Raw genomic sequence first — 70,378 nt, 5'->3', positions numbered from 1 at the left:
AAGACATTATATACACAGAGACCATGAAACAATACCTCCTCCCACCCCACTCTCCTGCTGGTAATAGCCCATCCAAAGTGACCACTCTCTTTACAATGTGTATGATAATCAAGGTGGTTAGTCTCTAAGGTGCCACAAGTACTCCTTTTCTTTTCACTCTCCATTTGTCTGCTGTTGCTGCTGTTGGTATCCAGTAGATGGCAACCGTGTATAACAAATGTCTTCACTCTTTTGCTTATGGGAGGGTTTTTGTTTGGTTCATTTTAGGAGTCGTATTTCAACATTAGCCCACACTGTGAATTGGAATTTCCTCCCTTTAAAGCAATTGCTTTTCATAATTCAAAGTTTTCCCCTGGTTTATATCATTCAGCATTCCTTCTTCCTTGTTCCAGACAATTCCTGTTACTTCAAGAGTGCTGCAGTTATTTACAGGGAAGACTAACACAATCACTTCATCAGATTGAACATCTGATGAAGTGAGCTGTAGCTCACGAAAGCTCATGCTCAAATAAATTGGTTAGTCTCTAAGGTGCCACAAGTACTCCTTTTCTTTTTACAATCCCTTATAATCTTCCAAATCTAATGGACATACTTCAGACATTTTTGATTGTACATAAGTATTTAATGTGTTTAGGGCTTGCAACAGAACAAGAGATACTCTCCACATATAGCCAGATGTAGATCTGACTCACAAGGCAAACAAATGCAGAGTTTATCATTTGGGGGGAAAACACATGGTTTGGATTTCTTGGGAGACTGAAGGGCAAATAGGGCAAACTGCCTGTCACCCCCAAGTTATTTCTAGTTGGTTTAACTCACAGCTTCCCCCCATCTCTGGATCCACTCGCAGTGTGCAATGGGCCGGTTTGCTTAGGAAAGCAGGGTGTTCCCCTGCTTGGTAACTTTTTGTCGTTCTTTTTAACTATGCTGGAGGGAGAAAGAGGTTTTATCCATATGCAGATTATGAGAGATTCTGGCCTAAGCGATTAACAATAGGCTAACGGCTTGTCTCCACTACAGACTTGACCGTGGCACAGTTCTGACGCTGTAATGTATCCACTCGCTACAGTGATGGAAGGCATTTTTCTGTTGCTGTAATTAACCCACACTCTCAAGAGACTGACCGAAGACTTGTCCATCTACCTGGTGCTGTCTGCACCAGGGATCAGATCAGCTTAACTATGTCTCTCCAGGGTGTGAATTTTCCCCACCCCTGAGCAATGTAGCTAGATCAACCTAAATTTTAGATGGAGACCAGGCCTCATTTAGCCATTTTAGTTTCTATTCTTGGTGGTGGAACTCCCAACCTTAGCTGATCTGTGGTTCCTTAGACAAAGTGTCTCACGTGATGTGAATCATTGTCTTTTCTCCCAGCTGGGTCCTATTTGGGGCTAAACAGAGGCAGATCACTTTTCTCATTTCTGAGGGCCAGCAGGAGGAATGAATAGTTACCAGTCATTCAAGGTATATCTGGTCTCTGTACCCCGTACTCTAGCCTCATGCTGGACCTGATGCAAAACCCACTGAAGTCAGTGGAAGGACTCAAGCCTAGATCTTCAGAGGTATATAGGCACCTGGCTCTCACTGAAATCAGTGGGAGTTAGGTGCCTGGATCTCAGAGACTACAGCAGGCTTTGGATCAGGCTGCATAAGCATAGTCCTTATTGCCTCAGCAAGGGTTCGCATCCTAGAAGGCCACCCCAACAGATGGTACCAGCAGAACATGGAGCAATGCCCTCTGAGATATTGTCACCCGCTGAACACTGGGAGCAACACGGCCCTACCAGACCAATCACACAGATGTGGGGAAAGGGTTCTGGCTTCACAGCAAAAGAGCATGCTGACGCGGCTCCAGGAACCCACCATCCATTAGCTGGGCCTCTGGCAGGAGGCCTCTTGGGGCTCTGTCATGGCTGCTAATCATGCATTAGCAATGGCCCGGGCAGACACAAACCATGTCAGTGACAGCCACCTCACTAACTAGGTACAAACTACATAAAATATTCTGGGGCACTGAGAGGGCTGGCAGAAGCCATCCTGTGCCAACGCCTTGGCAGCCAAAATGGGCTAAAGGAACAATAAGAAAAGGAGGAAATCCCTGCATGAAAACTGCTATCTGGCTCCCCCCCCCCCCCCTTGCAGCTTCGCCTCCCTTTGTGGCTTTTAAACAACTAGTGTCAGACATGTTCGCAAATATGATCATCACAGGGTGGTTCCCGCATCCTGACAAGGCAGCGGGTCATTGTTAGTGCCAGCGTGTTGCTAGGAGACGGGGGGAGAGTGGCCCCGATTCAACAAAGCACTTCGGCACGTGCTTGACTTGGAGAATGCACCTCAATCCCATTGGTGGCTCTTGTTACCCATCTGGGGCTTTATGGTCCCAGGAGCTGTATTCCATGACAGGCAGTAAAGTACGGCCACCCCATGGGAAAGCACTGGCTTCAGCTGAGTGGAGGGACCGGGCCAGATTTGTCTCCGTTGTACCACTCAGCTGGCAGCAAGGAGCTGCATTCCAGATGTAACTGGCCATCTGAGAATTCCCTGGGCGAGAGGGGCAGCTCCCCATTGGGTATGGCTCTGGATGCAACAAAATAATCTGTAGAAAGCCCACAGGCCCAGTAGTGTCCAATGAACTGTGTTTGCCCAGCACACAATATCATGTGAGAACTAGCTACTTACATTCTGCTGGTTTCTAACCCATAGACCACAGTGAGATCCACTAGATGGCTCACAACCTATTGAAAGGACTACTTCCCAATTCCTACACACAACACCGTCCTGCCTCCCCTTTACTATAACAGCCCAGTTGTATTAGTACCAAACCAGCTGTCACAGAATGCACAAGCTGTTACCAGTTCAGTCCGAGAGGAGGTGGACGCCTTCGCTCTGGTCTCTGGAGAACGCCCTGGGCGGCAAACGGCTTCCTGACCCCAGCCCACAAATCCTTCTGATTTTCCTGTTCCCCATCCAGATGATACTGAGACGGTTCAAGGCTTTGTGTGAAAAAACAGAGAGCTCCACACCCTGAACCAGCCAACAGCCCAGGCACCCAGTGGGGCTGGGGGGGGGGTGACATGTGACACCCATGTTCTAGCCACTGCTCTGCCCAGTCCAGAACAGGGACGTGCAGCTCAGATACCAGCATCTTATGTGAGGGTCCCAACCACTGGGCTATTGGCTATTCTGGGCTGTGGGCTCTTTTGTGGTCTCCGTCCCCTCCCACTCTTCGCTGGGTGATCCTGCACAGTGCCTACCCTCAGACACACTCTCCATATTGGTTGCAGCCCCAGCACCACCCTGTGTCCCTTGCTGTAGGTCTGGGGCATGGGGCAGAGGTGACGCCTGGCCAACTCTGGGGACTAATAATGCTTTCCCGCCCCCCGCCGCCGGCACAGAGTTATGTGGGTGAGGGTCTGGGGCCTAGTAGTGGATAGAACACTTGGGAGACCTGAGTTTTATTCCTGGTTCTCCTGCTGGGTGACCTGGGGCAAGTCACTTCCCTGGGCTGTGCCTCGGTTTTCCCAGGTGAAGAACAGGGCTAATGCTACTGCCCTCCTTTGTAAAGCACGTGGAGGTCCGCGGCTGGTGAGTGCTCAGGGACTGCTAGGGATTACTGTTATTCAGGCAATTTACAAACACAGCGGTTGCAAAATCCTGCCTGTCTGCAGGAGCTCCCCTGCCATGGGGGCTAGTGGGCTGTGCCAGAGCCGGCTGTCCCAGCACCAGGCCCAGCTTTTGTGGTCACACATTGACTGGCTGAGGCCCAAGGTTCTCCCTGAGCACGGAGGTTGCAGCAGGGAGGTGAACGCAGGGTCGTGCTCCCATACAACAGATGGCAGCTCTGGCCCACCTGATGCACAGGCACATGCCGCTGAGTCTGGCAAGCCAGGTGGTCAGCAAGCAGCCAGTACTGGGGGCTGGAGCCATGTGCCCAGTGCCAAGCCCATCTGCCACCTCCCTAGCAAGAACCTAGGGATTTGCCAGTGCCTTCCCCGCAGCTCCCGGAGGGGCAAGGCAGCCTCTGTCCCACTCACAGAAGGCGGCCTGCAACCTAGGGCCAATGCGAGGGGACCCGGCTCCCTCTCCCAGCTGCCCCAAACCAACACAAAGTCTCCTTGTCCCATTGCATCCTGCCCAGCCCAGGCTGCTACTGTCCCTTTGCCCTCCTGGAGGTGCCAGGCGGGTATGTGGGGCCCTGAAGTCCATTCCGGGCAAGCAGGGGTTGGAGGGTGTCAAGTGAGCTGGGTCGCATCTGTCCCCCTAGTGCTCACTGCAGGGTGTTGACCAGCACTAGGGTTGGGGGGGTGCTCAGCCGTTGGGCAGCCACAGGGCTGGGACAGAGAAAACAGACATGGGGCTGGGGTGGGGCAGGCTGGGGCTTGTTTTGAGGGAGGTGTTCACAGCACTAGCCGTGCCTGATGCTGATCCACCCTCAAATCGCTGCCCCTCACCCTGGCACCCGGCCCTGGGCACCTCACAGGCAAAGCCGCCACCACACCCACCCTACTCAGCAGCTTGGCACATGGCACAGGGAGGTGCCCAGCATGAGAGCAGCAGCAAAATGGGTGCTGCCAGTCATGGGGTCCCGCCTGGAGTGTACACCCAGCAAAGGAGCAGGCAGCCAGGCTGCTACTGCATCTCCATGAGCCCTTGGCACAGCCGACTCCTTCGTTCAGCACACATGCCAGGCCATTTGGATAACTCAGCTGCCTGCAGTGCCAGTGTGGCTCTGGGTGGGGCTGGCAGGTAGCACTGCACCGACCATGGTTCTGCCCCCATCCTGCCCCCAGCAGGAGGCAGCAGGATCCACAAGACCTCTGCTCTCACACACACACCCCATCTCTAACACACTGGGCGAAGGCAGGACGCAAGGCAAGAAACAGACACCAACCCCCAGGGCTGACAGCGTTCCCCAGTTTAGTGTGACTCTCGCGATATTTGAGGCGTTTCCTAAATCCCCAGCTCCTGGAGGCACCTGATGACCTGAGAATCTCAGCTTTCCCGTTAAAAAACGGAAATCGTTGCCCTGGTGGCTGCAGAGAAAGGTTTGAAAAATGTGACCTGAAGGCTCAGAAACCAGCTGGCAACGGATGAGAGCCTCACATTCACTGTAGTTACGAAAGCTTGTGAGTTTAGCCAGTTGTGTGATTTTTGGGGCCCTGGCTCATGAGTTTTAGGCACGTGGAGGTTTTCTTGCCAAGCCCCCTTTGGCAGCAGATTCTTCACAGCCTGAGACAGTAGTCTTGGCTTTCCCCTTGGCACTGCTGCTGACCTTCCCAGAGCTGTGCCCATCAGAGCTCCCCTGCCAGCTGTGTGCTGCAGCCCCACTGCCAGCTGAGCCCAGGGAGGGGCAGAGGAGGCTGTTAGGGACGTGCCACCGAGCTCCATGGTCCAGATTTCACGGACTATCCCCAGCACCCAGCTGGAGAGCAGCCCCTGCAGCCCCTCAGCAGCTTCTCGCAGCTGGTGTCCAGACTGGACCCTCTGGGAATCACAGCCTCCTGTGGGGGCAGACTGAGCCAGAGCCCTTCAGAGCAGGAGTCAGCACCACCAACAGGGCAGGGGAAGGGGAGATGGGAGGAGCCAGCGTTGCTGAGACATGCTAGGATAGCTCCTGCCCAGGGGAAACCCCAGGGAGGGACTGCACAGCCACAGCTGTATCCAGCCCCAGGGACAGGGTCAGTGCCCAGCCACACAGAGACAAGGACAGGCAGGGGCAGCCTGTGATCCACACACACATGCGTACACACACAGGGAGGGGCTGGGTCAGCACACACACACCCACACAGACACACTCTCTCTCTCTCTCAGTTTCTGGCCGAGGAGTGCTTGGAGCAGCCATGACCTACTTTGGCGGCAGCAGAGGCTGGACTGGGTCCCTGTGTAAAAGCTGACTAGCGCTGGGTGTCAATTATTCATGGCCCAGGCCATGTTAATGCATGTGCTAAAGGTTTTTTAAAATCTCCTCTATAATTTAAAGCCCCACAGCCCGGCTGCGCTGGCCCCCAGCTCTCCCCCGGGAGGCTTTCCACTTAGGTGAGCAAAGCTGAGATGTGGCTGGATCTGGCAGCCAGCGGGAGGGAAGAGGAGGTGAAGAGAAAGGCTCACCACAAACCCAGCCAGAGACTTGAGGGGGGGAGAGCTCTGAGTGTGGGGGGGAGGCTCTGGGGCAGGCACTGAGATGCAGGCTTGGGGGCTGATTTGAGAGGCTGTAGAACCCAGCCCAGTGACAAAACGGACCCATTCCAGGGGCAGGGCTAGGGGCCCCAGAGCCAACCCTGGGAGAGGTTCTGGGGGCACAGCCTCCCAGCGCAACGGAAGGAGGTTGAATCAGTGACATGGGGCCCCCAATGCAGCAAGGGAGGTCATAGTGCATGGGGTGCTGGCATCAACCCCCAGCACCTACACACGAGGACAGCTCAGCCCCAGGCTCCAGCAGCTGGAGGCACGCTGCCAGCATCAGCCAACGCAGCACTTTGCTCCTGGAATGGAAAGGACCCATTGCAGGCTCCCCACAGCTCTCTTCCCCCAGCCCAGGCCCCCACCTACATCCCTGCTGCTGCTCGCTTTCATGAGGATACAGCAGAGGGAAGGGGCTCAGTCTCCTTGCCTAGTGCTTGGCCAAGCTACTGCATGCCTGGGGGATGCTGATCTCAGCTGCAAGGAGCTGCCCCCAGTCCCACCCTCCGGCCCAGAGCAAAAGATGAAGCAACTCTAAAGCCCCAGCAAAGCAGGGAGCCAGAGAGGGAGGTTTGCTCATGCTGCCCTGCTCAGAGCTGTTTCTGCTGCCCAGCGGACGTCAGCGTGAGCCAATTCCCAGGCACCGTAGCCAGAAGGGCTATTTTTAGAGCTGACTTTTTAAACTCCTTGGTTTTGCTTGTTGCCTTTATTAAGCTGCCTAGCTCTGCCCTTGGAGCACTGGGCCTTGCTCCGGGAGAGAGAGAAAACAAGCCCAAGAAGCCACAACCTTTGCAGGAGGAAGCAGAGACACCAGCAGGCACAGTGGGTTGTGAGATCAGAGCCCTTGCATGGCCCGCTGGGCACCAAGGTTGCATGGGCTACTGGCACAGGGGCATCTCAGCCAGTGCACTGCACAGAGCCACCTAGAGCCATTCAAGGGCAGCGTAGGGCCCACAGCAGGATCTAGCCAAACTAAAGGCCAGGAGGGTCCCCTCTCCTCCTGTGGCCGGCCATTAAATGCCCCCTCCCAACTCGGGCTAGTAGGGGCAACACTATTGCTGTGCTCTAGCAATGAAGATACCCAGAGGCACTAACTGCTTCCCCTGCTGGGGCTAACCACCTGCCACTCTGCTCATCGGTGAGCCATGCCAGAGCAAAGGGGAAGGGAGGCCAACCCCAGCCAGCTATGCCACCCCACCACCACCTAACTCACCAAATGGGAGGTCTCCTTTTGCCCCACATCACTGTTGTTGGGACATCTTGGCTGCCCCTCCTTCCCCACAGGCCCAACCTAGCACGGGATTCTAGCAGCTCCAGGAGCAAAGGAAGGAGGTTGTCCAGCTGAACACAGCCACCCCAGAGAACCATCCTACAGCTGGGAACTTGCTCACGGCTAGGCTTGTAAGTCCAATGCAGCCTGGGGCAAGCAAGGACACTGCCCATCAGCTGCGGGGCCTGTTTCTCCTCCAGCCAAAGGGATCTGGAGTGGTTGCTTCCACACACTTGGCTATTTCATCATTTATTCATAGGAACATGCCTCTCTGGTCAGAGACTGGTGTGATGTTCCACTGGCCACCAGAGCGGGCCTGAGCCTGTGCAGGCAGAGCAGGAGGGCTGCCCCTTCTGCCAGCCTAACAGCAAGAGCTGATGTTGACTGGAGGCCCACCATGCAGAGCAGGCCCCTCCCTTGCTAGCTCCTAGAGCACCCACCCAGCTGGCTTCTGCAATCACAGCAACTCTTTAAATTGGGGAGTGGATAGAAAATATTGGAACACTGAAGGGCCCTGCCCCGTGACAGCTCGGAGAGCAAGCTGAACCTTGCTGCAAAGAGCCAGCCACCCAGCCCACTCTGCTCCTTGAGTCAGAAGCACAGCAACGCAGGGGTGGAAGCCTTCCAGCAGAGCCCCTCTTGGCAGCTGATCAGAGCATCAGCCCTCAGTAGCTGGAATCCCCGAGCAACCAGGGTGGGCTGGGATCTTCTGCTCCAGTAGCTCTACGCTCTTGGGTTAGTCTAGCTGTAGGTCACACCCGAGTCATCGTTCAATAGCTGGGCCAGCAGCAAAGGTTGAGGTGAGCGGCTGCTAGCAGGGGGCTAGGTCCAGCACAGGGCCCAGGCTGCCAGACTAATGCTGCCTTGTACTGGCCTTGCTATGGCTGGAGCCTCATGCCCTCTTCCCTGCATTGCCTTCTGGAGCTCTGGATTACCACGGCATGGAGCAAGGGCTTACCAGCTGAGCCAGCCAGTTCACTGCAGCAGAAAGGAGTGTACATGAGTATTCGGGAGGAGCACAACCGCAGGCAGAGGAGGTTTTCCTTCTATGGAGATCTCTGCTTCCCTGTCCTACGCAGGAAAAACAGCAAAACATTCCAACAGCAGAGGGAGAGCCCTTCCTAGCCTCAGCAGAAGGCTGGAGGGCAGCCTCACCTCATGAGTAGGAACTCGGGGGGCAGCAAGATGGAAGAAAGCCACAGACTGATTAACCTAGAGGTGGTGATAAGCAGAAGTTGGCCCCAAAAAAGATTTTACCTCACCCCCCCCCATCACTAGTAGCTGGGGGACTAAGAAGGTTACAAAACTGCATCTGACAGCTACAGGCAGACAGCATTTCAGCCAGGCATTGACTGCTCCCCTCCAGCAATGGAAGCTAAAACCAGAGCCCCTGCTGACGTGGAGCAAGAGAAGGGGACCTGGGCAGCTCATGCTGAGCAGCAGGGAAACTGCTTGCATGATGCACTTTGGATGTGCATGTCTACAACCAGGGAAATATTTCAGAAGCAGCACCTGGCGAGGACAACACCCAAGCCCTTAGTTCTGGGGAGAACAGATCTAGAGCCAGTTCTTACTCTAGCCCTAGGAAATGCCACTGAGTTTCAGGAAAGAGGCACAGATTCCTAGAAGCAAAGGGAATGACTTGGGGTTGGAAAGGGGCAGGCTCCCCTTTGCTTGCATCTTAGGGCTCCATACTGCAAGCAGCTTGGGGGAAAGTCTTTGCTCTCATCCAACCCATGCCAAGAGCAGAGGGCCTCGTGTATGGCAAGGTGTCTTTCCAGAGGGACAGGGAAGCAGAGGCAGGAACTGGCTCCTTTTGCCTCTGACTGGGGTGTGAGTTAGACCTGAAAGCTTCAGGGCTACACAGACCAAGCCCCTTAGTCATCCTGAGATCGGTTGAAGGGCAAAAAGAAAGGTCTCAGCCAGTGCTTCTATGCAAGACCTGGTCAGGGGTACATGGTGACATTCAATGAGGCCTGCACTTTACACTTGCACACCAGGGCCTATTGAATGCAGGTTGCCAGTTTGTTTTACTTTGCAGAAGTCACTGCCTCAACTCTCCCCTTATAAGTTTCATGGCACTTATTCCACAGGCATAGAGGGAGTGTAAAGGCAGCACATCATGCAGACATGCCACCATCCCACCTCTTCAGAGGAAGGTATTGCAAGAGCCTCTTGCATGTTAAATGACTGGGAAAGAAGCCCCCCCCGCCAGCTAGAAGTCAGGGGCCTGAAGCATCCACACAGGGTGCTGCTCCTGCAAAACCAGAGGGGAAGAGCCTAGAGAACAAGGAAGCCCCTGTGGCCTAGGAAAAGCCACACTGTATACATAGCTGATCACAGCCCTCTTAGGGCTGTGAAGACAATGCACATGGTAAGGTGAAGTATCTCCATCCAGGCAGGCTCAGACACGGGGTGAAGCTCAAGTAGCTGTTGAGAGTGAAGGAACAAGTCACTGACTGAGCAGGGTCATGATCCTTTGTAGACATCAGCTTTGGCACCCCAGCGTGGGTAGAAAGGTGCCCACTCAGTGCCCTTGCCTTGACACACCACATGCTGAATTTCACTAGGAGGGGCAGGCTGGAGGATTTCTGCTAAAAGGGAGGTCACACCAACATGTGATCACAAGAGCCAGAAGACACTTAAGGTGACAGACACTAGAGGTTCCTAGCTTGTAGAGGGGAGAGAGTCATTTTAGGGCTGGTAAGTTTGACTTTTCAGAGGAAAAAAAAAAAGTCAAGTTGGTGCCTGTTTGAGTTTGCAAGCCAACCCAAGCACTTTCTACTATGTGAGTGAGAAAGTTTGTACATTTCTACCAGAATGCCTGTGTTCTGCCACCGACTTGCTCTGTGACTTTAGAAAGGTCACTCGACCCTGTTGCCTCCCTTTTCTTACCTATGACGGGCATATGACAGACCTGCCTCCTGGGGTGATGCAGGGCTCTTCTCAAGCTGAGGTGCTTTGAGATTTCTGGTGCTCAGAAGAAAATACACCACAGACAACAGAAAAGAGTCACAGCAGCCTCTGGGTATATTTTTTGCATTTCATATATTATCCAGTTTCACATTCTCATAGGATCAGCAATTCTATAGCAACTTATTCTCAGAAGTCTTAATACAAGCAAGACAGCCATGGTTGTATAGAATACTTAAGCACTTCAATACCAAGCAATAAGATGCTAAAATAAAAAAACAAAAATTGCACAGTTTCTCATTTACTACGCCTGACGGAATCATTGTTACAGAAAAAACTTTTCTTTCAAGCTTTTAACTAAACATTAACTTATCTTACCGGATTACAGTTTCTCTTTAATTGCACACAAAAAACACACAAAAATTCTTTATGATGCATAAATATTTCCTTATTACAGATGGTACAAAAATACTCGTACTTTTTGTTCTGAACTCCCATAAGGATAGCTGATTTGGCAACACTGGAATCTCTCCAATCAGAAGGATGGGGGGGCAGGGGAGGGAAGAAAAAAGTTAGATATTTTACAGCTGTTCTATATAAAGTCTGAGGGGGAAAAAAAAAAAGATAAACCTGACTTTAAAAACAAGAGAAGAGACTGGACAAGAAAAGAAACCCAGTGCATTGTACTCTAAACAAACATTTTTCAAATCTTCTGGTCAGACTGGAGAATGCAGGGCTGGGGAGGTGGACAAGTAGGGGTGAGACAAGGATAGTATTTTTGAAAGCCAAGTCTTCACAGAAGCAAGATGAAGAACCTTGCTATATCAAGAGTTAGGCCAAGACCTGTTGCTACAGTTACACAAATGCTAGAACAAACTTACACACTCACACATACACAAAGTTAAGTGTTTTAAATTCATGCCAGAAAACATGCAAAACTGATTGTCTTTCATTTCCTTCAGCAGAGCTGCATAAAGTTGAGGGCAAGGCAGCCTGGGTATTGCTCTGTACAGCTAGGCCTCATTTGGCACCAGTGTCTTGGTAGGGATGAACCCGTCTGTTACCACCAGGATTGAGTCCCTCCATCTAGGCTTCAGTGGCACAGGAAGGAGAAACTCAGTCTGGGAATCTGTTGGGAGGGGAAGCGGGGGAGAGGACAGGCAGAACGCAGTCCACTGAGCTGGGTGGGTATGGATATATTCACAGTCTAACAGGGAAGCCCACAACTCCATACCAGGAGAAATGTGAGGTTACTGCAGAGTGTCCACAAACCAAAATGGATTTTGATGGATCCATTACTTCATCCCTGGCACATCGTTCCATGGAGAGACAAAGAAGGGAACAAGCCAAGAATAGACACTCTGGAACATAAGAGACAGGGCACACTGAGCATTGCTCTTAATTCGTTTACCAGGCCATTGAGATTACCTGCGGGGCAGATATGTGTTCACCCTCACCATAGGACACAGCAGGTGACAGGCTGCCTCCTTCCTGCTCAGATGGTAAAGTTGGGACTCAACGTTTACTACCAGGATCTTCAGTTTTTACACACTTACTCTTCATTCCCTTTAATGATTCTCCATGCCAGCGGCAATCTGAGTGAACAGATCTGACATTCAGACCCTTAATGCAACACACCCAGGCCAACGTTTAGCATTAATTTGGCCAAAGTTTCCTATGCAGTCTTTGGGTCGGAGTCACATCAGCTGCTGGGAACAAGAGGGCCCCAGAACTCACAGTTAGTAGAGGAAGACAAAAAAGGGGAAATTCTGCTACTCCAGTCCCTGCATCACCTAAGCAGAATGCAGTAGATGACGATGTGTGGGCTATTGAGAATGCTTGCCACTCTCTGCCTGGATGAGAGAGACTTCCCTCCACACCCCCACAATGATATATACACAAGTCCCACTCAAGGCAGCACTTCAAGGCCAGGCCAGATTTTCATGCAGCCCAGAGGCCAGGAATGCAAGGACCCAGAACAGATTGCAGCACTGTCCCCACAGCACTGGCCTAGGCCCACTTCCAAGCAGACATACTTACTGAAGAACTAACAAAACTGACGAGACTTCCATCCTTGCTGGGTAGCTTCGGAGGGAGGATACCAGCGCATCTGAAAGAGAAAGCCATTCCGTTACTGTGATAACGTCGCTAACACAGAGACTAGGAATTGCACACCCCTTCATGCCACAGAGGGGCAGTTCCACCCAGTATGGGGGGAGGGGCCTCTAGACCAATACCTGGATGCTATCCCTCAGGAGGGCCTGCTGCTCCAGGCTACCATTGGACTGCATGCTGAAATCCAGACCCCAGCACCACAAAGGGCTCTTGCACAGTTGAGCTTAAGTAACTGTGAGATAAGAGTCAGGAGACTCCTATTCCCCCTTTATGCTCTTTAGCCGAAGGAAGCCTCTTCCTCCATTTAGGACCTAAGATTTGGCTTTAGGAATGGGGCCAATATGGAGTGCACCCAAGATCTGGAAGTTGTCTGGATTTGGACGAATTTAGCTGCCCCCTACCAAGAGCACACAGGCTAGCATTGCCAGTATATCAATACAACAGGAGCATAGTTTGGCATTCAGGCTTGTTAGAAGCCATCTCAGGAGAAGCCCACAATAGCCGGCCTGTCAGACCTGCAGCATCATAATCCTTGTCTTAACACACTGATGAATCATTAGCCAGAGTACTCGTGTTCACACCACTCAGATTGGAGTCTAAGACCCCAACCATAACAGTGTCTTTCTAGGCCTGTATACCATGAGACCTGGCAATTGTTTACCTGGGGGCTTGGGAAGTGTGGCACTTCTCCAACCCTATTAGAGCAAGGGGGTTCTTTCACACCACACACTTCTCCCAATGGAGCTAGGGAGAAAGACTTCCTGTGAAGGAAGAGGGAGCCACCAGCTGACTGCCATGCATGCCTCTGAAAAGATCACCCATGGAGTCACTGTTAAGGGCAAGTACATCGGATAGCAGCAAGACAGACTCATGAGGGGACCCACAGGTTGTTACAAGATACACAGGCTAGAGAGTTCAGGGGTAGAAAGCTTCTCAAGTTGGCCTGCTGAGTTCCAGCTGTACAGGAAGTGTCTAACATTGCAACTCATGAGGAAGCTGGGGGGGGAGGGGAAGGGGGTTTCCCTATGATTATCTAGATAGAGCTATGACCTCAAGTTAGTCACAAATTCTCACTGACTCAAACTTTCAATTAAGTACTTTGGGTGGAAGGAGGCAGAGTACCAATGCCCAGCAGCCCTGGTTAGCATTAGGGAAGGGATCTTGGGGTATTCAGTGGAAGGAAGTCACAGGCCATAACCATTCTGTCCCCCAAATAGGGTGTGTATGTGTTGGGGGGGAGAGAATATACCTACACCACCAGGTCTCATGCCCTGGCATAGGATCTTTAGTGTCCAGACCAACTCAGGACCATAGCCTTACATCTCATCCACAATCCAGCAGCACTGCATCCCCTACGGGGGATGCTGGCAGTGCTGTGTGCTACCTTTCAGAGAACATGGCTTCAGCCTCCCTGCCTGGGCCTGGCCAGAGGCAGCTAGCTCCTACATCCCCATCCTCCCCCACACAACTAGCCCTAGCACATGGAGGACTCCCTATCGCTTGCAAATCCCCTCAGCAAGAGGAGCAACACTGACTGGTCAGGAGACACCTGAGCCACCAGCAAGGGTGCTGGGGGACATCAAGCCATTTGACATTTAAGACTACCCCAGCAGGGTACATCACAGTAATTATACTGGTGATTGGAACCCGTAGGTCACCTGCTACTGCATCTCTGCTTCCTGTGAAGTCCCCCTTCTCTATGGCAATGCATGCCCATACATCTGCTTCACAAGGACCTGCAATCCTGCCCCCAGGAGAGAAACCTGAAGGACAAGCCTGACTCCATCAACCTGAGCAAACAGCTGGTACAAGATGGGGACATGCCCAGCTTGGCACAGCTGAGTCACAGGGCCCACTTGTTGCTTTCCCCTTCACTAAGTGGGCCAGACCCAGCACTGCAACCCCACTCCCAATCACTGGCTCGGTACAGCTGGGAGGCCAGGTGAGGAAGCTTTTGCTGGAATAAAAAGGAAATGGAAATAAGATGGGTAGAACAGGCATCTGGCCAACTATTGTCATCCAGCCTGCTAGCTGGGGTATTTGACCCAGTGAAGAGGCTGCTGGTGTATGGAGAAGCATCACTAAGACTCAGAGGTGCTTGTGATTGAATTTCACATGTCCATAGAGCAAGGAGGGGTGGTCTGGAACAGCCATGACTGCCACTGGTGGATAGCTGCTACTCAGAGGATTGGGAGCATTGGCCAATATCAAGACCTGATATCCCAGAGCTTCTGCCCAGCAGGGGGATGCTCTGTAGCACCAGCCTAGTGGTGTCAGCCCTAGAGAATGGGGGTGCTCCCAGAATCCTGGGAGCAGTCAGAAGTGGGGAGGCATTACCAGGATGCAGCAAATAGGGAAAGCAAAAACATTCCCTGTGCTTCAAGGGTGACCTGCCCCACCGCCTTGGGCTGGTCATCTCTAAGCCTGTCCTCAGAGAGGCCACATACCTAAGCCAAGTGTACACAGGCCCTAGAGCTGAAGGGCTGTGCGACTGAATGGGGAAGCTCTCAGAAGAAAGTCACTAGATAATCCCAGCTCCACTGGGGGAAATGAGGCAAGAATCCTGGCTGATGAAGAGCCAAGAGACTGCACAGGCCACTACAAAGCTAGAAAGCCTGATTTAGCTCAGGTTAGCAGAAGGTCCCTTACCTTCTGATCCCTCCATTAAAGGGCAGCACCATATCCCTCCATGTTTTAGTTAAATGCTCATTCACTTGCTGACAGCTGGCACTGCATAGCCCTGCAAGGTACCAGCCTCACCACTGACCAAGCGTCAGTGCCAAGGGCCTCTTATTGCATTAGGCTGAGAATGGCAGCAGAGGTACAGAAAGATGACTGTGTCCAGGCTGCTGGCCAATGACACCTTCCCTGTGGGAGAGGCTCTAGGCTGACACCACTAGGAGAAGTTACCTTGGAAGAGTCTGCAATAAAGTTCTACCTCCAGACAGTCTGAAGAGTGAGTGGGGGGCTCTTGCTTGAAGTTTAGAGCTGTAGCTGCAGCTTGTGAGGGGTTAACAGTTACTCCCAGATAACCCCTTACAGCCAACTGCTTGCAACAGGCGTGCTAGAAAGCAGTGGTTTGTATTAGTCACTAGGCTGGCCAGGTGGGGGGATGCCACAGGAAGTACATCAAGAAAGCTAGTCTATGTTCAATGAAAGCTCTGCAAGCAGAGGCTGTGCACCTCTGGGCACTAGGAGGGTGTTGGCATGCTGGGAGAACAAGGCTGGCTGCAGGTGGATAAAGATAACTGCGGATTTTCCAACCCACGGGCTGGAAAGCCAGCTGCCTCCATCCTGCTGATCCAACTGCACAGGCCTTCCTGGAGGTTGTTTTGAGGGCCCAGGCCTGGTAGTGGTATAGACAATAAACCTGCCCTGTGCTGTGGCCTCTCCACAAAAGCAGCAAGCTGTTCATGGGACAGACTCAGTTCTTCTTAAAGTAGATTCCAAGACAGCCCGAGTCCCATGTGTACAGCAAGTCCTACTGTGCAGATAGGACACTGGATTCCTAATGATTAGCTCCTTTCCAACCATCCAGTGGACTGCTGCAGAAAAATGCCATTCAGAGGCTGTGCTGGAAGTGTCCTTGGTGGGAGGGGTTTACAGCTGGGCCGGCTGACAGACCCCTGCTTAGATAGGAACTGAGCATATTGCATCTTCTAGCTAGATCGAAAGAAAGCTGGAGGAGTCTTCCACCCTGTGGCTTAGGTGTTCTGGGCACAGTCCTCTTACAGGTGGAGGACCTCCTCATCAGAGGAGCCAAGGGGCTCAGCTGTGTCTTTATGCCGTTTCTTTCCTTTGACACTCGTTTGCTGCCTAACTCCCAACCCTACTTGGCAGAAATTGGGTCAGTCAGGAACAGCCTTTCAAGCTTAAAGGTTGGTACAGGCTGGGGTAGGGTGAGCAGACCCAAGCTGCATTTGAGCCCAAGAAGGGCAGTTCAGAACCAAGCCTTCCCAGCATTGGGATCTGGGACTCATTTGGCCTATCAGGGAGATGGGATGTCTGGGGTTTTCTGAGATTGGGCCAAGAATTCCACAGCCTTGTAAGACAGGGCGTTCTGCATTGACTGAGCCGTAACACCTACAGCCTTCTTTTAAGAAGAGAAAAATCACTCCCAGGAGATGCAATGGAAGTGGACTTGAGCTACTGCAGGCAGCCACACGGTCCTGGACTGAGTTACATTTTATGGTAGCTAAAACAAGCTGAGATTGTCAGCTATAGAATTGCTATGATCACAATGTCTGAGAGTTCAGGGGCTGGACTGACAGCCAGAGACTGGGGTGCTGTGGGTTTACAGGACAGGAACAGCAGAGGTGGAGGGAAAGCCCTGCCCCCAATCTAGCCTAGTGGGATCACTGAGGCTAATGGCTGTTAGTCTCTAGCCCCCTTTGAAACTACTGATGAGTCCAGTTCCAAGTGGACTTATGCCAGTCACATGCATGGTGCTTCAAACATACAGCAGGACCGGCTCTGCCCCAATGAGTTTGAAATCAAAGCCTCTGTTCCCACCTGTCATTAGCACTCAGGTCACTTCATGTTGCGCCCATTTATTCATTTTAAGGCTAACTGGCATCCACAATATGGCAGCCACTCAGACCTGGCTCCTGGACTACAGGTGAAAGTTACAAAGCCTGAACCCTCCAGTCCCTCCCAGGCTGCAGGAAGCTCACCAGCCCAGGGCATGTAGAAGCCATGTCATGCACTGCTGGGTTGTATAATGGTAGGGTCTCCCCTCTTATCCCCTTCAACCTACCATAGGGTCTTGACTGGATGCGGAGCCCCTCCAGCCAGGGGATCTGGCTTAAGTGACATTGCCAAAGGACAGTGGGGAGTGAGTTTCAGCTAGAAAATAAATGGGTGTCTCTGGCACTGCCCCCATGGTACCAGCGAGAGGACAAAGGCCACAGCAAGTCAGAACTGGAATTAGAACTCCAAGCCTCAGCCCACTAGGGACAGTCTACACCGCACACCAAGCCTGGGCTTGAATCAAGTTTGAGCCCACCCCACCCCTTCAGTCCACACAAAGTGAGATTCACATCCGTAAGCACTCAGGACCCTGCTATGGAACAGGCCCGAGTCACAGCAGGACCTGGGCTCTAAGACCCATCATTCTGCACTATGGATGCAGCTCAAGCAGCAGACCTGAGTCAGAAGGCCTGAGTTGTGCAGTATGGTTGTGTTGGCACAGTAGAAACACCTAGGTCCAGCAGTTGGAAACCCAGGTGTATCCAAGCCCATGTCCCACAGACCTGGTTTACAATGCAGGATAGATGTAACTTTAGAGACCATAATGCCCATCCTCTTCAGGAGGAGCTGGTTCTGCTGTGGTAAGCCACAAGGGCCTAACTTCCTGGAGCCGTCACCTGGGGCAATTCCCCCTTGTGCTTATCCTCTCCCTTTGAGTAGCCCTCTCCTGGTCCCACTGCCCCAGGGAGAGGAAAGCCCTGTGAGCCACAGGTATTGAACCCAATTACAGATTCAGATTAGGGCCAGTCACTGCTGCTCCTTCCCAGTTACTATGATGGTCACATTTCAAAGTCCTCCTCCCCCAAATGTCCCTCCATACACAGGGACAGCTAGAGTTCATACAAATTTCCCATACTCCATGTCCTCTGTCCCTCCCCCACACCATCTGGAATTAGTTTCTTCCATCCTGCCCAGCTGACCAGGAATGGAAAATCCCCATTTACAGAGCGGTGTATTGCTCTTTAACACTGGCAGGCAGCCTCTGCTGCAGAGAGGCTCCAGCCCCAGAGCTAAGCCTCCTTTGCACAGGACCAAGGAGACGGCTCTTGTAAAACCAAGCTGCAGCGACCAAGCACAAAGTACACAAGGCTGCAATCCCTGCCAAGGGGGGGGGGGTCCAAAAAAAAAATCTAGCCCTTGTTTAGTCTCCAGCAGAGAGTAGGGTGTCCTCACTGCAGAAGTAACCTGGGCTCTTACCCAGGTTTCACCCCTAACTCTTCCCAGCATCCACACACACACACGTTGCCTGACTTAAAGCACCTCAAAACCACTTAAGTGGGCCCAGCCGGGGGCCACAATTCAAACCCAGGTTCTGTACAAAGTAGATGGGTTTCAGCCAGTTAGAAGTGTGGCTACAGGCTGTGGTGTGAACAGTCTTCTACTTCTTCCTGCTGGGCTGTCCTTTCCTGCCATTCTACTTACTCCCCTTTCCTGCCCCAGAAGCCATCTTTTCATTTACACATCCACCAGTTCAGGGTTTAAACCCCACATTGCCTGCACAGCACTGGGGACATCTGCCTCCTTGCCTGCTGCCCAGAGGCTCACACCAAGCATCCTGCTGGGCAGGGCAGTCTCTGATGTGGCATCAGCCAGGAGTCATTTGGGGAGTTGTACCCCAAAAAAATCAGCATATGTAAGAAAAGGTCTCCAAGAAGCTGGCAGAAGGCAGCCATTACCCAATGGGATTTCAATGTGGGGGAAAAACTGACTCCTTGTGCAGTACACAGTTTGACAACTAACAACCTGCCCCTACTCCAAGGGATTTGATCAGGTACTTTGTGCTGCCCTGAGCAGGGTCCCCCCCCCATAGTACTGGATGGGCTTTTGAAACCAAGTGTTACTACTGGACTGGAAGAGACACCAGCTTTAGCCCGGGGAGCAGTGTATGCTGAGCACCTACTAGCCCCCTCCTGGCCAGGCGAAAAGATGCCACCACTGCCTGCACCTGCCTCCAAGATGGAATTGATGAAGTCTAGCTCCCCTGTTTGGAGTGGGGAAGGCTGTAGGAACCTCCATGAGGAACACCTCAGGTTGTTTCTTGGGCTGTGGTTAGAACAGAGACATACAGCAAGGATGCTCATGCCATCTTCATGTGTAAAGGCCAGACAGGCTGACCACTTAGAATCTGGAGGGCCGCAGCCCAGTGGGCAGTCTGAGGCAGACTCCTTTCCTGGAGGGACACTGTCAGTTCCCAGGGAAGCTTACTGAAGCCAGGGAGGTAGAAAATGGTATTACCATTTCTGCCATTGTAGGAAATGGAAGTGCAAATGGAGGAGTTGTGACAGCAGATTCAGGGGCCTACAAGTGTATCCAAGCCACTGCTCTGGTCAGATGTACAGCTGAAAGGAGGAAAAATTCAGACCACACCTGAGCCAGTGGTGGGAGGCTAGACTGGATAAAGGAGTTTCCTGAAGGCAGCAAAGCAATGCTGCAGTCTCAGTCATCTCTAGAGTCACATCAGATCAGGTTCTAGAGAGACTTCAGATACACCAATGCAGAGTCCAAAGGGTGAGCTGCTTACTGGAACAAGGCAAAGAGCCTGCCATGGGACTTAGATGAGTCTACTTCAGGAGGTAGCCCTTCACAACTAGGCATCTGACAAATCCAGCTGGGATTCTCTTGTCTAGAATGTCTTTTGGCACTTGTTCATCCCCCAGTGCTGGCTCAGGTCCTAATGGACTGGATAGGAGAGTGAATGATGGGTTTTTGGATTTGTTTGTTCACACCATGGCCATTGGGAGAGAGGATTCCAACAACAAAAAGCCATACAGGAGCTTTGTGGAGTCTTCCTCTGCAAGCCCACCCAACTCATACTGGGAGAGCTTCAGGACAGGGACCACATATTCCTATGTCTGCACAGGACCTAGTACAATGGGATCTCATCTCAGGTGGAAGCTTTTGCTGCTTCTTTGCCCCAAAAGGGTTTCTGCATGAGATTTAGTGGAGAGCATTTCATGCACTCAGCTCTTCATCTCTTGTCTGAGCACAAAGACCAGTGTTCCCTCAAGCTTGCTTTGCACACCACAGCTACTTGCCACTTCAGAACATCAGCAGGGAGAGTTTTCAGGGTCTTCTCCAAGGGCACAGGGCTGTATCAGCAGAGGTGGTAGAGAATCTACTACCCAACAGCTCATGAGCCAGCAACCAGCACATCACTTGCAGCAGCTCCAAGTGCTTCCCCTGCGTTGCAGAGTACAAGGATTCGAGTCCCTCCCCCCTTGTCCTTCTGCTCACAGGGAGGCTTTACTCCTTGGTAGTAGACAGTGACCCAAGCTGTAGTTTGACACTTCAAGTCATCTGGGAGCTGTAATGTTAACATGTAAAAAGCCAGGAGGCTGAGCTAAGAGGACCCAGTCACACCACTGCTCTCCAACCCAGCCAGGCTGGTCCCTGGATTTCTGACCATGGAAATATTAGGAAGTTTGAAGACTTGCTCCAGCCTGCAGGAAGAAATTGGAATGTTTGTGGGAGTTCAGTCACCTGAGCTAACCCAGTCCACCTGCTCTTTGTGCAGGACTCTTGCCACTCAGCCCCAAGGGCAAACAGTCCCTCAAAAGGAAGACTGGCTTAGGGCAGCCACCTAGGGTCTCCCTACACAGCAGTTAAACACCTGCAGCCTGCCTGTGATGCAGCTCCCAGGATTGGGGTTAAGGAGCTGTTTAATTGCAGTGTAAACACTCAAGCTCTGGGACCCTCCCACCTCACAGGGTCCTAGAGCCCAAAACATCTACACTGCAGTTAAGCAGCCTGTGAGCTAGAGTCAGCTGACACAGGCCAGCCATGGGTTGAATTGCAGTGTAGACATACCCTTACACTCCTGTACCTCAGAGAGGTGCTAGTTACGGTCCTTTGCATTGCTTGCCACCTTGCATGGACTAGAGCTAGTTTAGCAATTCTCAAAGGCAGGTTCAGGTTAATCAAAGGCACCCATTGCAGCCTCTAGGGGACTAAAGTTTGCTAACCAAAAAAATCCAAGCTCTGTCAGCTTCAGGCCCCTTGTGCCCAGTAATAAGACTGACTTAGCCAGCTAGTCTGGCATTCAGGGCATGGTGCAGAGGGAGTGAGGGTGGACTAGCATGAATTCAGAGCCCCCAGCATGGCTCTGGAGGAGTCTCCTGGAGTCAGACTTGACTTAGCAGCCTCTGGCAGGAATCAGTCTTCAGATTGTGCCTCGACAGAAAAGCTGCAGCCCTGACACCGAGTCCCCGGCACAAGCAGGAATGTGCTGTCCGGCTGCCAAGAGAGCCAGCCGTTGGCTGTTAGCAGCTGCACTTCCAGCAGGCTCTAGGTCAACATGCCAGCCACCACCCTGCCCTGCAGGCAGAGGTCTTCACAAGAGGGAGAGGAGATGGCAGCTGAGCCCAGCAAGAGCCAAAGGGAGCCCTCTGCCACAGAGGAGATTGGGGGAGTGGTTTCAGCTGACACTGCCTCCCTGCCATTGGGCCAGAGCAATCTAGATTGGAAGTCACGCAGATGTGACCATGCAAGGAAATGACTGCCCCCCACTACGGTGGTCTAGCCAAGTACTGTCAGCCCTCCCACCACTAAGCAGGCACTTGACTGCACCCATCTGCTCCCAGGGTGTTCCAGAGGGCTGGGGTGTAAGCAGCAGCATTTGGCCAGAACGGTCTGGCATTAGAACTGCCACATGCAGCATGGAGACAGCTTAGCCTGCCACCTGCTATACATGCCCAAGTTTCCTAGCAGCCTTGGTTCTGGGGAGGCAGGAAGGAGCTGGGTGAGGAGAGCTTCTTCCCTACCAAGCCTGCCCTGGAAGGATCATGTAGGGGCACAGCTTGCTGTTCAGGAGAGGCATTTCAATGAGCCTTCAGGCCTCACCCACATAGTGCCTTAAAAGGCATCTATACCCAGGTGGGAGTCAGAATGAGATTCAGCTAGGCCTGAGCAAGCTGGTTGTAGCCGGAGAAGTAGCTGCTTCCCCCCTTTCAATAGATTCTGAAGGCACCCGAGAGTCCCTAGCCTGCATCAGGCAACTAACGAAGCCTGTTTTCAGACAATCCCACTTGGGCACCGAGCTATGGGAACCTGAAGTGCTCTCATCCTACTGAGCAGGTAACAACTGAATGTTATGGACTTGCAAAGGCAGGACATTATGTTGGACTAGATGTTGGCTCCCAGCCAAGTATAGAGCCACTCTGCATTCCCTCCAGAAAGTCAGAAGTCCCCACCTTCTCCAGAGGAGCAAGCTGGACCTCATGTCAAAAGGACAATTGTGCACCAGACCCTCAAAGCCAACACAAGTTCTCCAGCACCAGGCTCTCCTCTGCTGGGAAAGAATCAGATGACATTTAACATCCTAGATGCCCTCCAGACCAGGACTCCCCAACAGTCCTATGGCCCTGGAAGCTGCTCCCCTAAAATACCAATTGCTAGAGGCCACCTCAGTGCTCACACTACTTGGCCTTTCTGCCAGCCAGCCACACAGCATAGCTGAAGTCACCTGTGCAACACTACAATGGTTCTCATCACTCCTCTCCAGCAGGAGCCGGAGAGCTATTTGAGTACCTGCTCCTCTCCAGAGACATCACCTGCAGTCCCCCAGGATCTGTCCTGCCTACCCTGCCCCTCCAACCCACTGACATCTACCTTCTGGCAGGTCACCAGGAAGGAGAGTGCTGGGACAGTCAGCTGCAGCTTCTCCCTACAGATGCAGCCACCACTGTCAGTTCTGGCACGATGCCAGCCCTCAAGTGAGCAGCCTGCTCCCATTAAGCCTGGACAAGGCAGAAATACCAGCTGGGAGGGAGAAAGCATGTAGCTAGTCACTGACCTCCCCTTCCATCGATGGGCTCTGCCTCCAGTTGCTGGAAAACCTCAGGTTCTGCTGCCTCCTCACCAAATCTGGAGGGCCAAATGTTGAATGGAGGAATCCCTTTCCCACCTCCCGCTCACTCGGGGGACAGCACCCCTTTGGGGAAGGGAGCTGACCAGCAAGCCATGCATGTGTCACTGGGTAGCTCTGCAGCTGGATGCAGAGGCTGCAGTGTGTCTGCTGCAGCCGCCAGCCACCAACAGGCTACACTGCTGGAAGAATACATCCCCTTGTGCGCTGCTCTCCACCTGCATCCAATCCATGTCCATGGGGAATACTTTGGCTCATTTCTGGTCTCTGCTACATACAGAGCCTGCCAAGGCAGCTGTGTGCCAGGACAAGGCAGCTAAAAGAAGCCAGGGTAGAGCATGGGGGAGCTGGAGAAGGCTTCAGTCACTGAAGCCAGCTGCTAGAAGCAGGTTGGCTCACCCAGTGTGTCTGCTCTGAGCTCAATGAGGTGCTCCCTTGTGGGAGAGCTGTGCCACCAGGGGCCAGGCACAGGAATGTAAATGCTTACTGAACAAGTTACAGATATTACAAGAGCCCCACACTCCCCCATGCAGAGGGTCCATCCTAGGCAAGATGCTGCTGCAGCAACACTGACCCTGCAACGGTAGGGGCTATAGCAGATCCTTACCTTGCACTTCTAGTGCGAGCCAGACATGAAAGGCCATGTTGGTATGGGGCAAACTGACCTGCCATGCCCACAGAAGTTCCAAGCCACAGGAAGCAAGGGTCCTGGTCCCCACACTGACTCAGAGTTTGCTCCAGGAGCTGGAAGAGCCTCCTGGCACCTCTTCCTCCCTATTGCAGTTTGGGCCAGGAGAGCCAGAGTGTCCCTGCATGGCACCTCTAACCCCTCTGCTTGAGTGGAGCATCACTGCAGTGACAGATGTTCTTCTGTGAAGACCCCTCTTCAGACCCCATGTTTTCCCCCTGCACTGGGGAGTGCATTGCTGTGCTGCTCTGTGCAGCTCCCCACCACCACATTAGTTAGGGCTCTCTGGAGCTGCCTCCTGGCAACACCGGCAGTCTGCCAAGAGGAGCTGAGCCCCAGGCAGGAGCGGGCTTTGTTTGTGCTAACTGGGGAGGAAAGGTGAAGGTTAGACCTGATGTCGTGGGGCTGGGTCTAGCCCCTTCAGATAGTCTGGAAGGAAGTGCCTGACAAGTGCTGTTCTCGAACGTGCACAGTAGAGAATTTAGTTGTGTGCTTCCGTCATCACATTGCTCGCCTCCCCCACCATGTGACATGAGTGAGACAAGGGTGTGGCCGGGGAGAGATGAACTCCTTTGACACCAAGTAGCAGGTTTTCCCTGCCATGGTTCAATGAGGTTCCTGCCCCCTTGCCCCTGACAGAGCTAAGTAAACCCTAGCTTGTTGGGGAGAAGTTCAATGTAAGATGGTGCCATGCTGTGGTGCCATGTTGTGCTGCCAAGTTGGAGATGTGGGTTAGAAAGAATGCCTGGCATCTCATTCCCCAGGCTCTGGTGGGTGGGTAGCGTGAGGCCCATGCACTGATCGCCAAGGAGATATGGGCTACAGAGATGGGCAGAAGCTTGCAAATCCCGCTGTGCACCCTGGAGAAGAGATGGTTACCTTACCAGTCTTTCCAGACGTGGGGGCCATCATGCTTAGGAATGAAGCTGTAGGACAGCCACTCCACTAGCGGCAATTAGGCATCACTAGGGTGTCCCATCTCCAGGGACAGCTCTGAGCTTCAGGGCTAGCCTGCGCTGGCATCATGGCTGGCGTTCACTAGGGACATCAAAGGAGGGATTTGAGAGAGGGAGGGAAGGCAGACGGGATCATTTAAGTCAGTGATTGTCCACTGTGGGAGTCCCCGTGGCAGAGGCTTGCAGCATCACACAGTATGCAGTCAAGTATGCCAGCCCATTGTGCTGTGGCCCTCCCAGAGATATTGGTGGTGGGACAGGAAACAGTCAATGAGCAGGTTACTGAAAGCTTCAGTGCTACTAGACACCCTGGACCAGCCTTGTACCACCCCTTGCCATCTGAGTGGGAGACATGTGCACCAATCCCATGGAGCAAGCTTGGCCGGAGCTATTACACTAAGTCACTCCTAGAGTTCTATTCAAGGCGGCAAACAGTACGCACCTCTCCAGCTGCCGCACCACTGGGGATGGGGTCCCTCAGGGATGGGTAAATGAGCCATGTGCCCAGACAAGAGCTACATGTCACAGGTCTGGCTTTACTTGGGGTAGTTTAACAATTGGTTAGGGGTTCATAGGCCAAGGAGACCCAAAGAGTTACAGGAGTCCCTCCAACAGGCTATGAACCTGCTGATGCCCAGTGTAGGGGGACCAGGTCCCACACTGCAGGGGACCATCCAGGCAGACCAGCATTTTTGCTCACCCCGATTTCCTGGGAAGGAGAAGCTGCAGCAATGAACCTGTGGAATGGTGCATGTGCTTGTATGCTGCATCACAGCAAGGAGGACAGTGCCATCTCTAGCCACCGTAGCCAGTGTGGATGGAGGACTTGGCCAGTGGTCTGTTTTGTTGCATATTGAGAACAGGGTTTGAAGGCCACTTGCTTGGCAAAGATTTTATCCACAATTCAAGAACTAGTCCTCAATCTAATCTCACCCCACCCTGCAGCCCCACCCAGCCAGGCCTCTGCAGCAGAGGGCTCCTGCCTATGGATTAAGTGGCTCAGCGCTGGCAGCAGCTAAGTAATGTTTAACTCCATACATTTTTATTGAGCACCTGTGCGGGAATGCCTCTGAGGACATGCCAGCTAGAGATCACAGCATGGGGAGAAACCTGGTAGTGACTCAGAGCTGCAGGAGAGGATATTTGTCCCAAAGCTACTTTAATGAGAAGACCTGATCAAACCACACAGTCCTTGGCAAGACACTCCTTCTCTTCCCTTACTGCCCCTGGAGTGGGAAAGGCCAGGTGAATGCTGCTGGCATGTGGATGAGCTGTACAGAGTTCTACTGTTTTGAAGTTAACCCATTACTGTTCTGGCTGCATGGGCTGTACTGTAGTTAGTGCCATCTGCCCAGCCACCCAGCACAACATGGCAGCACTGCCTAGGGCAGAACTCCTGCTCGTGGGCTTACCTCTAATGAATACTGCTTCCTGTAGGGCATCTAAGAGGAACTCTAGACAGACCAGCCCTGTTGGAAGTGGAGCAAACCAAAAAGCTTTTAGAGTGACTCTCATGAGCTAGATGGGCAGAGCTGATCTTGTAAAGCAAGTGCATTAATATCCCTCTGCACAGGTGCTGACTGTGGGTGCTCTGGGGTTGGAGCACCCATGGGGAAAAATGGTGGGTGCTGAGCACCTACCAGCAGCTCCCTGCAATCAGCACCTCCCCCTCCCTGCACCTACAATTGGCTGTTTTGCAGCATGCAGGAGGGGGATGGGAGAGAAGCAAGGATATGGCATGCACAGGGAATGGGTGGAGTGGGGGCAGGGCCTGGGGTTGAGCACCCCTCAGCACAAAAGAAAGTCAGTGCCTGTGCCCCTCTGGCTCAAGTCCTAGGGAAGGGTAGGTGAGGCTTCTGGTCCAGGTAAGCTTCCAACTGGCCTTCCCTTTCAAGGCCATTCTTGAAGCAGCTGCAGTGATTACATTTTACCCTTCCTCTAGCCATCTCCCAGCAGCCTAGGGCTGTATAGAGAGGCATGGTTTGGTGACTAACCTGATAAAGGAGTCTCATTATGTAGAGCCCTAGTCATTCTAGAGTGCAGTATCCCAAGTCACTACCTGCCTGTTTAGGATGGGCATGTGTGCTTCAGATCTAACAGCAGTGCAGGGACTTGAGCAACCAAGCGACTGTCAGTCAATGCAAGGGTAGGCTACTGCTCATTCTGGCCCTATGCAGCTTATTGGCCTGCTGGACCTCTCATCTATGTAGCAGAGTGCCAAAAAGAGTGGCTAAAGAGAGGCCCGGCTGGGCAGAGATGGTCTTTCCCTAGTTCAGTCTTTGAGGGGTCCTGATGGATAGGATACAGGACACAAGCCTGCATGCGTCAATGCCTTAAGCAGGGATATCAGGACTACATGGCAACAACAAGAGCAACTAACCATGGCCCTTTGTTGCACATCAGCTGAACCCAGACACATTAAGATGCAGCAATACACAGTGGAGGCTCCCAGACAAGGTTAACTATCCTTGGTACCTCTATGGCCTCACAGCCCTGTGGCTCCACTCCGGGAGGCAGGGCCAGGCTGTTATCCCCACTTCCAGATGGGGAAGTGAGTGAGCCACAGTGACTTGCTCAGGTCACACAAGGCTGTTTGTGGCAGAGCAGGAATTGACCCCCTGATCTTCCATGGACCAGGCAGGGCTCTAGCCACTGAACCTTCCTTCCTCTGCCTCCCCATGGTGAGGCCATGCTAGGTTTAAGTTAGCACATTGTGGGTCCCAGATTAGAATTAAAAGCTTGTTTAAGCTACAATTGGTTCTTATGCCTCCTCCTGCACAGGGCATCACCACAGGCAGAAGTTGAAGCATCCAAAACCTTAATGTGTTTGGATTGGGTTTTCAGTGCAACTCTCAACAGGTCGGGGGGGGTCAGTCACTGGTCTGGGGACCATTACAACATTCTTGTAGTTTGTCCTTAGGGATTCAAACTCAACTTGAGCTCCATTTTAGTGTGGTGGTCTTGGAATTCCTTTGATTTTAAACAGGACATTGGCAGACACTAACCTTTAGCAAGGAGCCCAAAAATAATACCACCAGCTTTTGGTTATGGAGCTGATGCAACAGGCTTAAGTTGTATTTTAACTTTGAAAGGGCAGATTTGTGGGCATGCCAAAGCAGCCTGCAAGCTCCAGTTGTGAAGCTTTATCAAAGCAGCTGCTGCATGCTTGTAAATCTGGTCCTTGCCAGAGACTGGAGCTAGGACATGGGGCTTGAGGACCAGGCTCCCTATGGGCTCCAAGGCTTCTGCCTCAGTTCCCCTCTAGAGCTGCCCTGGTGCAGCAGAGCCATATGGAGCCTTTCAAGCACTGCTCCCCAAGCTAGCACATGGGCACAGAACATCAGAGATCAGTAACAGGTAGGCAGAGTCATCTACCAGTGAAGTGTCCTGACACACGACCAGTCTACCTCATGCCTGCATACAGTGATCCTGTTTCCAGTAAAGCTACAGAAGGGCAAGAATTGGTTGACGTTGGAGTGGTCATCGGAGCTGTTGACCTGACCTTGTCTATAGCCTATAGCATAACCAATAATTAACTCCCTAGCTATTACTGAGTTGATTCAAATGCAGCCCATGCACAAAGTTCCCATTAGTTTTAGCGATGAGAAGTTTGAAAAGCACCATTCAGAACAAAGCCAAATCTCTCAGGTACCTAATTTAATTAAACTTGTATTGAGCTGTGTACATGCAGCCATCTGGCAGTACACCTTCCCTTTCAGGAGCCATGAAGGTGGAACCCCTGTCTCATGTACACATGGACCTCAGCCTCGGCGACAGAGTTGTGACTGGCCCCTCCATAAGCAGATTGCACAGCTCACTGATCTGCCAGCCTTTCCTTCCACCGGCCCTGCTGAACAGGATTCTGCTTGGCTCGATGTACTGCCAGCCAGCCAAGTCCCAAGGGCAGGCTTCCCCTGCTGTCAGCAGCCAGGCAGACTGAACCTGCAGTGCCAGAAGTGTCTGGGCTTTCACCGCCTGTGGGGCAGGTGAACTCGGGCTTTCGTCAGGGCCCCCAGCAAGCCTGTTCACTTAGAGCACCAGCACAGGAATGCACTCTCCTGCTCAGTAGGTGGATCAAGGTGCAGAAGCCAATGGCCCAGCCAATCATACAGAGAGAAGGAACAAATAAGGCTCCAAGTTAATGGTTCTCCAGAAGGCGCAGGAGGGCTTCCCTTGGAGCAGGGCAGCTGGGCAGGACTCACCTGAGCGTGAAGGGCAGCAGCGGCAGCAGCAGCAGCTGGGTATGTGAACGCGGCATGGGGGATGGCAGGGGTTAGCTCTGTGGTGTACAGTGGGTAGGGAGCCCATGCCTCTGGAGATGCCGGAATAAGAGCTGCTCCAGCCAGGTCATCTAGAGGTTTAGAAACAGCGGTGACAGTGTTTGAGATGTGTGCTGATGGGGAACAGAGCTGACTGCAGCAGTAAGACTGAGGCTCAGCACTGCTTTGCTTCCAAGAGTCCCTGTCCCGTCCCCCCCCCAAGGGGAGATGAGAGATCTAACCAAACTGGAGTTCCTCTGGAGAGCCACTCCTCTGCCTCCATGCCCTGAATAGCTCCTTGCACCCAGAGCCCTGTGCAGCTCAGCCACCAGTGATCAAGCTTAGGGAAGTTATGGCTTGATGTGCTGATGCCACCTCTCCTGCCCTGGGGGGTAAGGGGTGGGCTAACCCTGACAGCATGGCAGCCTCCATAGCAGCATGAGTGCTCTGAACTATCTATACCTGGTGACCCCTTGTTGTATGTGAATCAGGCTGCCCCAGCAAAGCCCACAGGTGGGCCCTGCTGCAGCTGTGGGTGAAGGACCAAGTTGCTCTCCCCAGTTTCAGTGCCCTCCCAACAGCCAGCAGTGACTGCACATCTGAGGCCAGGCTCCTGCCTGATGTGGGCATTAATGGCCACCTAGACAGCAACAAGGGAAGCAGCTGCAGTGCCCACTCCTGATTCACTGTAGAGCCCCTCCTTTCCCAATGCGGCCCCAGTGGCTACTCACAGGGGTCCCGTGCGATGAAGTGTGCGCCCAGGGCAGGGTGGATGTTGGTGGGGTTCGGTGTGGCCATCAGCTTGCTTTTTGCCATCTTGGTGTTGGCTTTGGCAAACTCCAACCGCAAGGTCTGGGGGTTCTCTGGGTCGAAGCGGATGCCCTGCAGGAGGGGGAGCACAGAGTCTTGCACTGAAGCAAATTCCATTCCCCAGGTGGGTTCAGATGAGGTGACTAGTCACCTCTCCCCAGCCAGGGACCAGAGCCCAACCTGTGACTACAACCAGTTATGCAGAGTGAGGTGAGGCCAGGGAACACTAGACCAGAAATGGACTGCTTGACTCTCCAACTTTCTGTGCACTAGGGAATTTTTCCATCTTGCTAACAGCTGATCTGGTGTTGGTCCTGTCCATATGTGCACACTTCCAAGCCCCACACAGCACTATCTTTCAGAGAGTAGGTGAGCTTTGCTCAAAGCAAATCTGATGGAGCTGGAGATTGGAGAGCCCTGTCCACACTGGCATTTCCTCCTGTTGGCAGTGGGTGTGGCTAGACTCCTGGTAAACCTGGGTGGGGATGCACTAGTGTGGAAAAGGCTGCAAACTTCTTGCACTAAAGACAGGAGCGTGAGCCTGAGCAAGCCACAGGCAGCAGCTGCTCAGCTCAAGTAGGGGGAGGCAAGATGTGCTCCCCAACATGCAATAGCCTGGCTTGTCACCTTAGCAAGGTTTTTATTAGATGGCTTAGGGGCAGGATGCTAAGTAATGGGTGGGGGCACACATGGCTGGACAGGTGTGCACTTCATCACATCCCAGCAAGGATAATGCTCAGTGTATTGAGCCAGCAAGCGCATTAGTCCCTGGCAGACACCTGATGCCATGGTGATGGAAATGAAGCCATAAAAAAATCCCCACAGACCTACAGGGCCCGTTGTAAGCCAGGTGCTGGGGGAATTCAGAAGTTCTATCCATGAGACTTTCTGCTGAACTGACTTGTCACCCTCCCTGCCTGACAGCACCTAGCCATTTAGCACTATCAGTAAGGCAGCCCTCCTCCGACAGGGCCACGACATGGGTGTAGCAAACTGCTACCCAGCAATGGGGAACCTGGGGTCTGTAGTCCTCACATCTTCATTTGCAAATTAGGGCATGAAAGGCATCACCAAGCTCAGCCTACAGGCTCCTACATTTGGAATAAATATTTGGTAATGGGCTCTTCAGTCTAGCCACTAAAGATACGAGACCCAATGACTGGATGTTGAAGCAAGATGAATTCAGACCAGAAATAAGGTGTACATTTCTGATGGTTAATTACTTTCACTAGAACAACTTCAAGGATTGCAGCAGCTTCTCCAGAGAAGATTGGCCGTTTTTCTAGCTTTAAAGGGAATTGTGGGGAATCTGACCATTGCTATAGAGGTCCAATGAGAGGATCACAGGGACTTCTTCTGGCCCTGGAATCTATGAACTGAAGGCTCACCCTCTGCTTGTTTGACTGTCCCACAACCAGGGGAACCAGAACTCACCCAAGTTTTATGCCACCCCCACCCTACACTGCACAGTCTTACAAGCTGGTTTTGCAGTTAATGTCTCATTTCAGACATGGTTACGAATAAGGCAGGCTGTTGTGATCATGCAGTGAAAACCCTTCACCTCAGAGCTAGAGACCCAGACATGGGAGGCCTTTAGTCTTCAGTAGAAAAGTGTGATGGGGAAGGGAGATGACGAGCTGGCAGTGAATAGAAGGAAGCTTCCAGTATATGCTTTGCCCAGCTCACAATATAATGCCAGAGGCGTTACCTAGCTGTGGAGGAGTTCTGAACAGATGAAGTGCATTGCATTGGCTATAGCTGGTTTCTAGACCAGGCTGAAGTCCTAGTGCAGGTACGGATCCTTGCCCTCCATTGCTTTAGGGTATAGCTGACGGGTGGGGAATCCTTCACATGCTGCTGACAAGCCAAGCATCCAGGTACCTTGCTGCCTTGTTAGAAGTGGCACTAAGCATCAGCTGCTAGAGGTGGGGGTTACAGATCTCCCAAGGAACACTGGGGCTGGTTAGCCACATGAGGCCCCAGCTGGAGACATGGATGGGTACTTACATTTAAGGCATTCTTTGCTGCTTCAGCACCAGCTCGGCTATCAAAGGTAACGAAACCAACTGGCTGGAGGAGACAACAGGTTAGGTCCAAGCGCCTCCTCCCATGCTAGTCCTCCCCAAGCTGCCAGCCCCAGCCAGACCAGAATCCTGCAGCATTCAGAGAGTGGCAAGAGGCCAGTGTGGCTGCTCTAACCCATATCTTAGAGGCATCTGTGCAGAGGCAGAGAATTCAGAGAAGCCCAAGATTCATACCATGCTTCCATTCCCCACCCACCACCCTCCAATGTGCTTCTTCTGGCCTGGGCTGCTCTGTTAGCACCATGGGAATTTGCCGATGGATCATTAGGCCAGTCAGGACCAAAAGCCCTGTGGTGTCTGGCAAAGAGCCCTGAGATCCAGTCACCCCCAGCTCTGGCCTTGGAGTAGTGTCTGAATTGCAGTTCCAACTGGTGTTCAAGCTTGTCTGGGTTTGGGGGACAGTTTTGTCAGGGCAGTCACTGGGTTAAGGGTCAGATCCCAGCCCCTCTCTCACTTGGTCATTTCACATCTTCAGAGAGCTGCATGGACATGGGGCAGCAAACTGCCCTACCTCTGCAAGAGCAGCACATGCTTAAGCCTTGGGGGTGGGAGGGGATACCACATATAGCCTTTGTGAAGGGGCACCACCACTTCCATGCAGCCAGCCAGCTCAGGTCATGGATTAAGCTTTCATCCCCCTGCCTCCCCCAACTGTGGAGTCCAGGGAGCTCTGTAGGGAGGTGTGACACCTCCCAGTACCTAGGGCAGGAGGGCCCCAGTTATCCATAGGGATTTACACCAAGAGGCTTGGAGTTGGCAGCTTCACAGCTCTGCCTCCTGTTACTAGGCTTTCCTGCTAGCACTTGCCTCCCAAGCAGGTGACTGGGGTTGTTCTGTGGCTACCCCTCCCCAGCATTATTGGAGGGGGGCTGCACTGGACTGCATGCCAGCTTTGTTCACACAGAAGCACAGCTCTCAGTAAGAGGACAGCAGGGACATGTCAGTCAGCTTGGAGTGACAGCTCCCACATCTGAGGCAGAGGCAATGCAGCACCCGCTGAGCTGGTCCCATAAGCTCACAGGTCTGTGCCCTGCCTAGGCTGGGCAACCCCCATCCAAAGAATCTCTCCACAGCTTTAGACTGCCTCTAGCCCACCACTGTTCAAAGCCTGCATCATCAAAATGGCCTCTGGTCTAGTCTGCCTGTAAGATGCTTGCTGCCTCGTTGCGCTCAGCTGGATGAGAAGTGGAACAGACCAGGTGGGCTCAGTGTTTTACTCCCCAGGGTGGAGTCACTGGTGGTCCCACTCCAAGGCTTGCTGCTGCCCAGCCATGCAGCAGAGGTGGCTGGAAAGGCATTTGGGAAAGCTGTATCATGGGCTGGGGGACAGGGTCTGGATGCAGGTGTGAGTAGGAACTGAGGAGAGCACCCAGGCTACCAGAGGATGGCAGTTCACCCTGCAGGGACTGTGGGATCCTCCCTGAGCCCCATCCTGGGAACCTAATCCCTGCTACAACAGAAGCCATGGAACTATGCTGGGGGGGGGGAAGAGATGGAATAAAGAGTTACCTGTTTTGATGTTAGTTTGATCAGTGACCCTTCATAGCCCTGGAGAGAGAGAGAGAAACCAGAAAGTTACGACTCCTTAAAAGGCAAGACAACCAGTGAGGCATCATGACAACACAACTGACTTCAGGAATCCCCCACCAGCCCCAGCTAGTTTCTGAAGCATAACTCTGGATGATCCAGCTGTGTTTGAGCTAGGTTAGCCTCTCCTCCCAAGCGAGGGCAGCCTGGTCCCTCTTCTCCCCTCCCACCCTGCTGAACTTGGCAGGCACCACAAGTGCTAGGCTCCCACCTGTGCCTGCTGGACAGCCTGTGAAGAGTTACTTAGTAGCAAAAGCAGCTTCCCCAGGGCTGCTCACAGCAGAATTTAGGTCTTTAGGAAGATGCACAGAGGAGGCATCTGAAGTTCATTTTGATTCAGAGTCTGTTCAGGAAGCTAGATGCCAGCATGGCTAGGGGGCTGGAGCATGTTAACCCCAGCAGATGCTACTGCCAGCTGATGAACAAGAGATTACTGAATGGGGGGCAGGGGGGAGAAGGATGGGATACTGGAGTGGGTATCCTGGTCCCAGTCAGCTATTGTTTCTGGTCCCCATGCATCCAGAGCAGCAGCACTGCCTAGACCTGTGGTTTTCAACCTTTTCTCATTAGCAGAGTTCTAAAACATTTTGGACTGGAAGTGCAGACCCTTTGGAAATCTTAGGCACTCTGCACACCCCCAGGAGTCCAGACACCATAGGCTTTGCCACTGGCCTGGACTATACAGACTGCAGACCAGGGCACCAGCATCAGTTTAGTTTCAGCCCATAGTCTGGGTTTACAGCTTCCTGGACCAGACACACACCCCTACACCTGGATTTCATAGAATATCAGGGTTGGAAGGGACCTCAGGAGGTCATCTAGTCCAACCCCCTGCTCAAAGCAGGGCCAATCCCCAATTTTTGCCCCAGATCCCTAAATGGCCCCCTCAAGGATTGAACTCACAACCCTGGGTTTAGCAGGCCAATGCTCAAACCACTGAGCTATCCCTCCCCCCCAAATCCCCCCTGTGATTTGCCCAGGGGGGATGGTTTGTTGTGCCACCAGTGGTCAGGATTGTGCAGTGTTGTGCACAGGGCCATTAGCACTAGAGGCAGTGCCCCAAGCAAGCCCGGACACCTCTGCAGAAGTCTATGGCAGAATTGCTTGTGCCCCAACCCCATGGCCTAGGGCAAGGCCCAGCAGGTTCTCATCCAGACAGGACCTGCAGGGTTTGGAAAGAGGAGTCTGTGCCATAGCAGGGAAGGGTGGTACAGCCCCCCACTCCCATGAACAGGCCTGTTCTCCAGGTACACTGGAGGGGGAAGTTGTCATGGTAGTGGTTCAGCATCTCTACCCAGCTTAGCTACTCCCCAGCCCCTCTGTGATGACCCAGCAGAGAGTTCAGCTGTCACAGGGAATCTGACTCACACCTGGGTCAGACATTTCACCCGCTGCACATTATTAGGGACAGGGGGAGCTCTTCACCTCCCATGTTGCTCTGGCTGCTGTTTGCTGCTCTAAGGGGACATCCTTCTCCCTAGGGCTCTCCAGTGCAGTGGGGAGTGAGCAAGCAGCACCTGCTGTGGCTTTTAGTACATTGGTGTGAGCTCCTGTGAAAGGGAGGAGCCACCAGAGGGCCCCAAGGGGCACCTTCTGGGTTATCAGTGGGGTATGGTGAGTGCCAAACTCCCATCAACCCTGGGCTCAGGACAGTGAGGGATTGATGGCCTGCAGTGCCTGGGGCAGAGGGGATGGCCTCTACTCCCCAGTAGAGGCTTCTGTCACTGCCACCAGCATTAGATGCCTCACTATTGTGACTGAGCAGGTTACTCTGAAGGGCTCCCCCCTGACCCCCACTGAGCAGCAGCCCAGGTCCCTTCACTCTTCCCATTAGACTTTCAGACCCAGTAACATCTCCCCCCTGCCCCCAAAGAAACTCCCTCAAGCAGATGGCAGCTGAGGCAGGCCAGCTGGAGGACCAACCAGCATGTTGCTAGCGGGGCAGCCCATTTTAGGTTGGTTTTGCACCTACTCACCTTGAACGGTCGGAAGAGCAAGTAGAGCTCTCTGGGTTTGATGTCCACAGGAAGGCCACTGACAAAGAGTGTCCGTACCTAGAAGAGAGGGACCCACATTGAGTGCTGGCAGGCAGAGGCTGGAGTGCTAGATACCAGATGCATTTCAGAGACATGGCCTCAATACATCACCCTTTGCATTCTAGGCCTTTCCCTGGGGGATGGGGAAGAAGAGTGTGATGAAGTGGGACTGTTCTTAATGTTCCTCTGAATAGTGTGGGGGTGCCTCAGTTTCCCTTAGGCAGTTCAGTATCTAGGTGGCAGGATAAGGGTGTATGATCACTGCAGAGCCCTAGAGGGCGGGTGTGTGCAGCATCATGCCTATGGCACCACAGTCATGGGGGAAAATGTTGCTTTAGCACTCAAGCTTCCTAGATTTGGGAGGAGGGGTGGGAAGGAGTGTGTAGCTAGAGAGGTCATTCAAACTGCTGGCTCACTTTCAGAGGCACTGCAAATCCTCCTTCATGATGGGGTGGGCCCCATCAGAGCTGTACATTGAGCCAGCAAGTTACAGAACCATGTACAATTCACACCCAAAACAGAGCTGCATGTGCTCCTTTATGGCTCTACTAGGCCCAGACCCTGTGCCTCAACAGGACCTGGACACTAGAGCAGGGCCTGAGACATCGCTCAGAAATACATGAGCATGGATTAAGGTCTACTGGCTAGGAAATTTGATAGGCTGTGTTGCCTCAAAGATCTTGCTGGGTGCACGAGCACACAATGGGATTGACATACTGCAGCTTTCCACTAGCCAAGAGGCCACCTCATGCCCAGATGATGGGCAAAGTACACAGCCCCAGAACATCCTGCTGGGCCATGGAAGTTCTACCCACTCCATCCCCATCACCAGGGCGGGAAAGGTCTCGCCACACTGGTCTCCGCTCTCTCGAGCTGAGTGTAGGGTAATATCTAGTCCCAAGTGCTCAGCGGGCTACAGAACAAGCCGTGACCCTTGTAAAAGCCAGGCTGATCAAAGACCTGCTGCTGAACCCTTCCAGCAGCCTCTCTCAACAAGAGTCCAGTCATTCATCAAGAAGTTTCCTTCCTCACTTTTGTCTTCCTCTTGGTACCATCTCAAGATCATCTCCATTCTTGCTATTTACATACAGGTGTGTTAACTTTGTTCTCCAGAGGAGTGCTCTATGCTACCCACATCTCCCACCCCAGCCAGTCAGTCTTAAAGCGGCTATGGCTATTGATTTTAGACTTCTCCAGAGAGCTTGTTTCCCTCCAATGCTCTGAGAAACCTACTGAGCTCCCTGCAAAGTGAGGGGGCCCAGAACTAGGCCTCTGGGAACAGACTTCAAAGTCAAATGACAGCAAGACAACCAATGTAGACTGTTCATTGTCACCACTGGGGTTTTCAGTGTCACACCACATGCAGAGTCCACTGATGGAGTGAGTTGATGGCATCAGAGTGACATCCCATCTCTGGCTCAACCCTGCAAATCTGTAAGTCTTGGGGCAACCCAGAGGACAATACCAGGCAGGCTCAGGGCACACACCCCTTCATGCCTCAATGGCCAGCTTAGAGCACTGTGTTCCTCCCAGCAATGTACCTGAAGAGCATACAATGCCACTTTCGAATGTGGTAAGCAATTGGAGGAAGCCCAGATCTCAGCAAGGTTGGCTTGACTGACTCTTGCACACTTTATGCTCAGGTTTTGGCACAAACAGTGCCTATGGAATACCTTTAACAGACCCAGATCTGCCTGTAAGAGGATCCAGACTCCTGACCTGTATAGTGATGTAGGCAGTCCATAGATCTGCTAGATTCTGCACTGTGACAAAGTTTGTGATGTTTTCTACATCCATAGGCATGATGTGGACATCATGCAGGAGGCAGTAAGACCCGGCTGTCAAAGGACATGGTTGATGAACTTGTCAGCAAACAAAGGCTGCAAGCAGAGTGGAAACGGTAGTACTCTCCATGGTGCTCAACCCTACCGGCACCAAGGTTCTGGACCTTGGTCTTCTGTCCAGCATCTTGAGACCTTGAAGAGTCACAGAATCTTAGAAATGTAGGGCTGGTTGGGACCTCAAGAAGTCATCAAGTCCAGCCCTGTATTGTGGCAGGGCCAAGGAAGCCTAGACCATCTCTGGCAGGTGTTTGGAAGCTCTTAAAAAGAAGCTGGACAATGAGGGGGACTCTACAACCTCCTACCTGGAGGCCTGTTTGAGTTTAACCTCCCTTTGCTGCAGATTAAGCCCATTACTTCAATTGTCTTCCCATCACAGGACATGGAGAACAAGATCACCCTTCTCTTTACAAGAGCCCTTGAAGTATTAGAAGGCTTATCAGGTCACACCTCAGTCTTCTCCAGACTGGAAATGGAGTTCCCCACTTCCAATCTTTCCTCATAGGTCAGGTTTTCTAAACTTTTATCATTTTTGTTGCTTTCTTTCTTGACTCTCTCCACATCCTTCCTAGAGTGTGGTGCCCAGAATTGGCCAGTACTCCACTTGGAGTCACTCATGTCAAGCAGACCAGGACAATTACCTTCTGTGTCTTGTACACAAAAAATAGTCCTGTTAGTACAACCTAGAACATTAGCCTTTTGTCAATGTGATGCAGCTGCAAAATCAGTTTATGGTCCACTAATCCCCAACTCCTTCTCAGCACTTCTACCCCCAGCCAGTTATTCCCCAAGTTTATAGTTTTACATTTGATTTTTCCTTCCTAAGTGAAGTACTTTGAACTCAACAAGATGAAAGTCATAAAGACACTTACAGACCAACTCAAGAGGACAAGTTTAAAATTGCAAGTTTCATAAGCTTACTCCCCACTCCATTATTCAATGGAATGAAAATACTGGCCAGTGCTGGACCCAGGACTGACCCCTGTGGGACCCCCACTAGATACACCCTTCCAAAGTGTTAGCAAGACACTGGTAACTTCTGAGTTCAGTGTCTCATTCATGCACCCACCTTATAGTAAATTCATCTAGACCATATTTCCCTAGTTTGCTTATGAGAATGTCATGCAAAACTGTTCAAACCTTACTTTTTTTAGTAAGGCTTTTTCATATCTACTGCTTCCCTCCATTCACTAGATCAGTAATCCTATCAAAAGGAGGAAATTAAGTTGGTTTGACATGATGTTAACAAATCCTTGCTAGCTAATCCTTATAAGCCCTATTACCCTCCAGGCACTTACAAGTGTATTGTTCAATACCTGGAAAGATACTGGAAAAAGTTTATTGAAGTTAAGTGGACTCCTCTATAATTCCTTGGGTCCTCCTGGTGTACCTTTTTTAGAGATGGGCAAACATAGAACCTTTCTCCAGTCTTCTGAGACATCTCTTGTCCTCCAGGAATTCTCAAAGATAATTGCTAACAGCTCTAAGATTGCTGCAGCTAGTTGCTTAAGTACCCTAGGATGAATTTCATCAGGCCCTACTGACTTGAACATATCTGTATAAATATTCTGTTTTCCCTATTTTTAGCTTGCATTCCTCCCCCGGTTGTAAGTTACCCAACACAAATATTGACCTTTTAGTGAAGAAAGGCAAAATAGGCATTATGCACCTCAGCTTACTTGATATCAGTTTTTAACTTCCTTCCCTGCTAAGTAGAGGACCTACACTTCCCTGTCTCTTGTTCCTAATATATTTAAAGAATCTTATTGCCTTGTGCCCCCCTTGCTAGGTAAGTCATTTGTGCCTTAGCCTCAGCATAAGCATGTAGAAAGTGTTCTTTTGTACTTAATTTCATCAGGTTTCCATTTCGTAGGGTTCCTTTTTGATTCAGGACATTAGAGAACACCTGATGGAGCCATAGTGGCCTCTAACTAGTTGTCCTATCTTTCCTTTGCACTGGAATGGGCACCTAAATTCTATCTCCATCTCCCAGTCTTGGTTATTACTTGGCAGCCTTAATGTTTAGTGCTGTTTCCCCAAGAACAATATAAATGTATGCATAACTTCCCCTGCAGCTTGACCCCTGGACTCAGCACAGGCCTACTGCAGGGGTCACTACAATAGCTGGCAGCAGCAGCCAGTTTTTCTGTGGACCAGTCACTAGGCTATAAAATATACTAGAACTGTGACTCCATTTTACTGGCTGCATATCCCAGGACAGATTCAGCAGGGCCTTTTTAGCAGGCAGCAAGGCTAAGTGGCCATTTGGTCTGCTATAGACACCTGGGTTCTAATCCTGAGGAGATACTATGCATGCTAGTAAGTGCCCCTTGAGCAAGGCTCCACAATAGACACTAGGTGGGTACAGGATTAACTTGTCTTTTCTCAGCTCAGTGTGCCCTTCCCTTGGCCAAAGGTGTTTCAATGTGGATGGAGGGGTACAGTTATCCTGTATCAAACTGAGCCACTTCCTGGAGATCTACTCCAGCACCAGGCGATGCTTTAGTCTGAGATCATGACACTTCACTATCCTAGTGGCTTGTTAGGTCTGTGCCCTCACTGAGCTGGAGTGAAAACAAATACCTTTTACAATATAGAGTTCTGGGATATTTATGCCAGGCCCATCACTGTGGTATCCATGTACTTTCACTCAGTGCATACATCACAATCCCCTTGCTTCTCAAATGTAGAAGATGGACAATTGGCTAAAAGGAGGAATACCTTGAAGTTCTGCACTTCTGTCTCCTTGCCTCATACCACAATTTGAGAGCCCACGATCACTGAATCACTCAGGAGCTTCCAGGAACTAGGCACTGGACAAATGGTGCAATGAACCTAGGGCCATTCGCTAGGCAGCTGGTTTACAGTCAGGTGATGCTTACTGAAATCAAATACGTTTTACAATATAAAGTTCTGGGAAGGTGGGAGCCCTCCTGATGCTTGCTGGGACTATGGCTTTTGGCAGTCAAAGATTCTTCTGGGGCAAGACCAGCTTGGAGAATTTGGAATTTATTAAGGTAAGAGATAGTCCCTGGGGCCTGTTTAGACTACCATTTAACTCACTGGGGACACAGCCAGTTACTCCCTGCAACCATTAAAATCCAGACTATTCCATCCAGCAAGTGACTAAAGACTGCTCAATGCCTGGTCCTGTGCTGCCTACCCCAACCCACTTCCATTCCTGGCCACCTGTGGAATCCACTTTGCTGTACGTATGGTCTCAGCCTGCTAGGTTCCTTCTGCCTATCAGGTGCCTCCTTTAGTCTGTACCTGGACTCAGCAGGCTGGACCCTTGCCAAGGCAAATCCTGGGGTAGCATTTGAGAGTGATGGCCAGCTCCTGCAGCTGGACTATCAAGCTGTGCAAGTCAATCCTGCAGCCTCACTGGAGAGGTGTACTGACTGGTTCTCATGCAACTGCTGGTCAGAGCTGCTAAGACAAGCCAGGGACCCAGCAGCTCAGCCACAGCCTGCATGTAGCTGATGAGCAAGAAACACTAATGGGGAGGCTGGGGAGCATCTGCTGTGTATTTTCAGAAGAGACTAGCCCATCTTTTGCAGAGTCAGTGGTCACGTCACCAGTGCTAGGCCTGCATGTGCATCAGCCATGTGAAACAGCCTTCCCTGTTCAATATTTCAGGATATGCTCAGGGCCTAGAATGGGATGTTCTCGGTGCAGCGAGATACAGGTCAGATGGTTTTGAAAGTGGCCCTGCAATCTGTTATCAGCAAGCCTGGTGCTAGAAGGGAGAGGCAGCATTAGCTTATGAGGACAAGAGTGATGTGGAGATGGTCCCAGGGAACAGCATGAGCAGGAAAGACCCAGGAGATTGGAGAGTACATTGAGAGCTCTGTCAGGCTCAGGACAAAGGTGGATATGATTAGTATCCCACTCCGAATTACGAGCCCATCTACACTAGGAAAGGGCTCCACTGCCAGGGATGGCTCCCAGAGAGGCTCCCCACCTTCCACCCCCACCACATTGTTAATATTGTTTCACCACCAGTGTGGTGGGAATGGAATCTTCTCAGCACCATGGCGGAGACCCAGGTCTCAAGCACCAGCCCATGACAGGAAGCCTTGTTTGGACACCAGCTGGAGGGCAGCGTGAGACTCATCTGTGGGAACCTGCAGCCATCCACTGCCAGCAACAAGGTATTTTCCTCAGACAGGCAACCAAGCCAGCTGATTCTTGCCTGGAGTGCCCAGGCTGTGACCAACACTCCCGGCATGCACCCCAACACTGTCCATGCTTAGCCCAGCCACGCCACTGTACTGTTGTACCATACTCAGTGCCATCCCAACCCGATCTACAGCAGAAGCTTCTCCCCACCCCAGCTCCAACTCTCTACCCAAGCTACCTGGGAGAAGGAAGCAAGATGGCTTATCACTTCCTATATCACCAGCACTCAGCCAGGTGACTGAGGTGGTAACTTGGACAATGCCATGGCTGTCTTGTCCCACCAGCTGGGATCACTTGTGCACTTGACATGCATGAAGACACAAGGTGTGGCATTTGCCATTTCCAAACCTTCTGCTTTAACAGGTGTTTGATATAGGCCAGCATGCCATATGACTCCACTAGCTCTGGGTCCAGTAATCCCCAGAGTAGTGGAAAACAGGGTCTGAGGACCCTCAATTGCCCCAATGAGAGACCCTGCCCATGGTAGGGGGGAGTTGATTTCACCCTGTTTTGGAGGTGGGCTACAGGAAGTGGTCTCCTGTTGACTCACTTGCACACAGGAGCCATTTCTCCTTCTCCCCCCACCCCCAAAAGCCAGAGTTACACCAGCCAACATATCATTGATGGCCAGTGTCAGACAAGCATGCTGGCATGACTCCTAAAGGTTCTAGGAAGTTACCGCAGGCTGAGAGTATCTCCCCCCCTACCCCCGCAACAATCCTCAAGGCAACACTTTTGTCTACTTAGTCTTTTTCCTTCTGCTTCATCTTAACCCAGGAGCAACCCATCTGAGAGCATAAGACTAGCTCCTCATTGACAGCTACAGGCTCTTGTGGCTACTTAGTCACTAGCAGAAAGTGACTTTCACAGCAGCCACCTTCTCACTGTGGGGGATGGAGGGGAAGAAACTGAGTGGCATTTGACATCCATTACTAAATAAATCCAGCCTGGGGATAAATAAAAGATATTTAGCCTAGTGCCCAAATCACTTGGGCCCTCCTGATTCCTCATACCTAGTCATGGGCTTGGATCTTCCCCCCCACACCCCAGATAAGTCTGTTACTTTAGATTAAGCAAGGCCTCCCACCAAGAAGGCTAAGTAGTTTAGTGATCCAAGATCAGGTTAGAATCCAACACTGCTGGCTCACGCCTCAGTGTGGGCCCACTCCTGCTTTACTCCACAGGGCGAGCCCCTCTGCATCCCTAGGCTGGCTAACAGCAGGACACTGCAGCAATGTGGCTTCATGTTACAATTTCACCCAAAGCAAGTTCCACTGGAACAGGTCCCTGGCCCCAGAACATGGGGGTTGCTTGTGCATGGAGGAATTTGGCAGTGTAGCAGCAGGAAGCAGCCCAGCTTCAGGGCCATAGGAGCAGCTTCAGTAGTGGCAAGAGATGCTTAGTTTCTAGATCACCCTATATTTTAAACATCCTGAAGGGTTTGATTATGTCAGAGGCCAGAAACAGCTTGACCCCACAGCAGCAAGCCTGGTACAGAGACAGGGCATTACCCAGCATTTCCCCTCCTCCCACAGCATTGTGGGAAGCCTGGAAAGTAATCTGTGGCACCCTCCCAGGCAAGAGTGTGGGGGGGCGGGGGAGGGTCTCTCCTACAGTCTTCCCCTCAAACAGCTAGAGGGCAGCCAAGATGAACTGTTGGCTGCCAGGATGGATAGGCAAGAGACCAGCAGGCTCTGAGGCAGAAAAACCCTATATTATGGCTTTATATCACACACATGCCCGAGAGAGATCTTGGAGCCCATTGGAGCAAACAGAGCCCTACAGACTAAGGTTGTCCAAACAACTCCACCTCCCTGGCTTGGTAGCAGATAAGTGAACTTTTTAGGAAGCCTTGCAATCAGAGCACCTCAACAAGGAGCAAACCCCTTCAACAAGCTGCAGATAGGGTTGAAAGGATTTGGTTTCTTGTTAAGTGTTGATTTAGCCATACACAAGCTTAAGAGGTTTCCCTTGGTAAATTAAGTTTACCGCTAAGCGAAGCCAGAAAGCACAGCCTCACATCAAGTTCCCTGGTCAGGCAATGTCAGACAATGCAATCTAGGTTTGAATGGTTAGAGCTTTCACTTTGAATTTCAACGGTCACTAAATTGTATGACCGACCCCGGCCCCCCCTCCCCCAAAAGTCAGTCAAAAATAAAGTCAGTTGTGAGATAATCAAGTTGTGCCAAGCCTAGTTCTAGAGTAGTGTCCATGTGCAATACAGGCGGTCACAAAGGGACGGTGCAGGAAAGAGGTCAGTATAGACAGATGCTCTTGGCTTTGCCAGAGTTCTGCTGCTAGCCCTGGAGGTCTGTCAGTGGCACAGTGTGGTTCTGAACATCAGCTGTGCCTCTTCTTAAGGCCTGAGGTGCTGTGTGCCCTGCCCACGAGGAAGTGGTGCAGGGCTCGTGTGCTGCTAGCCCCATCCCATTCACAGGCGATGCGGCCACTGCGCACGGCTGCTGTTTTGCAGAGTTGTGTCAGCTCTGGATGAGATGCAGCTGGGGCCACTTGACGATAGCTGGATGGAATGTTGTGAGGCAGCGGCCTGCTCTAAAACCCGGGACTTATAAGGCTTGAGTGATGCAAGGAACATGGGGCTTGCAAAACAAAAACGGCAGGAAGGGAACATTTGGAATCTTAACCATGAAGATTACAAATAGTACATTTGCTGGCAGCCTAATCTTTCAGTCCCAGATATTCTAGCAGAGCCTGTTAATGACAGGAACTTCGGCACCATGTTAGAGGGAGCAGATTTGGCGAGTCTCTGAAATGGAGTGCCATTCAAAATGCAAACATACCAAGTAGATGGGTCACTGTCCCCTTCTGCCCCCAGTCTATTGCATTCCTCCCCTCTTTAGTACTTTGCCCTTTTAAGAGCCAGACTAAAGCAATTTAATTAATCAAACCACATGTCCCTGCAAGTTCAGTTTTTCTGTAGCTGGTTGTTGAGGCTAGAGTCACAGCAACTCTGGTGTGGTTCTTTGGGAACAGGAGTCATGCCTTAATCCCAGTCCCCTGCTCTTTATAAAGGGACTTCTCTCACCTATGGACTGAGTGCCTGGAGAGCTGCAGAATCTTAGCTGCCAGCTCAGGGTGAGCTAATCAAAGCCTGTGGCCCAGCAGTGGCCTCAGTTAGAAGCTTAGTTCTCAGAGGGAAATCACACCCCAGAAGCATGCTGTTTGGCCTGCTTAGAGGCCAATGACAGAGTCAGGTGACCTGACATGGTCCTGCTCAAGTGGCAAGCCCTTGCCCACAAGCAGGGTTCTCCACAGCACTAGGTCTGTGGCCAATACAGCCGCAGCAGGCAGGCACTTCCCAACACAAATGAGTTTGAAGCTGCCAGCTAGCCATTCAGTTCTGGCCTCCTCCCTTCTGAAGGGGGAAGGTGCTAGGTAGCATCAGGTAACCCTGTGCTGCGAGGCAGAGTTCCTGACTGCTCCTAGTCATTTAAAGGCAGCTGCACTTAGTGGGGGTGCTGTGACTGCAAAGATGAACTTCCCAATAAATGCAATAAACTGAGAGCTACTTGACAGGAAGGGAAGGGACTAGTTTACATAGAACGGCTATGCATGGCTGAACAGCTGCTGTGCTGCACCCCAGAAGTGGCCATATTACTGAAGTAGGTAGAGAAACAGTGAATACAGCAGTGCTGTAGGAGGGGAGTGCTGTAAAGTGATTTCATTGGTTCACCCCTGCTCCCCCCAAACACCAGATTGTCAGGATCCTGGTTATGTCACTGGTGAGCATTTGGATTGGTTTCTGAAGCAGAGTTCTTTGCCATTTGTCCACACTGTAACCCAGTTGCCTGAAGACCAAGCCAAAGATCTCTCCACACATTTGTCTGTAGAAGAGAGTTCCTCCCCCATCACCACCCTCCCCCCCAAGCTGGTAGAGACCACCCTGCCCCTTAGGGCACTGATTAGGTGATCAAGTACTCACCACCAACAGCCAGGGATTTATAATGGCAAGCCCAGCAGGGCCTTCTCTGTTAGATCAGTGACCCAGCAGAGTGCCCAGCAGGTAGTTGAGGAAGAGAAAGGGGAAGATTTAGGTTCCCATTGTGCAATACATGGGGGTGGTGGTGAAGCCTCATTCTGAGTGCCCCAGGAGAAGAGATCATCCCCTTCCCCTCAGACTGCACCATCCAGCTGTGGTATAGCAGCCCACCATCCCTGCTGGCACACAGGGAGCCAGACATGCTCAGCCTGGCACATTTGGCCTCTACAACTCATGACAGTCAAGCATGATTGACATTAAGTCATAAGAATGACATATGGAGTCAGAGGAAGCCCATGCCAGCCCCGAAGAGAGTGTGCCAATATCTGGGCCCCCCCATAGTGAGTATAGCAACATCTCTGAAAGGGAAGGTGGCATGGGGATGGAGGCTTGAGTGTTTATGAGAGTCAGGTTTACAGTGGGAGCCATTGAGAACAGATATAAATACAGCTGTGCTGGCTACAAGGCAGAGCCATGTGCATATACAGGGGATGTTCCCCTGCCTCTTCCAATAAAGGCTGTTTAAGGCTCTTATTCAAGGATTTCATCCTGCTGCACATCTGGGTGGAGGAGCTGTTCTAAAACTGGGTTTTAGCCCAACCACAGTGGGGCCAGGCAGGAAAACTGCACTGCGCTAGCTGGGAAGCAGAGACAGACATGGGTTTCTGCCTGAAGGAGCAGGAAGCAGACAGCTGGAGATTAGCTTGGTGCACCAGGCTATGCACCCTGAGATTAGACTCACTGCACCGCAGGGCTTTCCCAGACCAGGCCAGTCACCCAGCATTGCACCAAGCTACTTTACAGCTCTGCTAGACCAGCTCCCCTCTTTGGGGCACCCTGGGGGGAGGGGGGAGTTTTAGATATTGCTGGATATGTTAGCAGCAGGAGCACCTACCAAAACAGCACCTTCTCACTGGCACTACAGCCTGTTCAGGGAAAGCAAATCTGCCCTTTAAACGGAGATCCCATTTGCATGGATTACCCCAGCCAGCTGGACAAGCCTGCCATGAGATGTTCCCCAGCAGAGGACAGCTGCTCAAGTCCCAAGCACTCAGTTACTTTTAGGTAGCTAGAGTTCAGCAAATAGACAATCAATTCCAGAAAGCTGTAGCCTGTTCCTAGGCTAGCCAGAGTGCTTCCCCCCTGCTTTACTGAGTACAAGGATTCAGCATCAGAGGCAGCTAGAGAATAAGGAACAGTCAACATCCTGAAGGTCACTCAGCCAGTCCTTTGCTAGTGTTTTCTGTTCCCTAGTACAATGCACTGCTTGGATTTTGAAGCCTTGTGTCAGGGCCATGCTGCTGGAGCAGAGACCCTCTCACAGGCAACCAGCCAGGGAAGGTTTCCTCACACTGAGGGGGTCATGTGTCTCTAGTGGTAGAAGGGCACTGGGCCTTTTAGGAAGCTGGTGTCAAGACCGCAAGGACTGTAGCTCACAGGTGGTCACCTTGAGCCATGGGACTCTCTTCACCAGGTAGCTTGTTTAGGAGGCATGTGCAAAGTTCAGTCCAGGTCCTAGTAACTGCATCAGAACTACAGCTGGCATTTCTTGCTATGGTAAGAGGACAAGACCGAACTGCACACCCCACAGGAGATGCTGTGCAGGCTTCCCTGACGCAGAATGTGCTGTAGCTGTTCTGGGGAACAAGAAAGTCTGAATCCATGTCTGTCAGCCTCCCACCTTCCAGCAGCAGGTGGGCCAGGCAAGCCTGGAAGTCAAGGGGCAGCCCTAGGTGTGTGCCTGATCTGCAGCTGCAGAGAGCACTGGCTTTACCAGCACCTCTTCCTAGCTTATACCAGGCCTGTCACACCTAGGCATTTAGCTTGAGGGACATGCACCCCCAAGAGCAGCTGCAGGTACCCCCTCTAGCATCCACAGGGAGCCAGCCCCCTGGAGGAGCACCTGCTTAGCTCCCCCAAGCAACAGGTACAGCTGGAGGGGAAAAACAGGAGAAGTCCCTGCCAAACACACCCTGATCTAACCAGCTGGCTGCTCAGCCCTGACACACCCTGCGTGCCTCACTCCCAGACTGCCCTTTTGCTGGAGTGGCCAGGCCTTAGGCATGCTCCTAGACTGGCTCTGCAGCATCCTTTGCTAGACTAAACAGGGAGAATTCCAGATGTCTGGAACCATGGATCTGCAGGAGTACAGAAGTCACCTGAAACATCAGCAGGCCTGTGAGCATCCCCACAGCACCCAGTGATGTCTGTCCCCCCCTCCTGTGGATGAGTGACCAAGTCCCTGTAGTCTTGACACTGGCTTCTGCAGCCCTAGTACAAAGGACACCTCTGAGAGTTTAGTCCAGCCTTTACTAGTCCCTAGTTCTGGGAAGTGCTGCTAGGGATGGTTTATAGGCAGCTCAACTGTAGCACCAGCACATGCCAGGGGCGCCTGACTTCAGCCAGCATCCAGGCAGGCAGCAGCCTGTGGCAAGACAGAGGGAGAGATGGCCGCCGAACGCAGACATGCGGTGCGGAGCACGAGTGGCACAGGCAGGCCGGCAAAACAAACCAAAAGCAGGAAGCCCAGGAGGAAGAGTCTGGAGGCTAAGCAAGCGATAAGTTGTGACAGAGCAGGGGGAAGGGAGGGGCAGCACTAAGAAGCCAGTAAAGAACACATTGCGTGGGGTGGGGGGGGAAAATGAGAGAGAAGACTGCTTCCCTCCCCCTCCAGCCCAAGGGAGCCCTGGAACAGCCTACTGTAAAGGAAAAAGGTTGTGGGGGAGAGAGAGGGCAGCCTTGCCCTCCCTCAAATCCAACATGCACTGCACCCCCAGTGTACCCAGGGACTTGTGCAGCCATTACCCCCCCTGCAGTGTTGATGTCCCCCATGTAGGGCTACCCAAGCTAGATTAAAGCTAGCTTGAATGTCTACACATGCTGCAGACACACCTCTGACCCAGGCCCCCTACCATGGGGTTACTTCAAAAGCCCAGTCAACCCACCTATTGCTTGTTTGGGGAAACATTCCTGAGGACAGCTCTGGATCCTGCCCCTAGACAACTCAGTTTCTGGAGAGGCCCGGAGGAGCTGTCTGGCCAGACACAAAGGTATTTAAGCAAGATGCAGCTCTGCAGCCATTTCCTTCCTCCCCGCCATATCTCCAAGAAGGGAGCAGGGCTCTAGGGTGCCACTGGCTGGTAAGGAGAAGCTCTGCCCTGTAGATGTACATTTAGGCCATGCAACCATGTTTAATACCTACCTTCTTATGGACTTAGTGCCAAGGACCATTGGTTTAGACTGAGTTTATCCAGGTCAGACTAGAACTGTAATGGGCCCTTCTGGCCTTGCCCTCCATGAAGGCTCAAGAGGGTATCCATGCCAAAGCACAGCTGGTAACTCCAACATGCTGGGAGTATCTGCCCCACACAATGACAGCTCTGCCCAGTCTAGGAGCAGATAGATACCTAGCTACCTACACTACATTGGACAACCCCACTGGAGAGAACACCTCCCCCCCCAAAAAATAGGGCTGAATGAGAACCACTCTGAAGGGGAGCTGCAGCAAAGAGGCTGTGTTCCCCTGACTGGTCACAGCTCTCTAGCCAAGCTTGGGCTGAGTCTGCACAGACTCAGCCTGTGAAAGAAGCTCCCAGTTAGAGGGGAAGATGCAGCAGAATCTCCACAAGACCAGAGTATCATGCACCTTTGGGATCCTCCTCATCCCAGGAGTCCCTAGGCCCAGCTCACAAGCTTGGCTGCTACTATGCTTGCAGTGCTCTCACAGCTAGCATAGTGCAGTGGGCAGCAGGAGTTCAAGGCAACTTCCTGTGAGGCATTGCAGAGCTCCCTTGGCCAGTTATGGACAGGATCAATCCCAATCTGCACTGTGAATGGCAAGGCATGTAGCCAGCCATTGACTCAGGGGAAGTCATGTGACAGGGTCATCTGCCTTTAAACTTTGATCCAGGTCTTATGAATGGGGCCAAAGAGGAATCTTCCAAGTAGTACTCCTGTGTCAGACCTGCACAGTGGGGCAGTTCAGCCTTGACCCTGACAGCTGCTAGAATCATTAGGGCTTCCCCTCCCTCCAAGGGATTTCATCTTGAGTCATCCCATGCACCTCCCCACCATTCCCTGCCCTAATCAGCACCCTTGGAGACAAGAGGCTTGGTGTGGGCTGCTTGATCCCAAACCAGGCCATGCCATTTATTCCACATAGGCCATTGCTAGGCCAGGCAAGGGTCACTCACTGCCTGCAGCTCTGGCCCCATTGCCAGAGTTCCCAGGGGCACCTGCTTCAGCCATCCTCACCCCCACCACACTGCATCTGCTGCTCACCCTGCCTTCTAACTGAAGGAAAGGGCACTGCCTCAGCTCCAGCACATTGGCTGCAGGGGGCACCACCAAGTGGCTGTGCGTGCCTAGGGCTGGCTGTGGCCTTTAAGCCACAGCCAGTATCTATGGGGAACATTCCTCTCCCTCCAGCATGTCCAGAAAAGGGCAGGAATTAGACTTCTGCAGAAGTTTCTCTTAGTTTCACCTTCCAGGCTGGCATCTCACCAACTGGTACTTGTATGGCCCTCATCACTACAGCACAAGCACCTCCCTGGTAATAAAGTGGTAGTTTACTGTAGTTTCACTCTCTCAGGTGTCACTTGTAGTGTAGAGATTTTTGCAAGTGTGCTTAAGTGGGTGTGGCTGGCTGAGTGCCAATTGCCAGTGAGGCCAGAGCCCAGGAGCAAGTTCAGTTCTTCAGTCCAAGGTCTGATCCTTTAGCAGTGATGCTTCCTCATTCTGTCTGTTGCACTAGCCACTTGCTCTCAGTGCACAGGACTGGTTTGTCTCATTTAAAATGCAGTTACCCCTTCCCACCATGCCAAGGGAGGGTCAGATGGCACTTCCACTCCTTTTCCTATAAAGGACACCAGCATTGCTTCCTGCAGCAGCTTGAGTTTTCCTTGGTCTCCTATCCACATGGGATCACACCTGACAAATGTCATAATCACATGATCTCAGACTGGTGGTAAGGCTACATGACAGATTCAGAACATGGACCACCTGAACCTGTGAATTTCAATGCTTTCCAGATGAAGTAGCAATTTGGGGTCTGACAAAATATTTGTCAGCACATGTCTGGAAGCAATTACCACTTTTAGGGCCCCATCCAGCATTAAGATTGTTTCTCTCATGTCAGCAACATCATGCAGATCCTTCAGTACAGGGAGTCTCATTCCAGCATGTCGGGGAGATTGTTGGTAACCTAGTGCACATTTACCTGCCAAGACCCAACTCTAGGTAAGAGGAACCAGATTTCAGCTATGTAGTTGTTTAGATGTGTAACAGAAAGGGGGGAGGGAGGTGTCCTTCTGTTGTATACCTATGGTATCTTTACAGCATAGGAGTTTCCTTGCCTTCTGCAGAGACACCATTTTATGTGTTGTTTCAGACCCAGAATGAGCCAGTGTCATTGACTTGTTTTCCTGATCTGACTACACGTGTCTTAGGTGACAAAGTGATGCATTAGATTTGAATGTTATGCTTGGTCTGAATCAGTGCATAGCTTTAGAAATCAGATCACAGATAAGGCTTGTTGAAGCCTTTGAAAGTAGATATTAAATTTTTCCTTGCTAGAACAGTGAAGAGGTAAATGGGACCTCCTGGCTTAGCTACCTGTCTGTTGTACACAGAGAATACCCATTGATGTTAGAGGCATCACATTTAAAACTGGTCAAGACTGTGGAACTCACTTCCATAAGGAGGCCAAGAGCTAGCAGGATTCAGAGGTCAAACAAATAAGGCTATTCAGGTACATAAGCTAGGGCAGATGTCTGTCAACTATAAAGCCTCCTTCAAGCCGTTAAGTGATGTGGAGCAAATTTATAGATGCCAAGGCCAGAAGAGGCTATTGTGATCTAGTCTGATGGCCTAACATAGGCCAGAGACCTTCCCCAAAGTAATCCTTAGAGCAGATCTCTTAGGAAGGTTTCCTTTGTTAATTACTCCTCTTACAGGGTTTCTTGTGTCTTCCTCTGACGAGTCTAGAACTTGTCAAAGCTGACAGACAGGACTGAACTGGCCCCACTATGTTCTGTATTTCATTTGCTTAGGCACCATACTGAAGGCTAGAAGCCAGAGTTCTCATTTTAAGCTACTATGACTCTACATGCCTACTTTGAGGACAGGCAGCCATAGCTCACTGGGGGAGCCACAGTTGCTCAGTGCCAGGGAAAAGTCAGATGGCTATAGCTTCAGTACATAGTTATGGATTAGAGGCAATGCTTTTTGCCCACAGCTGTGGCCTAGACCCACCAGTTTCACTTTTGTATTTGGAGCTGTGGTGCTTGGTGGCAGACCCAAGGAATGTTTTAGGATTTGGCAGTGCTCCCCAGGAGTTGAGAGGGAGCCACTGTCATTACCAACATGCAAGCAACATAAGGAAGAAAACAGACCCCATTTAACTGCATGGAATAGGAGTGCTTTGCTTGAAACAGAGGCCAGCAAAGAAAGCTGGCGTGCATGACAGTGGGAACCTAAACTATGCTATATTTCCTTGAGTCTTGTTTCCTCTAACTTTGTCAGATCAGAGTCTGGGGATTCTTTTCAAAGGGAGCTGCCTCCTGTGTTAGCAATAGCAGGGTTTGGGGAGAAGAACAGCCCTAGAGCTAGGCTTTTTATCATAAGAGGTTGTGTTTTGAGAGGGTGTGTAATTAAGGCTACACAATCCATCTTGTCTGTTGGAGATTTGTGTAGAAGAGGCAGAAGACTGGGTTCTAAAGCCAGGCAGTATTAACATCTGGGCATCTGTACCCATGTTCTAACACCGTTTCTCAGACTGGTGGTCCTGACCCAAAAAGGGGTCTCAAAGCTATTGTGGGGAATGTCACAAGTGGTTATGGTATTGCCACCCTTACTTCTGTGCAGCTGCTGCTGGTGGAGGCATTGCCTTCAGCACTGAGCTGCCAGAGGGTGGCAGCTGCTGGCCAGGAGCCCAGCTCTGAAGACAGTACCATTGCCAGCAACAGTGCAGAAGTGAGGGTGGCATAGTATGGTATTGCTGTAACCCAACCCACCCCCTCCCCCCCATTCCCCAACCCCCTAGTGTGTCCTCTATTTGGAGATTTTAAATATGGTCACCCTATTTTACACTTTTCAAAAAGCTTCAGTGCCTTTGACTGCAAGGATAATGATTACATGCTTCATTTAGTGCTCCTATGAGGATGTACAGTAATTTGCTATCACTTTTGGGGGGGGTCATCACAGCCTGAAATATTTTCAAAGGGGGGCCCAGCCAAAAGTTAGAGAACTCCTGTTTGTGTAGTATGGAAGAGCAGTGCCTAGAGATGTTGAGCCATGGAGACAGCTCCAATGGATGTAACTGATGCTTGATTGGCTTAGCTGGGAGATCACTGTAGATAGATCCAAACTTTACTGGGGTGCTAGACCAGGAAGAGGTGGTGGGAGTGGTCACTGACCATCAGAAGTATTGGCAGTGAGATCTCATTGGCTAATTGAGCGACAGTGAGAGCTGTTGGGGGGGTAGGATAAGTAGATTGAGCATTTGTGGACATACCACAGGCCACCGGGAATAAGATTCCAGGACCCATGATCCAGGCACTCAGCCACTGTTCCCATAGGCTTTTAGTGACAGATTTTAGCTGAACAGGTCTGAAACTGGCAGAGATGTTCTTTACAATTCAGGAAGTAAAGACACAGGCACCATCCTGGCTCTACTGTATTCATACCCTGTTTGGGAAGCAGCCATTGAGAACAGGAACCTTTATTACAGGTGTTTATTGCAGTAGTGCCCAAGGGCTGGCTAACAGGCCCCATTGTACTAGACACTGTCCAGACAGGCTCTGCCCTGAAGAGCTTATAATCCAAGTAGACAAAATGCAGGGTAGGAAGAAAGGGGTATAACAAGTAGAGTGAACACTGATGGGAGCTACTGCCACTAGCTACTCAAGTTCTCTATAGTATGGAATGGGGCACTGAACGCAACAGTCCAGGGTTGTTTGATTTCAGAAGAGTTAGTTTTGAAAAGATGAGTGAGTGCAGTACAACTGAAGAAAATGAAAATCCACTTGGGTAGAAGGCAGCTTAAGCAGCCAGAGACATAACTGAGGTTAGACTACAGTTTCTCTGAAAGAGGAGAGAAAAGGAACAAGAGCTGGCCAGTGTGGTTGCACGAGGACTACTCAAAGAGCCTTAGCAACTAAGAGCATCTATGACCATTCACCAGCTGGTGAGAGAAGTGTGAGCTCCCCTTCCCCCAGCCCCATTATGTCATACTACGAAGAGTGGTTGAGTTTACATCACTCTAGCCAAGCTTGACCTAAACTCAATCCTTCTCTAATGGAGACAGAGCCAGCCTGGGACCTAGGAGGTGGAGAACAGAAGGAGACTGGATTCCTGTTGAATTTCTCATGCAAGGTATCTGCCATCCTAGCCAGAGGCTGGCCATAGCAGATGAGCCTCTTCAAGAGGAGTCCAGGGACGGATCCCTTTGCTTCTTGCCAGATCTCTGCCCTAACCTCACAGGTGCCTCATGTCCTCTCCCCTCCTTTATATTTGCTGCAGGCTAGGAGCTATATGGAACCTCTTATAGGTCTACTGGCCATCACAGCTGGGAAAGTTAAACTCCCACCCCAGAGAGAGGGCAAGGTGACAGCCATCTAGCAGGTAAAACAGCATTGCAGTTGATAGAGGACCGATTGCAAGTCCCTGCCCTGGGGTGCTCACCTGGTTCTGTTTGTACAGCACCAGGCACACTGGGGTCCTGAGGTGCTAGTGCAGTATCAGTAAGTTGCCATGTTTTGTTTATGTGTGCCAATGTCACAAGTATCCGTGCTGCTCGCTAGAGCAGCTTGTTTGTGGAGCTAAAGTTAGTGGCTGGAAGAAGGTCTGTAGAGACAACTTTGCATATCAGTTAGTTCAGAATAGCTTGGCATGTAGACGGATGACTGGCTTCGTCATGTAAACAAAGGATAATGGTAAGTGGCAGTGTATCAAGTTCAGGGAGGTGTCTGGTGAGGTAGACCAGGGACTAGTGTGAGGCCCTGCTATTTAAGGTTTTCATTATGACCAAGCAGTGGGAGAGAGGCACATTAATGAGATTATGGAGGACACTAATCAGGAGGGGTTGTGAAAGACAGGGACCTTGAGATTAGGTGCCAGTGAGGTTAAATTTGGGAGATACACAGACAAGTGCCAAGTGGGGAGAAGGAGAATAAGCCAAGGTACATGTGTTCAGTGGGAGGGACATACTGGTTTTGCAGAGAGGCTTAAAGGGTGGTTGTGGATGCCAACTTTGATAGGAGTTTACAGTGTTATGTGGAAAAAAAGAGACCAAATTCACCCAGGCAGAGGCACGCATCTAGGAACAGAAGTTTGAGGGCATTCTGAGAATAGAGTGCTCAGAGCAGGGCAGGAAGGATTAGATCTGAGTGAAGATCTAGATGCTAGATAACATACTGCTTGCCTCACCAGTGACAGGGTAGAGGTTCACTATTAACCTTGACTAGAATTCCAGTCAGTTTCAAGACCCCAAATTCAAAGTCATGTCAAGCCTACTGCTAGTTTTAGTCACTTGTTTCAGTAGATTTGTCCCCTATTGATGTGAGTGGAGAGGGGATAACTGGCTAGACAAGGGAAATGAATCTTTCTATAGCATGCTGTCAAGTACACATGGAGAAAAGAGTTCCCCTCCACTTAGTCACCCAAGGTGTGGCTTGCAACACTAGGAGGAAAGACTTTAGCCCAAAGTGTGTTTTGAGATGGCCATGTCTTCTTAGAAGGATGCAGATACAAGAAGGGAGAGGAATTTGAGTGATGCAGAGAAGTCCTGTGTAACAAGGAATTATGGGAAGAAGAAAGGGGAAAATGTCTGACAAACAAGGACTGTGGAATGCTCTTCCCAAAGCAGCAATTAAAGTCCTATAGCTTTGGGAATTAGGCAGCTACACCCAACAAGGAACTAGTAGAGATCTTGTACTCTAGTGAAGAAGACTGCTTGGGAGGGGCCAGGTGTCTTAGCACAGAAGCCCTTAGCTTTTTCCATACCATGGCTCTCCACCCCAAGACCAGACCAGCACCCCCTTTCCAGGGATCAAGGACACTCATTAGAAATGGGGTGGCCATGACCCCCAGGTTGACAACCCTTGCCCTAGAAGTTACTCTTGGAGGAGACCTACTATAATCCTCTGGACTTTTATACAAGCCATTGCAATTTGTCTGGCTCCTCCATACCTGTGCAGTTCTACCAATTTGAGGATTGTGGATGCTGCCCCCCTTTGCTGAGAACATGCCAAACTATTTTATTCACACCCCTTTGCTCTCACCCTGCTCATGGTGGACAGACATTGAAATACAGTACTAGCTTTCTTGGAAGAGTCAAGTCCCATCTTAGCACCACACATCACTGTTGGAAGGGCCAGGTGTTCCTTCCTTCCCTGTGCAATTGCATATTGTCACAATGCCACAGTGTACCCAAGGATAGTAGAATTGTGAGTCTCCACTTTGCTAGCCCACCAGCCACCTTGCTCTCAGCAAATGCAGCAATAGGAAACCTTACTCCAGCATGAGGTCTGATAGCCTGACAAATTACCTTCCACACCACTTACCAGCAGGCTACAGGGTGCACTAGATAGTTGTAATTCTGTTTCAACTGACTAATTAAGTGACCCAGGATCTTGGGTTTCACTAGCAAGTTCTGCAGGCCAGTGAATAATCAAATCAAGGATCTGCAATGGGTTTCCCAGGCATTAGTGCCTATTAGTTAAGCAGTACTGTAGCAGATTCCCCATGGGCAGGGCTGACCAACTGCCGGTAATAAACCCCTTCTTGTGTTACAGGAGCATGAACGGGACTAGCATGGCTGATCAGAGGGGAGGGAAGGAGAGGGGCGACTCGGAAAGTGCCAAGCAGGGGGAGACAAACCCAGGCATGCTGTAAAGTGCTGCTGCTGCGGCCGCCACCCTCTCTCCAGCTGTGCCAAGGCACTAGGTAGTCGACCCCTCCTCTCCATCTCAACCCATGGGAAAAGCAGTCACCACCCTGTCCCCAGACAGCGCTTTGAGCCCTCTCACTCCACTAGCCATTACCATCTTCCCCGCCCACTTCCCACAGACCTAGGCAAGTGCGAGCCTTTGTTCCTGCCCACCCCCAAGAACAGCGAGGGGTTGGACAGGTAGCCTCAGCATTAAGGGGGTTTCTTGTGTAGCTGTTGAGAGGTCACGGATCAAGAGCTCAGCATGCTTCACCAACGTACTGGGAGCATTTCGCCCAATGCCGGGGTGGAAACACGGCCGCCATTCTGCGCCGGCAGTGCTACACGGCTCCTTTGAGGAGAGTTGGGGGAGGGGACGGGAAGACTAGCATAGCCAACCGAAGCTACCAGGGAATTCACGCTTCCCTCCAGCGCGGAGAACTACACACGAACAACATTAGGTTGGCGCCCAAAGGGTTAGCATCCTTGGGCTTACTTCAGAGACTTCTCAGAGCCCCATGAAGAGTCAGGGACCGTGCTAAGTACTCTGGTGCAGTGACTAAGGGGACAGACTTTCTGGTGGAGGATGAGGCAGTGACAGAGGGATTGTTTTCTCTGCTGCCCGCAGCATGCCATCCGGACACCAGGCTGCATGGTTTCTGTTCTAGGCTTCTCCTGCCGAGAGCAGTATCCCAGGTCTCTCCACCCTCCCCGCACAGGGCTCTCAGAGCCAGTACGCTATGCAGCACAAAGCTAACCAGAGTCCAGATTTGCATCTCTAGCCATCAGTGGTCAGAGAGAAGACAGAAAGGAGCCTGGCAACCCTCTGTGCCCTGAGTGGCTCTTGCCCACCCACTGTACTGAAAGCAGATGGAGGTCTCCAGCAGAGCATGGCAGCCCTGCTCTGGCCAAGCTGGGGACAGCCCAGGCACACTGCAACCAGTGCGGGTCCCCTCCAACCCAGAAGCTAAGGAGCCTTGTCCTCATTCCCCAGAGCCACACTCTAGGGCTCCTGCACCAGGCAGGGCTAGCCAATCTCCCCAAGGTCACACAGGAGGTCAAACCAGGCAAAATAGAATGAGACAAAGTGATGTTCCTGACCTCTAGCTAGCCTGCAACAGTCCTTACCCTGGGAAGCCAGTGCATTCTCAAGGAGAGAGCGGGAGATGGACCATGCAGTTCCCACCAGACTAGTGAGTATTTCAAGGCTCTGAGGAGAGCACCTCTTCACACCTGACCAGGCCTGCTTAAACAGCTGCACTTCCCTACGAGCCCCCCTCCATCAACCCAGCTGCATGCCAGGGATTCATTTAATTCTGAGATGTTCCCCACCCCCAGGAACCCCTCCACCCAAGCTTTGGGTGGAAGGGGAATCAGGGCTGGATGAGGGGTGTCATCCTTCCTCTCCAGGGGCTATGAGATGCCCTTTGCCCAGAAATACAAGCAGGAATGGGCTGCACTACACCAGCCAGCAGCAGTTAGTGTGTGCATGTTTTGGGGATGGTGTGGGGCTAGGGGGTCACAGACCCAGCCAAGGTTTCTTTGAAAGATCAAGCCGGAGCATAGAGGGACACTTTTCCTGGCTTGCCAAAGCTGCTGCTCCCAGGTTATGGCAGAGCCCGCCCCCCCAACACACTTTTAAGATCACTTTAAGCACAAAGCAGCATGAGGATTTAAATGGTGAAATGGAGAGAGCAAGTTCTCCTGGCTCATGAGCCGATTCTGAGGGACCCCAAGGGCCAGTCCCAGCTGTAGGCACAGAAAACTAGCCAAGCTCAGGGATGGCAAAGGTCAAGCATTACCCCCAGCCTCAGACAAGATTGTTCCCAACCCCGCAGAAAGGTACAGCCTTGGGTTGGGCACCTGTCCACAGCGCCATGCTAGGGCTTAGAGCAGCTCTGGCTTTCGCTGGAGCAAAGATCCCACACAGAAAATTTTGAGAAATTTAGTTTGTTCTTTTGCACAGCTCCACTCCCAGCCAGAAGAGAGCAGGAATCTGACTGCGCAGCCAGCCGCCCAGCCCCAGCCAAGGTGGGCACTGAGGGAAGAGCAGGGCTTTACATTTCTGGTGGGCTTGGACACTTTGAGCCCATTAAGGAGGCTCAGCCCCACAGAGGGGAAGTGGGGTGTACTTGTGGGGAGCATCAGAGGTGCTCTTTGAGACCAGCCTGTGCCCACACCCCCAATAAGGAGTACATGCTCAGGTCCGCATCCCACCTAGCTAAGGGCAAGGGAGACTAGGATCCAAATTCCCCATTAAGCCCTGCACCTCCCTAGCCAATTTACCACCCCACCCACAGAGACAGGCCAGGAACCCCAAACCCTCCCAGCCCCTGAGCCTACCCTCCCAGCCCCCTCCAAGGAAGAGGGCAGAGCTCCCCAGCCCCTTACCTCCTCCTCGATGTTGTTGCTGCTGTTACTGTGCTCGCTCTCCTTGTTGAGGTTGCTCATGGCGGGGGTGCAGGGGGCTGAGTGGACGGTCCTGGGTTCTTTGTAGCTTCTTTGTCCAGGGATCGCAGGGCTTCCCCCGGGCTTGGCTCTCTTGGGGGCAGGAGGCTTTCGGGGGAGCTGCGGTCCTGGGCTGGGCTTGGAAATGGTGCCTGTGGGTGACCAACAAACAAAAGGCTCCGGGGTGCAGCTAGGTGCGGAGATGGTGTCCAGGCTGGGTGCCCTGGTGCTGCCCGGGAGGGTGCGGGGCGGGCTGGCCACCGCCCAACTGAACGGGAGTGCGGCGTGGGCGAGGTGCGCGGTGTGGGGGGGAACGCGGCGCGGGGCTATTTGTACCCGGCCGGGCTCACATGGAGTTGGCTGAGGAGCAATTAAGGGAGGGGGAAGGTGCCAACGAGCTGCAGCCGCCGGCCCCGAGTGCAGCCCCGAGCTGCCGCCTGCGCCTTTTCAATAGGGTCATCAATGGCTCGGCGCAGCCCGCCCGGGCGGGGGGGAGGAGAGGGGGGCTCAGCTGGGCTCCGGCCCGGCCCCTCGCCCTGCATCACCGTCTCCCGGGGAACCCGCAGCCAATCCCCGCCGCCCGCAGCCAACTTTCCTGGCCCCCCCCCCACCACAGTTTTTTTTTCCACGAAAAACTTTTTAAACTTTGATGAACTCGCACGATTGAACTTTCTTAAAGGGCCAGCGGCCCCGTTCCGCCCAGAGCCGGTCCCGGCCTGCTCCCCAGGCTCTGACCGGCCGGGCCGCGCCCCCTACCCACTCGGCTGCCTACAGGGCAACCCCCCCCCCCCACCGGTGCCACGACAGCCCCCCTCGCAGCTCCAGCCAGCTTGGGAGCCGCACAAATAGAGACTGCAGGCGGGGTCATGCTGGGTCAGCCCGTGGGCCACCGAGATGCTTGGGCAGTTGAGTGCACCAGATGCTTCAGAGGAAGGGAGAAGAGCCTTGCCGAGGCGGTCTCTGACCCCCCCCCCCGTCCCGCCCCCAGCCTGATCTCCATAGGGAGAGGTTGGCGTAAGCCGTGTCATACACCAAGTGGAGTCTCTCCTATTGTCCCACTGGGAGCTCACTGCATGTCAGCACATCACCTTGGGCACCCACATCCAGCCCCTGGATCCAGCCCTGACGTTTCCGCTAACAAAGACAAGGCCGGTGAGGAAATATGTTTGACTGGATCCGCCTCTGTTGGGGAGAGACACGCTTTCCCTCCAGCGCCACAGTGTCACGCTGAGAACCTTGCCCAGACCTGAAGACCTGTGTAGCTCCAAAACTTGTCTCACTCACCAACAGAAGTTGGTCCAATAAGAGACAGTACCCCACCCACCTTGTCTCTCTCATATTCTGGGACCCACAAGGCTACAACAACAGTGTCCGCACACACACACATCAGCATATTCCAGGACAACGACACCACCAAAACACAGATCCAGCATGGGGGGGGGGGGTTTGCAGGGATTGGGGTTAAATATGGACTGGATCCATAAGGATACGTTTTTCCAGCGCTGTTATGCCAGGATGCCTAGATCTCGTTTCTCGGTGCTCAAGCGAGTAGCTAGACTTGTTCTCCATTTAGGCAGTGGAATGGGGGGAGTGGGGGGAGAGCGGGGATTTTACCAGACCGCTAAACAATGCTCATCTCCCTAATGGGCCAAGGCATGCCCTTGGGGAGCGGGGAACAGGGGAGATGGAGCAGGAGCAGCTAAGAGAAGAAATTAATATTTAAAAGAGACAAGGATGACTGACTGTCTTGGAGCCCTGTGAGAGGAGGATAGTTGGAATTGTCTGCCTTTAGACTGCATGCTCCAGGCATAAGGTGGGGTCTTTCCTTTGTGTGGCTTGTGACGATCTTCTGGTTGTGATTTTTGTTCTTGTGCTTTATTGAACAATTCAATAAATGTAACTTACCATAAAAGGAAGCCGGAAAGAGCCTTTTGGGGCATACACATTTAGATTTCACTGTGCAATTAACCACAAATTGGAAAGGTGGGAATTGTTAAAATTCTAAACAGGTAACAAATCCCTGTGTTTTTTTCTGTGCTTTCCCTGGGTCACTGTATGCAGCGTGGCACACACTCTTTGTTCATGGAGACGGCAATTTGAGTCCAGTTTCACTCCAGCTACCTCTAATTCTACTGTTTGCGTAGGGAACAAGCCTAGCCATTGCAATTGCACCAATAAAATCCATTGCGGTCCCACAAATACTCAGATCTGGCACCTGGACCCAGTGAATTTTGACCCTGCCCTGCAAATTCTAATGCCTAAATAGAGAAGTGATGCTGGCTAGTTTTGTGTTTGACTGAAGGACGGGTGATACAATAATCCTGTAATTGCTTCTCTAACCTATCCCGCTTATTGGATTTCTCTTTTGTTTGGTTTAGCTGTTCCCTATGGAGCAAGTAGCCGTGCGATCGCCATCAAGACTCCTTCACTTAGCTGGTATTGCTGTGGATTTACCAAGCCTGCCATAAATGTGTTTGAACCCTCAGCTCCTCTCTTGCCTGCGGAGCAAGGCAACATGAGGATAAAACACCAGAGTCCTGGTCTACATTGCTGTTTCCCCCGCCAGTGGATCTGCAACGGTGGCAACGTCTGGTCCTAAATTTGTCAGGGTCGACAGAGCTCTAGAGCGAGCCCCGGCCCAACTTCAGGTCTGTCTCAGCTTTGTTTTCACTTTTTCTCTGGTGGCTTTTTAACCGGCTCTTGGTGCATGTCGTTGTTCAGGCATGTGACTGGCAGGCAATGGGGTCGAGCAAGCGACGTGTGGGAGTGGGAGCCAGAAGCAGACATGGCCCAGTTTGCCACCGCAGACAGTGTATTCTGTGAATTTCAGTTGGTGAACTGTCCATGGGAAGGTCATGCTTCGGGGGAATTTTAGTCAACCGTTCAATGAATAGTTTATGTGAACAACTGTTAGCCCATGCTCCTTCACCGTTCACTGAGGATATCCTTTTAGAGCTATGTGTTTAGTCCCCAAAGTCAGAGCTTCCCAAATTGTGCTCCATAGGATCTGACTGATCACACAACACTGGCTCTTCTTCCTTCCTTCCAGCTATTGCACTGCAGCACAGATCGCTACAGTCCATTCAATACCTTCCCATATCACTCTTCCATGGAAGTAATGGCTGCTGTTGGCACACTATTGTACGTAGGAAGGGAGGGGATCAGGGTAGTGGTGGCTGGGAATGGAAGGGAGGGTGATGTCTCTGTGAAGGCATGGAAGTGGTCTGTGTGAGACAGCGGGGAGAGGAGGAGGTTGGGTCATTGTGAACAGCCAGGGTGCTATTTTGTGGGATCATGGATGTAAGGCCAGGTGATGATGAGATGATCTTTGTATAAAAATGTGATCCAAGAAGTCTGAGCTTCTCTGACCTCAGTCACATGGGAATATCCCTGTTCTCTGACTGGGTGACCTCACCTTTAGCATCCGCTTCCCTGACTGCCCAAAATGAACTGAGTTTCACGACAACATTCAATTTGCTCTACGATTGAGCACATCTCAGCAGCAGGCCTGGAATTTATCTTCAGTGACTGGTTGGCAATAACATTTTGCTCAGACGAGCGTCCTAGAACTGCTTGCTATAAGAGGCGGGAACAGAGCCAGACAAATTTCCATTCATAAATCATAATTGTTCCCCTATAGCCAGCTAGCTTTATTCCTGCCTTGTGACCCCGCTCTGCCACTGACTCACTGTGTGGCCTTGGCCAGATCACTCATAGCCACATTTTCAACAGCAGCCGTGGCTTTGGGGTGACTCCAACTTGAGACACAGGGGGCAGGATTCTCCAAGCTGCTGAGTGCATGCACAGTTCTCGTGGGCACAAAGAGCTGTGGGCATTGAGTACTTCCACAGCTCAGGCCCTACCTGGCTCAAGTTGAGTATGCTTGAAATCAGAAGCTGCTGTTGCAAATTCCACCACCCTCCATTACAGACCAGACTCCCCCACCCACCACTGTCGCTGCAGACCCTCAGGTTTGGGTAAGGAGGTGCTGGAAGGCTGGTCCTGCAGCTGGACAGAGTTAGGGTTGAGGTGCACTCGCTGTGGCGGAGGTAATCCAGTTAGTGGAGCGATGTGTGTCTGTGGAAGAGGGAGCAGAAGGCACGGACTATTGGGAACCTCAACTTTTCATTGCCTTGCTGTAGGCTGTTAAGAGCAACCTTAACTCACATGCAGTGCAGAGTTTTTGTGTATTCATTTCCCAGTTATTTGCAAGAGACAATAACAAAGCAACGACTCCGTTTACCAAGATCCTGGTGTGCAAGAAATGAGCCCCTGCTAAGTCAGAGATCTTGAGCTTCATTAAACTATTTAGCTGGCTCTGAATCAACTGGCTAGTAGAACTGCTTGGAGTTTTTGGAACGTGAAATCTTTTGTCAAAAAACTGCCATTTTTGCCTGCAAATACGACATTTATTGATTGATTGGTTGGTTGACTGATTGCAAAAATGATTCTCTATTTACATTTGCTTTAAAGACCATTATTTGAAGAGGGGGGAAAAATTCATCCAAAAATTTTGACCGCTCTCCTGTCCAGCTGATTGAGGAACAGAGCTCTTGAGCCATCTGCACCAGGAGCCGGATCTTTGCCATAGCGATGTCTCCAGCAGTGCGGAGCAAGCAGCAGTGGATTGTCCCACATCCTGTTCTTCTTTAAAAATCTTCAGCCAGTTCAGGAGGTCCCGAACACTTTCACAGAGGCAACAGTTTCTATGGTGAAGATCCTGATTGTCAGGAAACTATAATACTTTAGTCTAATTCTGGTTACTGGGGTTGATATACGGGTGCTGGGTGATGCTGGTGGCCTGTGATACACAGGAAGTCAGACTAGAAGATCTGCTAGTTCTTCTGGCGTTAAACTCTGAGCCTCTGCAGGCATGTGTACTCTGCAAAGAAAAACCTGCAGCACCAAGCCTCAGAGTCCTGTCAGGCTTGTGGGGCTCAGGCTGCAGGCATAGTTGCGTAGACGTTCCCACCTCAGCACTGAGACTCTCCCTGAGCAATGGTTTTCAAAGGCCAGGCTCCAGCTCAAGCAAGACGACTACACTGCAAAGCATATCTTCAGCCCGAGCCACATGAGCCCGAGCCAATTGACCAGGCACGATGGGTTTTTCTTTGCTGTGTAGATGTACCCTCTGGTCCTTGATGAACCACCAGATATTACTCCTGGCCATCATGAATCAGATCACCACCATTCATAGGGATTCAGTTCTGATGAAGAATCATAATTTTTTTTTAATTTGGGTTAATTAACAAAATAATGATGTAGCCCCAACAAGCCCACCAAACGCTCACTTTTTTGACTTTTTCCAGTTTGTAGTTTTTAAGCCAGTGGGGTTGAAAGATCATGAGATTCAGAATGTGAACTTCTGAGGGACAATCATTAGAACTCAGGAAACCAGTAACTGGTTCTCTTCAAACCCTTCCAAAAATTCCAGTCTTACTGGGAGATTAGGGGCTAAATATTTGGGGCGGCTGCACTGCCTTTTGCACATGCAGTTGAATGCCCATTTTAAGGATAAGCAGAATACAACCTTAACTATATGAAGTGAGCTGTAGCTCACAAAAGCTTATGCTCAAATAAATGTGTTCGTCTCTAAGGTGCCACAAGTCCTCCTTTTCTTTTTGCAACCAAAACTATAGTATCACAACAATGGAAGTGTGTCCATTGATATTGCGTCACTCATGCAGACTCCTTGCTTTTCACTGGGAGGTTGGAATCCACTGACTCCATTCTCCACCTAGTACCCACAATGCATTTGTGCTGTGGCTTCTGCCATGTGTTCTTGCTGGCCCAGCCCTTCCTGTGCGATGTGCCTTCACAGCTGCAGACTATAGATTGTGCTGCCCCAGCCCATGCGGCAAGGAAGCTCAAAGGCACTGGGGAGAAGCTCAAAGGCCATGCGATGTTCAGGCAAAGGCTTACCGTGATGCCATTACAGGCTCACACGCCAGCAAGCAACATGTAAGCGTAATTGTCAGAGCCGCACGAAACAAGCAGCTGGGGCAGGGGAGGTGTTTTGTTTCCCGGACAGGGCGGGATCCAGCCCAGTGCAAGGGGCACCCACTCAGGTATTTCACAGCAGATTCGCCTGTATGCACTAAAACCAGACTCCTTCAATCAGAGCAGCCCACCCAGGGGGCTGAGCTTGCTTTAGATGGGCAGGTGCAGACAGAAGTCCACGTATTAGGTCCAATGCGGTGATTCAGACTATTCTAGACAACAAGGGTTCTCAATCTTTTTCTTGCTGAGGACCCCCTCGACATGCTATAAAAACGCCAGGGCCCGGTGGGGAGGGGAAACAGGGGGCTCCAGGCTGGGGGGGACCCTTGGGCATAAGCATAGTTTTACTTCTATTTGGGGGGAGGGCGAGGGCTGGCGGGGCTCGAGCCAGCTCCGCACAGCAGGGTCCAGGGAAGGAGCGCCACCTCCACCCCCTGACTCGCTCAGGAGGCCACCCAGCCTGTCTGGGCTGCGGAAGGACACAGCCAAAACATATAACTCAAAGGGGGCACTCAGTTCAAAAAGTTTGAAAACCACTCAGGGTGCACGGAGGGGGTAGCTGGGGGCTGTGTGCAGGTAGAGGTTAGCTCAGGGTGCAGGCAGGGGTTAGCTAGGGGCTGTGTGTGGGCAGGGGAGTAGCTCAGGGTTCAGGCAGGGGGTAGTTAGGGGTTGTATACAGGCTGGGGGGGAGGGACTCCCAGTAAAGCTCCCAGTTTCAGTGGGGCAGGGGGCGGTAGGGCTCCCAGCTTCAGCCCCCTGCTGCTCCTGGTTTGGGGAGGGAGGTTTGCTGGCTTCAGCCCCACATTGCTTCCGGCTTCGGGGAGGGGAGGGGCGCGCCGGCTTCAGCCCCACATCACTCCCGGCTTCTGGGCCTTGTGGAGGGCGCCAGGTTCAGCCCCGCACCGCTCCTGGCTGGGGTGGGGAGCCGCCGACTTCAGCCCCGCACCACTCCTGGCATCAGCGCTGGGGCTTGGGGCACCGGGTTTCAGCTGCAAGGCTCCGCGGCCCCCAGAAGCTTCCAGGGTAAATAGACAAGACGGGCAAAGGGTGGGAGAATAGAAGTGAAGATAGGCAACAGGTCTATATGGGGTTTTGCGCTTGGTGGTTTTTCAGGTGTGTCAGGGCTCCAGGGCAATGAAATGGTGTTTTTCATAGATAACAGTAATGGTCAATGTTCGCTGCATGTTGGGGTCCCCTGCCCATGCTGTGAACCGCCAAGGTTGATCTGTACCAGGCTATGCAGAGTGTGGCACTGATTTCACAGGATGATTTGAAGCTGGAGCAAAAGGCTGTGTGGCAGATTGATTTTGATTTAAACCCAATTTATTTCATGTTAGCTTAAGGCAATGTCCTCACTGTAAAAACAGGTGTGCTTTTCACAGCGAGAGAGCTACCTCAAGAGAACATCTCAGTAGGAAATCTTAGTGGAGATGAGGCTCTGTAGTTTTCAACCTCAATGTGGCTAGTTGAGGTCAGCACTGCACCCCTGGCTAGGATTTACCTTGACTAGCTATAGAAACACGCTGGCGTGCCAGAAAGATAGGAAGAATAGTAAGAGGCCAATATGGCTCCCTTGGGAGCTCTTCAATGATCTGAAAAGAAAAGGGAATAAAACAAAAAGTAGAAATGTGGGCAAATTGCTCAGGAGGCATACACAAGAACAAGCAAGTCAGGACAAGATTAGAAAGGCTGAGGCACAAAATGAATTACACCTAGCAAGGGACATAAAAGGCAATAAGAAGAGGTTCTATGAATACAGCAGGAAAAAGATAGAAGGGAAGTGGAGGTCTACTTAGCAGGGAAGGAGAGTTAATAACTGATGACATCGAGAAGGCTGGAGTGTTCCATGCCTATTTTGCTTCAGTCTTCAATAAAAAGGGTAACTGTGACCAAAAGCTTAATATAATTAATATTAACAACAAGGGGGAAGGAACACAAGCAGAACTAGGGAAAGAAGAGGTTAAAGAATATTTAGATAAGATAGATGTGTTAAAGTTGGCAGGGTGGGACGAAGTGGAGATTTTCCCTTGTTATGTTGTATGTGAGTCTTACTATTTTGCCTGAATGCTGCGTGTACCTCAGTTTCCCTTTGCATTACACCAATGTCTAGGTGGTGGGAATAAGCATGTGTGACTTTTGTGGGGGCTGCTCCAGCTGCCTGCATGGATGCTATGGCCACTCTTTCTAACGGTATCATGAGGGGCATGTGACCAGGTGACACTTGGCCTGGGAAACAAGACAAAGGCCGGAGGAGGAGCAACGGGCAGGGCAGGGGCCAGGCAGCTGGAAGCTAGTCGCTCTCTGCTGGCTTGGGACACAGTAGGAGGGTGAGAGCCCTGGCTCTAGGCTCCCTTCCCCCCAAGCTTGACTTAGCTGAAAGTCACTCATTTCTGTGCCAACAAGTTCTGTTCTACTCTGTGTTCCTGTCGACTAATAAACCTTCTGTGTTACAGGCTGGCTGAGAGTCACATCTGACTGCAGAGTTGGGGTGCAGGGCCCTCTGGCTTCCCCAGGAGCCCTGCTTAGGCAGACTCACTGTGGGAAGTGAATGGTGTGGAAGGGGATGCTGAATGCTCCCATGTCAGACCCAGGAAGGTTGAAGCTGTGTAAGCTTCTTGCCCTGGAGACAGTATGCTCAGAGAGAGAAGGCATGCTTCGCCAGAGTCCTGACTGGCTTCATAGGGAGTAGTTCCAGAGTATCGCCCTGGTGACTCCATGACACAGGACCTGATGAAATTCATCCTAGGGTACTTAAGCAACTATCTGAAGTCATCTTGGAACTGTTAGGAACTGTCTTTCAGAACTCATGGAGCATGACTGAGGTCCCAGAGAACTGGAGAAGGGCAAATGTCATAGCTGCTTTCTTTAAAAAGGATAATAAAGAGGTCTTGGGGGATTGTAGACTAGTCAGTCTAACTTTGATAAGTGGAAAGATATTGGAACAAATTATTAATCGGTTTGTAAGCACCTTATTGGGTAACAAGTAATAGCCAACAAGGATTTGTCAATAACCAATCATGCCAAAGCAACCTAATTTCCTTGACAGGGTTACTGGCATACTAGACATAATATATCTTGATTTTAATACGGCTTTGGACATGCGCCCCACATGATAGTCTCATAAACAAACTAGGGAAATGTGGTCCAGATGCAATCACTATAAGGTGGGTGCACAACTGCTTGAAATACTGTACTCAGAATAGTTATCAATGGTTGGCTGTCAAACAGGGAGGACATATCTAGTGGGGGGATCCGGTACTATCTGATATTTTCATATATGAGTTGGATAATGGAATGGAGATTATGCTTATAAAATTTGCAGATGACACCAGGCTGGGAGAGGTTGCAAGCACTTTAGAGGACAGGATTAGAATTTAAAATGACCATGACAAACTGGAGAATTGATCTGAAATCAACAAGATGAAATTCAGTAAAGACAAGTGCAAAGTACTTCACTTAGGAAGGAAAAATCAAATGGACAACCACAAAATGGGGAATAACTGGCTAGGTGTTAGTACTGCTGAAAAGGAGTTGGGGGTAATAGTCAATCACAAATTGAATATGAGCCAACAAATATTCTGGGATGCATTAACAGGAGTGTCATATGTAAGACACTGGAAGTAACTGTCCTGCTCTACACAATGAGGCCTCAGCTGAAATACTGTGTCCAATTCTGGGCACCACACTTTAAGGAAGATGTGGACAAATTGGAGAGAGTTCAGAGAATACAACTAAAAATAAAACATTTAGAAAACCTGACCTATGAGGAAAGATTAAAAACACTGGACATGCTTAGTCCTGAGAAAATAAGACTGAGGGGGACCTGATAGTCTTCAAATATGTTAAGGGCTGTTATAAAGAGGGTGGTGAGCAATTGTTCTCCATGACCACTGAACGTAGGTTGAGAAGTAATGGGCTTAATCTTCAGCAAGAGAGATTTAGGTTAGATATTAGGAAATCTTTCTAACAATAAAGATAGTCAAGCTCTGGAATAGACTTCCAAAGGAGGTTGTGGAATCCCCGTCACTGGAAGTTTTTAGTAACAGGTTAGACAAACACCCACAGGGATGGTCTAGGTTTACTTGGTCCTATGTTAGCATAGTGGGCTGGATTTGATGACTTCTGCGATAAATTATGGTGTGCGGGAGGGTAGTCCCCTTTTATGGACACCCAGCCATCCAGTAGCTATAAAATCCCTCTTAGTAGCTGTTCTCTAATTGCTCTACCTGTAAAGGGTTAAAAAGTCTCACTGCTATGCATAGGTAAAAGGAAGTGAGTGGACACCTGGCCAAAGGAGCCAACGGGAAGGCTAGAACTTTTTAAAATTGAGAAAAGACTCCCCTTTTGTCTGTCTGTTGTTGTTCTCCTGGGGAGAGGCGGATAGGGCAGCAGCTATGCTGTAAGAAGCTTGGGCCACGTACGAAAAATCATCAGTATCGGACCTAGAAACTACTCACTTAAAACCCCAGATATGTAAGTAGATCAGGAAATGTCTAGGAAGACACAATTAGGTTTACCCCTTTTATTTTGTTATGGCTTGTGGATTCCTCTGTGCTAACCCCAGAGGCTTTTGTTTTCCTTGTAACCTTTAAACTGGACCTCAAGAAAGCTATTCTTGGTGCTTAATCCTTGTAGTTGTTCTTTTAAAATCTAGCAATAACCTCAGTTCCAAGATGTATTTTCTTCTTTTCTTTTTCTTTTTCTTTTGATTAATAAAATTTACCTTTTTTAAGAACAGAATTGGATTTTTGTGTCTTAAGAAGTTTGTGTATGTTGTTTAATTAGCTGGTGGGAACAGCTGATTTCCTTTTTTCTTTTTCTTTCTCAGCTCTTCCCCGGAGGGGGGTGAAAGGCTTGAGGGTACCCCACAGGAAGGAATTCCCAAGTGCGCCTTCCTGGGCTCTCAAAGGGATTCTGCACTTGGGTGGTGGCAGCATCTACCCATCCAAGGTCAGAGAAAAGCTGTAACCTTGGGAGTTTAATACAAGCCTGGAGTGGCCAGTATTAATTTTTAGAATCCTTGCAGGCCCCCACCTCCTGCACTCAGAGTGCCAGAGTGGGGAATTAGCCTTGACAACCTCTTGAGGTCCCTTCTAGCCCAACATTTCTATGACGTGTTGGCAGTGCAAACATAACCTATGTTGATTAGGAACGAGTTTAAGCTCAATCAAAATAAGTTACTCTTAAACCAAAACCAGAGTATCCACAGAGCCATTGGAATTCCAGTTTAAGTTAAACTAGTACGACTTCCTTGTGTAGACAAGCCCACAGTATTTCTAATGCCTACACGGAAGAGGCTGTGCTTCCCAACAGTTAAAGCAGGGCCTGGCCCTTTGGGCTCTCAGTTCCATTGTTGAACTAACACTGATGCACATGATGCCACTTTATCTCCGGGTGTCTCAGTTTCTACAAAACATGGGGACAGCACTGCCAGAGCTCACAATGAGACTTCCTGTATTCGTTAATAATT

General features: G+C 51.3%; 1 protein-coding gene and 1 long non-coding RNA gene across 7 annotated transcripts; one reads left to right on the top strand and one right to left on the bottom strand.

Annotated features, from left to right (window-relative positions):
* Positions 1–10,456: 10,456 nt before the first annotated feature.
* Positions 10,457–59,506, bottom strand: RBPMS2 (RNA binding protein, mRNA processing factor 2). 5 transcript variants are annotated; one of them, XM_073363234.1, is made up of 8 exons: positions 58,852–59,495; positions 35,451–35,528; positions 33,397–33,435; positions 31,811–31,873; positions 29,725–29,875; positions 28,937–29,085; positions 12,404–12,473; positions 10,457–12,072 (listed from the first exon to the last, which is right to left on the bottom strand). In XM_073363234.1, the coding sequence occupies exons 1-7, from the start codon at positions 58,909–58,911 to the stop codon at positions 12,411–12,413; spliced, it is 603 nt and encodes a 200-aa protein (XP_073219335.1). In that variant the 5' UTR covers positions 58,912–59,495; the 3' UTR covers positions 10,457–12,072; positions 12,404–12,410. The 5 variants fall into 5 exon arrangements, with proteins under 5 accessions (XP_073219335.1, XP_073219334.1, XP_073219336.1 ...); XM_073363233.1 differs by having other exon boundaries at positions 10,457–11,958; positions 58,852–59,494; XM_073363235.1 differs by having other exon boundaries at positions 10,457–11,724; positions 58,852–59,494.
* LOC140918539 (uncharacterized) lies at positions 57,592–64,543 on the top strand. 2 transcript variants are annotated; one of them, XR_012161222.1, is made up of 3 exons: positions 57,592–57,653; positions 61,287–61,556; positions 63,382–64,543. It is a non-coding gene; the product is annotated as an uncharacterized lncRNA (long non-coding RNA). The 2 variants fall into 2 exon arrangements; XR_012161221.1 differs by lacking the exon at positions 57,592–57,653 and adding an exon at positions 59,934–60,060.
* Positions 64,544–70,378: the final 5,835 nt, after the last annotated feature.

This window comes from Lepidochelys kempii, chromosome 10 (assembly GCF_965140265.1).
Source record: "Lepidochelys kempii isolate rLepKem1 chromosome 10, rLepKem1.hap2, whole genome shotgun sequence".
NCBI lineage: Eukaryota > Metazoa > Chordata > Testudines > Cheloniidae > Lepidochelys > Lepidochelys kempii.
Note: the sequence above shows the minus strand (reverse complement) of the source record. Positions and strands in the feature narration are given on the sequence as shown.

Excerpts from the sequence above, each read along its gene's own strand:
- RBPMS2 (XM_073363234.1), bottom strand. The coding sequence starts at position 58,911 with ATGAGCAACCTCAACAAGGAGAGCGAGCACAGTAACAGCAGCAACAAC. Across the intron at positions 35,529-58,851 it reads GCAACAACATCGAGGAGGAG|GTACGGACACTCTTTGTCAG; the intron begins GTAAGGGGCTGG and ends CCTCTCTTCTAG. Across the intron at positions 29,876-31,810 it reads CAGCAAAGAATGCCTTAAAT|GGCATCCGCTTCGACCCAGA; the intron begins GTAAGTACCCAT and ends CCCCTCCTGCAG.